Source organism: Lissotriton helveticus, chromosome 5_1 (genome assembly GCF_964261635.1).
Source record: "Lissotriton helveticus chromosome 5_1, aLisHel1.1, whole genome shotgun sequence".
NCBI classification, from domain to species: Eukaryota; Metazoa; Chordata; class Amphibia; order Caudata; family Salamandridae; genus Lissotriton; species Lissotriton helveticus.
Window position 1 is genome coordinate 249,621,881 of NC_136065.1, and position 72,089 is coordinate 249,693,969.

Here is a 72,089-nt window from a genome sequence, read left to right on the forward strand (position 1 = left end):
TCTGTGAACCAGCAAGCTCCCTCACCGCATTGAATAGAGTTTTTGATTTATTTATTGCTTCGTTAATAGTCTTATTGACGTGAAAAGCCCGTGTAGCACACACCTTATGATAACATTTCAGTTCTGCTTTATAGGCAGTGCCGGATGTGAGAAAATAATCTTTCCTCCATAAGCGTTCTAACTTCTTACATTAAGATTTGTGCATACGGAGTGTCTCATTGTACCATGGAGCGGGGGCTTTATGAACGATCCCTTTCTTGTGGGTAGTGGGAAGACAAGTATTTATGGCTTCAAGAAGCCAATCATTTGCGGCACTGGCCATCACATCCATATCATTGGACACAAATATATTTTCAGGCTTAAGATCAGTTAAGATTTTATTAAAAGCAGCAGCGTCAAACTTTTTCCAGTCCCTTTTCTGTGTGTTTGTATCCAGTTTGTGATTGGGTGTGTTCTCATTGTTAATGACAGTGAATTTAGTTAAGAAATGATCGGACCAGATAACTGGCACCGCCGTGGAACACTTGACATGGATATTATTTGAAAAAATAGGGTCTAAAAGATGTCCGTCCTTGTGAGTGGAGCCAGAGTTATGTAAAATAAGATTCATGGAGGCAAGGTCTGCAATGGGGTTGCAGGCCAAGCTGTCCTTCGGATCATCCAAATGAACATTCAGATCTCCGACGACGAAAAAATTACTAGATGTAGACAGAACCGGGGCTATGAGTTCAGAAAGTTGTAGCTGCCATGCGTTTGCGAGACCTGGAGGACGATATACTAATAGACCCGAAAGAGTGGTTTTAGGTTTGAGAGCTAGCTTAAAATACACTGCCTCACAACCGTTCAACGGAGCTGGATCGAGATGGCATTGATAAATATCTTTGAATATTATTGCCACACCGCCTCCTATTTTCCTTAGGCGATCGTGCCTTGCAATCGCATATTGGGCAGGGAGGGCTTCTGCAATGTCTGGTCCGGAACTGTCGCGAAGCCATGTTTCCGTGAGGAACAGTGCGTCAGGAGATTCATCCGTAAGGAGATCAAAAATCTCCCGTTTGTGTTTGGGCAAGGAACGACAATTAAGACTGAGAAAGGTGCGACTAGAAAGAGTGAGTTTTTACTCGGGAAGCTAAACTGCAACAACGTTGTGGAATGTCCAGATGAAAGGAGTAATGTGGGCAACATTGTGGGAACTGATCTAACATATTAAGCATAACCTTAGGATGATCCCTTATAGGTCTAAGAGCGAGGATCTGATCAGCGTCATAGCATACTCGAGGGCGCAGATTTTGTCCAGGGGGTATGGCTCCTGGGCCCGGAAGGGCACGGACGGGCTTGCCTTTGGCGCGCCCGCAGCGCCCGTCTGCTGCGCGTACGGGAAATGCACATTATTAATAAAGGGGAAAGCGAGAGGGCGTGGCCTGTTGGAGGGGGCGTGGCCAGTGGCCTCTGGGGAATGGTGGTGAAAGATGTTGTGGCCCGCTGCAGCTATGCAATCAGCTGCGCAGGACTGCCCAGATCGTAAGGAGAGAAAGTGCAAGTGCCCAGGAGGGGGAAGTAAGTAGTTAAAACACAATCAATACACAAGTTTTAAAAATATATAGCAAACTTCGCGCTCTCCCGGCTTCCGCCTCAGGAGTTCGAAATGCCTCTGACTCGCGCTCGCAAATCAGCGCCTTTAAATATCTTCGGTAGGGGGGCGTGGCCTGTTGGAGGGTGGCGTGACCAGTGGCCTCTGGGGAATGGCGGCGAAAGATGTTGTGGCCCGCTGCAGCTATGCAATCAGCTGCGCGGGACTGCCCAGATCGTAAGGATAGTCTAGGTAGGTCAGGAAAGGGCTGAATAGACCTGGGCTACGATGGGGGAATGGAGAGGAGATGTCCTTGCACCTCAAAGGGCCTGGTCTGCCTCTGACAAATGCTGTCCACCTCCTGCCAGGTATTTACACCAGGGAAACCCAACTGGTTCTAGCCGGGCACAGACACCCTCTGCCTGAAAGATCAAAGGATTTCTGGACATAAATACTGGGTTCTAGACCCCTGAACTTTAGAACTCATCTGGATCAAGAAGACTGCCAAGAAGAAGAGCCGGAGAAGCTGCTAAAAGGAAGGACTGCTTTGCTGGGCTGACCTGCTGTGGCTGCTTCGGTCTTGGGCAGTGAAAAGCCTGGTCTGGACTTTCTGCAACCTAACTTGTGAGTCTCTCCAAGGACTTGAGGTAGAGCTTGCCCCCTGTTCACGAAGTCTCAAGAACAGCAAAGACTTCAAGTTATTCGATCCGCAGCACCTGACTGTTTTGTGCTGCAACCCGAAGAACACCAACTAAACTAAGTCTACGATGACTCTGCCGGCTCCGTGCCCTGAAGGCCCCGCCACCGTGGTGTCGTATGCCTATTGATGCTGCCACCGAGCCGCTGCTAGTTCCGCGACCTATAGGCTCTGCACCACTTCACGCCGATGCTTTGGCACACCAGAGGGCACCCCCGCACCGCAACCCTGGTCTCAGACGCCGGTTGACACCACCACCAAGCTGGTGCTCGCACCGTGACCAAGGGCACTGCACTCCGCACCACCTTGCTTCACGAGGAGGCCCTGGCCAGCCTGACGCCACCTCTTCCCACCGAAATAGACACCCCTGCTTGCACCGTGGTTCAAGGGCCCCGCTCGTAAGTCACACAAAGCACCACCCTCATTCCACACCACAGCCTTGGCCTACTGACGCCGGTGCCATAGACTCCAGTTCGTCAGCCAACAACAGCGCTCCAGCAACTACTACACCACCTCTGCTTGCACAGTGACCTACCAGCACCACCATCTCGCACCGCGACCTTGGTCTCAACGACGACGCCATCTGACACCACCACTGAGCCACTGCTTGCGCCGCGACCGGAGGGCACCGCACGCAGCATACGACTCCTGCAGACGCCAGTGCTGATTACAATAGAAAGGAGCTCGAACTGCAAAGCAAGTGGCTTCAAGGGCCTCGACGCCCTGCATTTCTAACAGGTACTGTTTTGCGGGTCTTCCCGACACTGTAGCTGGCCCGCAACCAGCCAGAACTGTTGGATTTTGTTCACGACACAGTGGTAGCCCGGACAGAGCTATCAGCGTATTTTTGGGACTGAACTTTAAGTATAGTAGTGTGGATTTTTATCGTTTTTGGTCTGGTCTTAATTATATAAAAATACTGGATTTTTTTCTAAACTGGTGTGGTGTCCTTTTGTAATGCGTACACTTTATTAGTGTTGGTTATGTGCAAATGCTTTACACCCTGCCTCTAAGATAAGCCTGGCTGCTCGTGCCAAGCTACCAAGGGAGGGGAGCAGTGGTTATTTTAGAAGTGTAACTCCCTTATCCTAACTAGAATGGTGGTTTTTGCCTGGCTTGGGCCCACGCCCTAGCCTACCAAAAATCGCATTTCAAATCAAGGAGGAAAAAGAAATTGCTAGAGAGATAAGGAGCAGGGAGCGCAGGGTGGTAATGAAAAAATTACATGAAGTGGATGTAAGGACCAAAGAAATAATCTTGGTGTACCACAATTCCCAACATTCGGCAGCGCCATCACCAAGTTCCGGGGGGGGGGGGGTGGACACTTTGAGCCCTTGCACTTATTGCTTTACAAATTATAGGGAAAGTAGCCTCCCTGCACTGTGGGTCCCAAAACAATTACACCTGTCCAACAAGCTTATGCTTTATTTAACAAACAGTAAACTCACAGGTTGTCAGTTCATTATGGAAAAACAAGTCTTGTCAAAGAGGAATATGGGGCACAACTTCTGTATTTGGTGAAGGGCTTCTGACACCACACGGTATTCTTTAGGGTTCTCCGGTAGGGAGAACAGTCAAACTGTGGCAAGGTTAGGAGGGCCTCAAAATAAGAATTCAAGTAAGACTCCTACATAGAGGATTATAAATCTTGAGTAGTCGGTTCAGTGGATTCATCGGTGGTGTAAAGGAGTCCCCTAGGTGTTGTGAAATTAGACAATGGGAGAGTGGCCAAGAGAAAGAAGGGAAACAGAAACCGTGCAGGGTGGGGGCAGCAGAGGACACAATAGAATGGGAAACCAAAGCAAAGGCAGAAGGGGAAGACCCGTAGGGTTAACAGGGGTGGAGCGAGAGCATAGAGTGGGTAAACCATTAGAAATAGGGTAATTCATTGACTTGGCAGTGTGGAACCATGCATTGTGCTTTAGAGGGTACTGCCTGGCAGTGTTCAGCAAGTGAATGGTATCTACCCAGATTTTATTGGCAGAGGCAAGCAGTGACCATCATTTGTCACAATGCCTCTAGTCATACTTGGACGGTGGCATTTGCCCAAAAGTTGTGTAGTCCAGTAGACTCGGGGTGTCTCCCTCTCCCCATGTTCCTATCATAATGTAGACAAGACTGCGCACACGCCAACCAATACTGCAAGTCTGTATTGCCCGTTTATCGATTGGAGTTCAATATGCGCACATTAAGTCAGAGGAGGTGAGGTTGGCCGCAGTGTTGCCAAGTAGTATGGTTTGGGCTTGAAGGAGCTATGGGAACAGCCTTTTTGGTAGATTAGGCCTTCCAGGAGTGGGGAAGGACCACCGCTGCCAACATCCCATGGGTCTCCGCTGAATGTGCCACGAGAGAGTAGACTTAAGTCCCACAGACTTCTTGGTACAAGGAACCCAGCATCTGCTAAGCGGGGAGGACATGAAGGAACCAGTGTGCAGTCTTCGGCGGGCAATCAGCAAGTAATGTGGGCCTCATTAGTTTCAACAATCTCAGCTGCAAAAGATTAATGCTTCATTAAACCCCGATAATGAACACCTCTCCATTAACGCACAGAGAAACACACATGCGCAGGGAGGCATTTAGCATTGTAAATTTACTTACCAAAGAGATCCAATTAAAGCCCCATACTTCATTAAAAGAATGCAAGCTCCTGAGCAAGGCACACTGTAGTTTAGTTTTTTTTTTTTTTTTAAAGGAAATCAACGGGGAATTGAGAAACCACCATGGGAGGGATAGAAGGAAAATTTAAAAGAAAGTTCTGCACTTTAAGGGCCCTTTGTTTGTCCAACTCTTGCAGAAAGAGTGAAAACATTGGAGCAGTCCTGGGCTGCCCTGCAGCACAGCCAGAGCAGGGTTGGCAAGTGTGGCAGGACGGCCTCGTAAATGGAGCAGCGCATTAGGGGTTTTGTCCCTGTAGAAGAAAGAGGAATTAGTCCACTCCAGTGCCTTCTAAAGGGAGGCTGGACCCGGCATCCATGTCGGTGGTGTGAATGGAGACCGAGCTGGGGGATCTGGAGGACACAAAGAAGCAGACGGTGGGCAGAGACAAAGGGTGAAGAAGAGCATGGCGGAGAGGAGGGACGCGCCGCAGCGGAGAGATACGCAGCGAGCTCCTGGGAGATGGAGGCAGAGACAGCACAGGGCATGATACCGCCACAGCCCCCAAAGGACCTTCTTACCAATGGAGATAAGGCCATCTTTTGTATGTTCTGGGAGGCCTGGTGAGCTCATCGCGACAGCCTCCATTTACTCTTCAGAGTGTGGCGTGCCAGGAAGCAGAGCCAATTCGGCTACCATCACTGCAGCAGCAAAAAAATCCGCCAGGCCAATATAATTTTGATGAAAGTTTGTTGTGCATGATCACAGATTTGATGCAAGCACATCAAACAAGAGCATAGCTATGGTGATCGGCATCAGACTAATACAAATTCTTGAAGGAAACACGTAATGTACACCAGTGATGTGCGCCACAAAATCATCCTAGGACACTTTGTAATTAATATACTCTGCAGGATTATTTGCAGCCAGGTGATTCTTGCAAATTAACAGGTTTTATGAGTTCAGAGTATTGGAAAAATTCAATTCTGGAAAAGGTAAAAGGCAACCATGGCTATCTTCCCATGTCGTGAAGTATATCATACTGGTCAGACAATATCAGTTCCCTCCAGACCTTGCATGAAGACTAGAAACATGGGGGTGGGGGCTCATTGCCAAACTTATTGCAACATATGCCACTCACAATCAAGTGAAGTCCACACAAAGTTAAAGTAGCTGGGCACTCCACTAAGCTTTCAGGAGATTAGAGCCCCAGTGCCTGCAAGCCGGAAGTGGCTGCCTGTAGTGCTAAAAGACTGCATGCATAGGTCCTGGGGTGAGGAGTGCCTTATTTATTTATTTATGACATTTGATTAAGTGCGAACAAATGCCCGTGGGCGTCTCGGCGCTACAATATCTGCAAGTAATCCTCCTGCTGCGGAAGTGTGTTCCGGTATTACTGGTTAAACAGCCAGGTCTTAAGCTGTTTGCGAAAGGACCAGAAAGTGGGGCTAGTCTTGATTGACAGGGGTAAGGTGTTCTACAATTTGGGTGCAGATACCAGGAACCTTCAATCTCCCCATGAGACAGTTTTGGTGCGGGAGACCACTAGATCGTTGACAGTGGTAGATCGAAGCGATCTGGATGGATGATAGGGGATCAATTGTTCTCTGAGAAACAAAGGTCCTCGTTTGTGCAGCGACTTGTATACAATGCAGAGAGTTTTGAATTTTATCCTGCTTCCGATGGGAAGCCAGTTTAAGTTTCTGATGGTGTGCATCGCAGACATGTATTTAGGGATTCTGGCAAGTAGCCTTGCTGCTGAGTTTTGGACTGTCTGCATTTTTTTTTTTAATGACCCTGACCTGAGCGTTTGCAAAAAGACCGTTACAATAGTCCAAAGTGGACAGCACTAGGGAGGTCACCAAGGTTTTCCCGGCGGTTTCCTTCCCATGTTTAGAGAGACACAGGACAGAGGGCCAGGTCGTAGAGAAGTGAGGTCAAGAAAACTCCATGCCACAGGGCTTCGCAAAGTGACACCCAGGAGCATCAAACTGATTAGGAACCCTACACAACCCAGTGTAGCAATTTTAGCTGAATATTTGGTTGCCCTTCACTCCTTAAATCATATTTGAGATCCTATCCCTGGAACAAAGGCCCAGTCACTTCCCACAGATTTATAGTTTCACTGTTGCTGAAAGAGGCCATCCGGTGAATCAATACCCAATAGACTTCAAAAAATCCAGCTGACTTCAAACATGCCAACTCTTTGAATGCCCATTGATGGAGAAGGGGAGGGGGGCTTCACAATCAACTGCTTTTCTACACTGGATGTCTCCTTAAATAAGCTCCATCACTAATGGTACGTAAAGCTTCTCATTGAGCAATGACATTGGACTATGTCAAAATGTTAGATTTTAATTGAAAAGGCTTACAAACTCAACTCGAAGTGGTTTTCCTCCTGGAGGGTAACATGTGTTCTGGGAATGCAGAAGGTGCGAACAAACTGCTATCAAAGGAGATCGTCAACAAAACTGGAAACTATTTTCTACATAATTTTCAGCATTTTAAATGAACTACTGAGATCTACCTTACAGCTTTCGCCTCAGCTTTGGCCAAAATGCATGAAACTTTCTAAAGCGAGATGTGAAAATTCGAGACAAGTTTTGTTATAACTCGCATATCTGGAACATGTAGGAAAATAGGCCACACAGGCACACCCATATTTAGGCTCTCAATGTGAACATCAGGATTACAAGTTGCGTGTAACACTAAGCACTCCCTATTTTTTTTTTTTCGCGAGCAACTTTTCCAGGAAAAACCTTGTAGAATATGCATGTGGAAACTGTACATGATTCATGAAAAACATCAGTGAATCGTTCCCAAATAAAGATTCACACAGGTACTACCCATCTCGAAGGTGCAATCTTTTTATGGCAAATACTACAGCATAGGGAAATGGCTGCGCCCACAGTATACGAATTTCTGGAAAATTACTACACCATTAGGAGTCCTGAGACTTTAGCAATGAATTGTATAAACCCCAATGCTTTCCATTGATGTAAAAAAAATGTGTTGCAGGATGAGAGTAGTCAAAATGTCCTACAAGGCCTTGTGGGATTTGACCCAAATGAACGATGCGTCAGTTTGACTACCTTTGTGTTTGCTCTTATGGAAAATGTTTTTGTTGTGCATAATCGGCCAATTAACATGTTTTACGATGAATTTATAGGTACTGCATGTTGTATACGTGTATTTATCCCCTTGTAATATTAATTGTGTTTTAATAGCTAGTTTTGTGCTGTAATTCTAAGTCACTGAACGGTAAATGTGTTTATCCATACTGCGTTTTACATTGTTTGATGTGGTAATTTGCAATGTTTTCTTTATTTAACTAGAAGCAATAAACTGGATTTGAAAGTAATAAGAAGGGAATCAGTTTCACCAACCACCTAGTACATATCTACAAGTTATTCAATAAACCCCTTCCAGGATCCAATAAGAATTATTCACTTATAGAAGATCAAGAAGGTTCTGAAACAAATGAAAAGGCACATCGGTCATGGAAACTTTGATTTTTAATATTCAATGAAAGATTACAAGGAAGAAAAGTGCAGTCTAGTAAGCAACATTATCTTTTTCATTTTGTTTTTAAACAGCGGTTTGCTTTTATCGATTCACACGCATCGGCAAAAAGTAAACCAAGACAAAAGTCCTACAATAAAAGCACAACACTTTGTTGTTTTTTAAATATTTACATAATGCTCTTAAGTTTTTCTCTCTCGGCTGGTATTGCATATACAGTATGTCCTCCCATAACAAAACATAACAAAACTGTACAATTGAAAAGAAAACGGAACTGTCACAAATTACAGAAAAAATACTTTACATGGTAGATATACACAAATTTTGTATGGCAGCCATTTCAGAGTCAACCCATTATTGCCTGCCAAGACAATATATACACTGAAGGTGGCGGTCTGCAAGTGTTTAACGTGTAGGCAAACTTCCTCCGTCAACTTCGGGCACCATATATTAACCATCTATCTGGGAAACTGTCCATGAGAGTTTAGGATCGGAATGCATCCCTCATCACTCCTTCCAATAGTGCGCTGGTCAGGGAGACGGATAGAACTAGGTCTGAGCATAGCAAATAAGATTGTATTTATTGTGTCCAGGGAACAATATCCTCAATGCTCCTTCTATGAGGCAACTGAATAAATATTGAAATGTATTTGTTAGCTAATCCTAGCGGTTACTAAACCCAAAAGCTTTCTAATAAAAAAAATTGAATGAATAGGCATTCACAAATGAAAATAACAATGGAGATCTGTTTAGCAGAGATGCTGGAATCAGTTACACAAGAGAAGAGGCTGCTAACAAGTCACAATCTACTCCATTTTATTGACACGGATGAGACAAATTATATAATACAAGCTACCCAGAGGGTTTACAAAGGGTAAGATGCATTGGCAGAATCTTTGCTGTCCGTCACCTTAGACCTTCACATCAAGCTGAGCTCATCCAAGACCAGCTATGTAGCCTCCTATAAGGAAGTAGTCCAATCACCCTATCCTACGAAATTTATAGTGCAGTGTGGTCCTAGAAAGATAATGCTCAATAAAGAACCCAGCACACTCCTCCATGCAGGAGCTCATCTACGGAGTCCTCTGGAAATTCACCCTTGGTGTGTGGCTACACAACGCTGTGGTCGGTCAGACATTGAGAGGGATGTGCAAAGACAGGCACACACTTGGACCACAGAGTAGGTGGGACAGTATTCAGGTGCCTTGCTCAATTTTTTCATTTCTTTGATCCTGATCCCAGGGGGTTGTGTCAGTGTCCAAGGGTGTCCCCACTTTCAATGTAATTAAACCGTGTCAACCAATCTCAATGCTCTTAGGCACATTTTAGCTATGAGCACCCTTCTCCATATCAGACGATTTGGCACGTCCACATTGGCTAAATGGTTTGAAGTGGTTTATGGCTACTGGACTAATCTTCTAATGAACTTGGAAGGGTTTCCAGGACTCAAGGCAGGGGCCAAAGAACCAACTAACTTTTTTGGCTAACCACTGGCCAACCCATACCAACTCATGAACACACGTGACAGCCCTTGTATGAAGCGAAGAGGAGTAGCAGCCCTTAAAGTCGCAGTACTAAATATTTTAATTGAAACTAAGTTAAACACAACACAAACCCAGAATACTAAATTCCGTCCACATTTTCCTTTGTGTAAATATACAAGAATATATTCCTCAAGTATGAGAAGCAGAAGTGCCTTGTCAGGTTTCATTTCTACAAACAGGAAAACATATTATTCCAGATGTTTGGTCCTTGCTAGTAATTCAGGACTTGCTGGGTTTTAGTGCTCACATAGGATCCGAGTTCACAGTGGCATACTTCCACACATCACATAAAATGAAACCTTTCTAGACTTGGTCTAAGAAAAGGAGAAGCATGTTAGCCAGCAGGTTGGTCGAAGAAACCTCAGAATTGGGGGGCATGGCTTTTGTCAGAGGTTTAGCACTCTGGAAGTGGTAGGCACCAGGAAGAGTACAATGTTGAAAAAGGAGGGGGCAAGACCAAACCATGATCAAGAGTAGCTAAAAACAACCCACTGTGGAAGAGGTATCGCGGTGAAAAATGCTGCCTGTGGATAGGATTAGGGGGAAGATGGTGAGCCGAATGTTCAATTAACAGAGGAATGTACAACTGGCAAGAAAGTTTGAAGAACTAAAGCCAAGTACCACAATTTCGTTTGGGAAAATGATTGCATGGTACGTTGGAAAGCTTTTGCTGGAACATTTCACCAGAGATCATAGACCTAAAAACTCAAGAATTTGCCAAATCTCAAAATTTTTGATTCTCCCCCCCCCCTTCTCCTGGGCAGGCCTAAGTATGCCCATGTGCCTCGCTCTAGACTCGCGGGTACCAAATGACGTGGGTGTAGAAAAAGAATCCTGCAAGCATAGCAATTTATAAGGTAACAGATCTCAACGTAGATCTGAGTGGGCAATATGCTGGCCTGTCCAAGTCTACGGGTACTGCTGCACCAGCTGTACTGCTGCACCAGCTGAATACCTGGGTTTAAGTGAAGAGCAACTCCTGGAATTCTGGTGTCTGAACATCTGCTTGTACACAAGGAATTGGTCCGGATAAAGGCATGCCACAGACGCATGTTGAAGTTGGAAAATTACTATAATTAAAATAGGTAGTACTGTCACTTTAAGAAAGGCTAGATATATATATTTATTTTATGTAACAAGAAATAGTCTTGTAAAATAACGATAAAGTCCCTTTTTTGTCTTTATAAAACATCCTTTCCACAGAAGTAAGACTTTTCTCAAAGGATCTGCACAAACAAGCTTTGAAAAGTTCAGTCTGTGCTCTCCCCGCTTGGCTGGACCAAAATCCGGGTGCTTCAACCTTTTCTTCATTTCCTCTTTTCCCGCCTTGATATAAAAAACTATGCATCAAGTTTTTTTTCTTGATCCGTTACAAAATAAGTCATTGTGGTTCAGCGGCAAGACGGCAGATGTGCACCACAACACAAGCGTGACTTTTGTGCAACAAAAGAAAAATAGTAAACACAACCGGAGAGACTCCTTGTGAACAGAAGGCACCAGGGCTCGCACATCTTGTCATCTTCTTAACAAACCTGTAATTGACATTAAAAAAAAGTTAGTGAGATGAGACCACCGAGTCAGATAATTATTTTATTTATACTATATAACTGCCTTAAAGAGACATGCATAATGAACCACTTTAAAAGCTTCATTATAAAGATAGCACTTCAGAAAGAGAATTCCAAGGAATGCAAGCACAGAACCCAAGAAGCTATGTTAGTTTTAGATCCCTTCAGTAATGGTCTCATGCCAAGGGAAGAGCCTGTGGAAGCTTTGGGGAAATAAATGTTGCACAGCAATAGGGGTGACAAGGAAATAAGAATTTGTGGGGAGGGGGAGGTCAGCAGGCTCAGCTAATAGATACACAGCCTGAAAGGTGGCAAGAAAGGACTGCCCAAGTAGGCTCCAATTAGGGGATGTAGGCCCAAGGCTCAGCCTTTCATCGCTTTGTCATTTATCTGCTCCCATAGCCCTTCGTATGAAAGGCAAGCTGCAGGAGAATGCAGGGCACTCAACAGGAAGCAGCAGGAGGGCAAACCAGTAAGTGAGTCCGGCTCAGGAAGCAAGCGATGGGCAGACACGGGTAAATGAGTCAGGCTCCAAAAGCAACCTAAGGGCAAACACAGATGAGTCAGAATTAGGAAGCAAGAAAATGGCAGACAGGTAAATGAGTCTTGCACGGAAGATGGAGTCCAGCTGCTGGCAGGGACACTCGGGCTAACATGGCAAGGATATGTTGCCAGATACACTACAGTGAACTAGGGAAACAACTACGTTTCTAGGACAAACTCCTTGGTGTTGATCTGCGACCAGAAGAAAAGGCAACCTTGGGTGTGGAGACCGTCTTCCAAGGGAAAGAGAATGATATGGTTCCCTGAGAAAAACGAAAGGATTTTAAACGCTTCCGGTAAAACCCAAGATGTAGCTAACTGCAAAAGGCCAATGTAGCTTGGAAACATAGGCCGCTCTTTCAGAAGTCCCTCTAGGGGACCATGTAACAGACCACAGTAAAGTGCATGGTCACTGCCAGTGCAGACCTCAAAAGGATGAAAGAGGATAAATACATCTGCCCAGATTCAAACGTGGCAGTTTGAACCAAGGACACAAAAGGCCCTTCCAGTTACGCTGCATATTAACATCAAGTCCAGTCAGACATCTGACGGACAGCTGTATGGACGTGGACAACTACAAGAATGTGTAACTAAATTATATATATATATATATATATATATATATATATATATATATATATATATATATATATTTCACTGATGTACGTACAACCCCACACAATGTTCATGTGCACGAGGACATGTGTATGTGATATGAACTGCCCAAGGTTTGGTGGATGGGCAGGACGAAAAGTAGGAGACTAATGCATTTCTGAAGTGTTGTAGGAGAAAACTAAGTCAGCAAGTCATTTAATACGTTTTTCTATTTTTTTTCTAGCAGGAAAAAGGGCTTCTCTGACGGGCAATAAATCTGCCTTGTCAGAAACGGGATACAAATAAATAACCCTTTTACATTTCAGCCTGTTCACCCCACTTCACCAAATTGTCCAGGGGCAGTGACTAAAATTCCCCAATTAATCATAGAAGCTCCACGGGGGGGATAAGGGGCCCTTTATGTTCGAACCACCGCACTGATCCCCCCTACCAAAGACGGACTTAATGGAAAGTGCTCTGCGCAGGCCCCGGGCGCCTCCATAAAGGGGCAATATCCAGGCAATTACGAAGGACCATTCAGGGCCTAATTAAAGGAGCCTCGAGCGGGACCGGGCCGGCCGGACCCCCGCTCCTTGCGCACCACTAACAGGGAAACAATGTCATTTCAGAGGGTCCCCCTCCTCCTCCGACTGATTAAAGTGGAGAGCCCACTAATTGAGGCTGGGCCGCGAGGGCATGGGAAGGAACACAAAAATGGCCTCGTTATGGCGGCTCCGAGGCGGGAGTGTTGTCAACTCCAGCCAGCCCCAACAGGCCAAAAGAAAACAGAACGAGGAAGCGGGGAGAGAGGAAACTGCATTAGTAATTCAAATATGGGTGGCTGGAGAGTCAAATGCATGCCCAGGCCTGCCCTCAAAGTAACCAGAAACCACATTAGCGGAGAAAATAGAAACTCCACCAAAACAAACAGGAAGCGCTGTCCAAGGTCGGTGGAGAATGCAGCGAACGTGGGATGTTGAAGCAACTCTACCCAAACTTACTGAGAACCGCCTACTCTCCCATGGGCGTGTGTGGGGACCACAACATCACAATACTGTTCCTGGTCCACGTCGGGATGCCAGTGGCACAAACCCTCCAATAGAAGAGCTCCTGGGACACAGACGAAAGAACGCGCAGCCCTTGCCGCCTACCACATGCTGGACAGCAGATTTGAGGCGCGTGGCCTGATAGACCCAAGAGTTGGCGCGTGATGCCAGCAGATGCATCAGAACGTGGCTAGATTTAGTGCCCAAACTTCACAATACGACATTGCGCTTTTCAAAATGTATCCATGCTATTCGACTTGCACATGGACAGTCTTGATCCAATCCAGAATACCCGAATGACTCCAGGTGGAGTACAACTAAAGTGCAAAAATACGGTACAAAATGGCAGATTGGTAGCAAAACAGGACCCGAGTAGCTCTGGAGAGACTTGAGCTATGTTGCAAATGTGCAAAGGGGGTCTCCAACCAGTAGCTCGTGAGCTACTGTAGCTCTCCATCTACCTCGGAGTAGCTCACCTGTGTGCAGCCCAGCTTCTTAAATTAGAAAGCTATTGCTTGGTTGAATTATTATGCAACAAAATTGAAATTATACAACACCAATATTAGTAGCTCATTGAGTTTCATGGAGCATAATAATTAGCTCTCAATACATAGAAGTTTGGAGACTCCTGCACCAAGTAAAACCAACACCATTACAGGGACGACAGAGTCCCACACCATTTATGGCGGCAACACAGATTGAGTGTTTAAAAACAGCAGTAGGGGAGATGCATTCCAAATCCCATACCGAGCAGAGTATCACAGCTTTTTGGAGTGTTTGGAAAGTAATGGGGTAGGGAAGATGCAATCCATATGCATACAGAGGCAACATAACTTAAGGCGGAAAAGTGAAAACTGGGGCTGGTGAGATGATTCCACACAAACGCTACACATCTCTCCAGGGTGTTTGGTAAGCAGGAATGGGGAAGATTGTTTGCCATAGGTAGGCAACACTGATTTCAGGGGTGGTGGTTAAATATGGGCAGGGGAGGTGGATTGCCATAGCAATATGGAAGCAACACAGCTTTATATAGTATGGGGACATGGGGGAAGACTGATTACAGACGCAAAATGCAGGGTATGCACCATTAGAGATTCTTGCCTAAGAAGGAGGAAAGACTGAATTCCAACCTCACAGGCAACATTTGCAGAAAGCATTCATACTTCTCACCAGAGACTCGCTCTGGTACTCACCTTCTGGTCAGACAGCATAGGGTTGCTCTGGAGTGTGCCTAAGTGTCCGTTTAGATGTGCGTTGGGCTGGTCGCGTTCACAGAAGATGGTTCCGTTGATGTAGTGAAACCGGTCTCCTGGCACCAGTCTGTTTCTGCAGGTGGCGCATGTGAAGCACTGTGGGGGGGGATAAAGAAGAGGACTCAAAAGTGCATCCTCCATTGAAACACATGCAGTTCTAGAAGCATTCTGCAGACCCCTTCTGTACTCCCTAACTCAGGCATCTATGTCTAGAGCAACCACAAAATACTCTATATGTAGGAAATCGAGGGTCTGGTTTTCGGAGGCATACTTCACTCCCTCAATTTAGTGCCAAGGCACAGAACTACGACACACAAAGCCAGTAGAGACTAACAATCAACATCATGCTCACTCTCTACCCTAAACATGTATTCCCCCTTCCTTCATCGCTCCTATTATCGCCAACATAATTAGATCAGCACTTGCTACACTACAGACACGTCAAGTGATTGAATATGCTACTTACCAGTATGCATCTGTTCTTGGCATGTAGGGCTGCTAACATTCATATCTTAGCATTAGATCGCCGCCTAGTGTTGGGTCCGGATGATCGCACATTGTTGTCCTGGAAGAGTCTTCGAAGTATCCTGAGATAGGTGGCTCCTCCCCTGGACTACAGTGCGCATGGGCATCGGCTCCATCCCCAGATTGTTTTTCGCCATTGTGGCAGAAGATGGAGTGAAAAGTGTAAAGGATGTCCATGCTAATGAATAAATACAATAGTATATCTGCAGCTGCGACAGGCACCGGGGAGGAGGGCGGGCGATATGAATGTTAGCAGCCCTACATGCCAAGAACAGATGCATACTGGTAAGTAGCATATTCAGTTCGAGGCATGTGGGCTGCTAAATTCATATCTTAGCATAGAATACATAGCAGTCCCTCCATCAGCGGCGGTTGCCCGTGCCAGCTGCAGAAACCTGAAAAAGTGTTTTTAGAACAGCCTGTCCTACAGCAGCTTGCTGCTTGGAATGTACATCAACACAGTAGTGTTTTGTAAAGGTATGTGGTGTAACCCACGTGGCTGCTCTGCAAATATCCTCCAAAGGAATGTTCCCCAGGAAAGCCATGGATGCCCCCATTTTGCGTGTGGAGTGCGCCCTTGGGGGTATTGGTAAAGTGCGCTTGGCCTTTTGATAACATATCTGAATGCACTTAACAATCCATCTGGCTATCCCTGCTTTGGAAATAGGGTTGCCTTTGTGTTGTGGTGCGAAGGCAACAAAAAGTTGTTTTGTCTTTCTAAAGGGTTGTGTTCTGTCTATGTAGTACATCAACGCCCTCCGTACATCTAAGGTGTGGAGCATTCTTTCTGCCACCGTTTGCGGGTTTTGAAAGAATGCTGGTAAGTCAATAGTTTGGTTGAGATGAAACTGTGACACCACCTTCGGAAGGAATTTGGGGTTAGTGCGTAGCACTACCCTATTTGGATGAATCTGAATGAATGGCTCTTGGATTGTGAGCGCTTGCAGCTCACTGACACGCCTGAGAGACGTAATAGCTACTAGGAAAGCTACTTTCCACGTAAGGAACTGGAGTTCACACGAGTGCAGTGGCTCAAATGGTGGTCCCATCAGTCTGGTGAGAACGACATTGAGGTTCCACACCGGAGCTGGCGGTGTTCTTGGGGGAATGACTCGTTTCAGACCTTCAAGGAAGGCTTTAATGGCGGGCACTCTGAAGACAGAGAGATGCTGCCTGTTTTGAAGATAAGCCGCTATGGCGGATAGATGTATCCGAATGGAAGTGTACGCTAGATTGCACTTGTACAGCTGCAACAGATAGCAAATGATGTTAGGGATAGATGCATCTAGCGGGTTGATGTCATTGGCTGTACAGTAAATGACAAAACGCTTCCATTTTGCAGCATAGCATGCTCTGGTAGTTGGCTTCCTTGCCTCCTTGATGATGTTCATGCATTCCGGAGGTAGGTTAAGGTATCCAAACTCTAGGACTTCAGGAGCCAGATCGCTAGGTTGAGCTGTTGCGGATCTGGATGCTGAATTTCTCCATGGTTCTGCGTCAAAAGACTGGGCGTGAGGCGCAGTCTTTGATGCGGCACCACCGAGAGTTCGAGGAACGTGGTGTACCAAGCCTGGCGCGCCCACGTTGGAGCAACTAGGATGAGAGTCATCGCGTGCTGCCTTAGCTTTCTTGCGACCAGCGGTATTAGAGGGGCTGGCGGAAAAGCGTACGCAAATTTGCCTGACCAGTTCATCCATATCGCATTCCCCTGCGACTGTGGGTGAGGGAACCTGGCGGCAAAGTGTTGGCATTTTGCGTTTTCTTTTGTGGCAAACAGGTCTATCTCCGGATGACCCCACTGCTGGAAGTACGGGTGGAGAACAGATGGGTGTATCTCCCACTCGTGCATTTGATGGCTGTACCTGCTGATCCGCCATCTGGTTGTCCTTCCCTGGGAGGTGTTCTGCCATGAGGAAAATGTTCCTCTGAATGGCCCACTTCCACATGCTCTGAGCCAGATGAGACAGCTGTGGCGAGTGGGTGCCTCCCTGCTTTTGAATGTAGTACATCGCGGTCATGTTGTCCGTCCGGACTAACACTACTTTGTTGCACAGATGTACAATGAAGGACTTGATCGCCATGAAGATTGCCATCAGTTCCAGATAGTTGATGTGCATCTTCTGTTGCTGCGTCGTCCATAGTCCCTGCACTGTGTAAGTGAGCAGATGAGCTCCCCATCCCTGGAGAGATGCGTCCGTTGTCAGGATAATCTGCGGCACAGGCTCTTGGAACAGTCGGCCCTTGCAAAGGTTGTGTGGAGTCCACCAATGCAGAGAGTCGTATGCCCGACTGGTAACCAACACTAGGTCTGTCAATTGCCCCTGAGCCTGTGTCCACTGATTCGCTAAGCACTCCTGGAGCGGGCGCATATGTAACCGTGCGTGAGGGACTATGAAGATGCAGGAGGCCATCATGCCTATCAACTGCATGAACACTCTCGCTGGAAGCGAGTGTTGTGGTCTGAACTTTTGGATCAGAGACTGCATGCTGTCTATCCTGACCTGGTTTGGCTGAGCCATGGCAGTCAGGGTGTTGATCGTCGCACCTAGGAACTGCCGGACATGTGCTGGTTGTAGATGCGACTTTGGGTAGTTCAGCGAGAAACCCAGATTGTGAAGGAGGTGAATTGTAGTCGACATGTCCGCGGCGCACTGTTGTTCCGACTTGGCTTGCACGAGCCAGTCGTCTAGGTAGGGGTAGACATGGATGTTCTGCCTCCTGAGGTGCGCTGCTACTGTCGCCAGACACTTGGTAAACACCCTTGGGGCTGTGGTGACTCCGAAGGGTAGGACCTTGAACTGGTAATGCTTGCCTTGAATAGTGAACCTGAGGTATTTCCTGTGGGACGGGTGTAGTGGAATGTGGAAATAAGCATCCTTGAGATCTAAGGTTGCTAAGAAGTCCCCTTGGTTTAGCAAGGGAAGAATCTGTTGCAGTGTAAGCATGTGGAAATGTTCTGATAGTATGTACAGGTTGAGGGGACGTAGATCTAGAATGGGTCCGAGAGATCCGTCCTTCTTTGGAATAAGGAAGTACAGGGAATACACCCCTGTGCCTTCCTCTCCCACCGGCACGAGCTCGATTGCGCCTTTTTGCAGCATCACCACTACTTCCTGCTGCAATAAGAGCAAGTGCTCTGCGGACATAGGCCTTTGCCTTGGCGGGATGTTGGGTGGAGTGGATGTCAACTCTAGGCAATAACCATACTGGACTAGTTGTCGCACCCACCTGTCTGTGGTGATGTTTCTCCAGACGGGCAGGAACTGCTGCAGTCTCCCCCCGACAGGTGTTAAGTGGTCGGGGGGCAGTGACAGAGAGTCACTGTTTGCTTGGGGTAGAGGAGCGGGAGCTGTTGTTTCCTCTGCCGCGACCTCTGTTGCTGTTATTTCTGTAACCTCCCTTGTTCTGTTTCGTGAACGAGGATTGTGCTCCACCTCTTGAGAACTGAGATTGTTGACCCATTTGTCCTCTGGTGACCCCACGTGCACCTGAGCGACGAAAATTGCTGCCACGAAACTGTTGGGACTGTAGGGCCCCCATGGACTTAGCAGTTTCTGTGTCTTTTTATTTTTTCTAGGGTGGTGTCAACATCTGGACCAAACAGACTATCAGGATTGACTGGCTGATTAAGAATGGTGGTCTGAATATCCGGTTTAAACCCTGAGATGCGGAGCCACGCCTGTCGTCTCAGCATAACGCTAGTGTTGATGGCTCTAGCAGCTGTGTCTGCTGCGTCAAGTGCACACTTGATGGCTGCGTTTGAGATTAGCTTCCCTTCCTCCATAAGCAGTTTGGTGCCTTCTTGGAACTGTGTAGGCAGGTGTTGTACAATCTGTTCTAGGGTGTCGTAGTGCGCCCTATCGTAACGCGCTAAGAGTGCTTGTGTGTTGGCAATGCGCCAAAAGTTTGATGCCTGTGCAGCCACTCTTTTGCCCCCTGCCTCTAGCACTTTTGACTCCTTATCCGGGGGAGGAGCTTCACCCGTCGTCTGGGAGTTGGCACGTTTCCTGGCATTGGCGACCACAAGAGAGTCCAGTGGCAACTGTCCCCGAATCTACGCGGGGTCTGCAGGTGCAGGTCTGTACTTTTTTTCAATACGTGGATTGACCACTCTTGCTCTTGTAGGTTCCTTAAATATGTCCCCAGCATGCTTGAGGACTCCTTTAAGCATAGGCAGTGTCTTTACTGTCCTTTCAGAGACTGAAAATGTGTCGAAAAGGAAGTCTTCCTCAACCGGGTCAGCATGCATGTCCACATCATGATTGGCTGCCGCCCTTTCGAGTAGTGCATGAAAACCTGCTGAATCCTCAGTTGGGGATGCACGTGCATTAAAAAGCTGCGGGTCATGCCCCACACTCAGGGTGCCCTGGTCACCAGTGTCATCATATGAATCCGGTTGTGCATCTGGTTCATTGATAGGGAAATTGTACTGCTCGTCCTCATCATACCCTTCACCCGCAGAGTGTTCTGGTGAGGGAGTAGGGCTCCGTCTCGGAGGAGGCTGGATTGGTTCCATGAGGCCTGAAGCGTCAAGGGGCACCCTCTTCTTCTTCAGTGGGATGACATATGAGTCCACTGACTCCGAAGTGATTTTCCTCTTATAGAGGGTCAGTTTGCCGGTGTCAGCGTCTATGAAATGCTCTGAATCATCCTCTGATTCGAGTACCCGACGTGGAAGTGGGCCAGCCGTAGAAGAAACCACCTTCTTTGGTGCCGATTTGGTGGAAAAGGCTTTCGGCGCCTCCTTCGGCGGCAAAATAAAGAGAAGTTTTCCGGAAGGCTTTGCTGTATTGTCCTTTTGCGGCTGCGGCGACGATATCGGAGCCGACGGGGCAGAGGCCTTCTCCCTGATTCTCTGTAGTGATTCGGCGATGGGGGACGTCTCACTCACAGTGTGTTTTGGCGCCGACGAGGATGGCTTGACCTTTCCCTCGGATCCGACGTCTTTGTGGGCCTTGTGCGCTTTGGACGCGGATCCCGCTGTCACCGACCCCGATTCCTGGGACCGGGGGGCAGACGTGCCAGTCTTCGATCCGTGAGCCTGCGTAGCCTCCGTTGAGCCGGCTTTGGCGTGCTTGGACGGCTGCGCAGCTGTTGACCCGTGCCGACCATCTTTCTTAGAGGATCCCTCATCTGGCGTCGATTTCGGTTTTGCAGCAGCAGTGGAATCGACGGACTTCGACTTCTGCGGACCGGAGGTCGACGGAGTTGATGGAGTCGCGGGCACAGTCGTTTTCGCCGTTATGGCAGCCATCTTAGGGACACTCGAGTCCTTAAGTTTCGGTTTCGTTTTCGGGTCGGCCATCTTAGATGTCGATCCCGATGGTTTCGGTTTCGAAACAGTCTGCTCAGCAAGTAAGTCCGTGGCCGGGCCAGAAGGCGGGCTGTGGCTTGCGGCAACGGGTCTTGGGTAAGGCCGACAGGCGATCCCGTGACCCGGTCGAAATCCTCGTAACCTTCGGGGCAGAGCTCGTCCCCCGAGCTATCTGCCGCGGCCCCATAAATCTCATCGTCGTCTCCTACCTCGTCGACGTATTCAAGGCCTTGACCCACGACTCCGTCGTCGTCTCCCGGATCCGCCTCGACCTCCGTCTCGGGTGGGGAGATTTGAAGATGATGACCCTGGTCCTCTTCATCTTGGTCGCCGAAGATGTTTTCCGGATCCGGGGCCGCTTGTCTAGCTTCCATGCGCACCGCGCGCCGAAGCTTGAGAGTCTTTTTAGAGCGGAACTGTGCACAGGCCTTGCACTTGCCGTCGTCGTGGTCAGGCGAAAGGCACTTGTTACAGACGGGGTGTAGGTCGATGTGCGGGTACTTGGACCCACAAAGCGGGCAGTACTTAAACGGGCTCCGCTCCATGTCCGAAAAGTTTTGCAGTCGTGTCGCGATGAGAAGGCCTCAAAGTTCGAAAAGCGAAAGAAAAACTCCGCTTATTCCGGCTTCAAGAGACGGAAGACTCGAGACCGTGCGCAGACAGTACCGACGCAAAAGCGAGGCCTTTTGGCCGCTAAAAGTTAGTTTTTTCTTGGTTTCGACAGAAAGACGTCGAGACCACATCCGAACCCAATGGCGGAAAAAAACAATCTGGGGATGGAGCCGATGCCCATGCGCACTGTAGTCCAGGGGAGGAGCCACCTATCTCAGGATACTTCGAAGACTCTTCCAGGACAACAATGTGCGATCATCCGGACCCAACACTAGGCGGCGATCTAATGCTAAGATATGAATTTAGCAGCCCACATGCCTCGAACGCATGTCTTTCCCACGACTACAGTCGCAGGCTATGAGAAAACCAGGGAAAAAGGAATCAAGAGAAAATATTATATCTTAGTGGAGACACATTGCGGTGTTTCCCTGCAAAATTAAAACCATGCGATGCTTGAACGGATATTCTTTTCAGCTGCCATGCTGATAAATCCACTGTCTGCAACTCAAGCGAAGGAAGACTTCTTTCCGAAGACTTTTCAGTTGGAAGGAATGCTGTGGTAATCGCTTTCTATGACACAGGGCTGCAAGAGGTGTCCAGTGAAAGTGGCAAATGAAAGTTTAAGAATTGCCAAAAGGACTGTCAGTGTTTGGTGAAGAAGCACTCGGCAACATCCTTCACCCAAATGTGAACATAAAAACTGTCAAAGCTTCTTTGGCAGACCCACAAGAAGGAAAACGTGGAATGCCCAATCTGGAGATCCTGGTTCACCGGTCTTCCACTGCCGTTGTCCCACGGGTCAGATGCCCATCCTGGTAGGTAGTAGAAATACATAGGCATCACTCCGTAGAATGTAACCCTACATATCAAGGCCTTACTGAAAGGAAGGCAAAAGTGACACCAGACGAGAGTCTGAAGCATAATTTTCCCAAGAACCCAAAGACCTGGTTCACAAATGCTCATCTTTTAGGTCCCCATCCCTCTTGAGAGAAGTCTGCGGCAGGTGAAATACAGCAAGTGATGCACAGCATTTACAAGAGACAAGGAACCGTCCGTCAGTCCAACCTCTGAAGCCTCATCCTTTCGGTCTGCAACCTAGATAGCACACTCAACAGTGCGGCCTTCAACCCAGAATAGAATTTCACCCCTGCACCTAAACTACTCACATCCCCAATCCCCTCCCGTCCCCCAAGGCCACCTCGCCCTACCCATGCTAGACGCCGGGGATACACACCTTAAGATGGTAGACGTTTCCCTGGGCCTTCATCACCATCTCGCTTGCTGGAATGGACAGGCCGCATGCACTGCACGCGCCAGTGTTGCCAAACAACCTGAAGACAAAGGAGAGAGGTTAGAAAGCAGGGTTTAAATACGTGAAGCAGAAGAAAACAGAATGAGGAATGAAAAAGCTCTATTAAATAACCCTCGAATAGCCACCCTCAGACAAGGGTTTGAACAGTAACATGTTTGTGGGTTCCCAGAATACAAAAGAGGGCATGAGGTTCCACAACATGCACAAGAGTCTCTGAAACCAATTTAAAGCAATCAAGCACCACCATACAGTATAAGCCCAGGGCTATTGCTGCACTCATGAATGTATGGAATAAGGATAGTACTTGGCGGAAGGTTAATCCAATCACATGAAATGCGATAACAGTATGGGGAGTGCACTGCGTGCAAATAACTGCATATGCCAGCACGGTCAACAAAGCCTTTACAGCCTGAACAAGCTTTATACTGACCATGCCTTTTTGGTAAGAAACCGGTCCTCGGAAGCTTGTTTCCGGTCCAGGGAAGACATGGCTTGGCAGTTTCGGGCTGGACTGTTCCCATGAGGCACAGGGTCAGACTGATTTGCATATGGCCATGTCTGAACTGGGGTGGTGGAGTGAGCTAAAGAATGGTGATGGATTAAACCCAGATCAGTTGACTGGAGGTGAGTTTGATTTGCCCAAACGCTCCGTCCATCATCCCCTATTGTATTGCTTTGGTAAGAGATAGAAGTACTCACCAAAAACATGAGCTGATGGTACAGCTGAATGGTTTGTTATCACAAACCCACAGCAATCAGTTTCCCTGCTTGCTGGCAAGTGATGCGAGGTTACCTACCTGAAAGGATGAGCTGCAGGAGACCGCAGGACACCACCTGCGAGATGGTAAAGCTGGAGTGTACATACTAAGATACCAACTTAACCGAGACACATCCCAAGGTAAAGCGTGCTCTGTAGGGCTCCCAGTCACTGAAGCACCAAAACAGGAGTTTGTGACAACCCATGCAAGGGATACCAAAGGCTTTTGGAAAGCCTCTCCACCCAATGTTTAATGGATGGATTGCAGGTATAGCAGATGTCCGAGGCCCTTCGGTACTGGACAATGGTCTCCTCTGGGCCTCCAAGCACCATTGGGTGAGCCTCAATCCCAGGCAGAAATGCAGATGAAAGTAAGAATTTAGACTAACACGAGTCCAGGGAAGGATAGAAGAGTATGAAGCAAACTGAAGACCTGGTTGGAAGCAGAATCCAAAGGATCTTTAGCCACAGAGTCCATTAGGAGACGTCCTTGCAAGGGTGGTTTCATGATCCCCTCCTGCACAGCAGATCAACTTGCAGCCAATGATCTACACCACCTCCCCACTTAATATCCTCTACAAATTAGCCTTAAAGCTAAGCGACCCCAGGCTGTAATTTCACCTCCACACCAGAAACACAAACAGGAAAGTTTGCATTTACTTTTTTCAGAACCTCACTGGTAGTAAGGGCCCCTTCCTATAGTCCACTGCAGCATGGCCCACAACACACCAGCATCCTGTTTACCGTTTAGTTTTCAAGGACACAGAAATCAAAATGGCAACTGCGGTTAATGATGTGATGACAGCGGAGTGATTGGGTACAACGGTCTCATTACTCCGATCTTGGGGCAGCCAGTGTGAAACAGCCATGGAGCCAGAGTTGAAGCAAGACCAAGAAAAGATACACAGTTGTAAACCTGAGCAAAGACTAGACACTGCGAGGAACAAGAGCTTGTTGGAGGAAGCCATGGGCTAATGGAGATGTCCGACTGGCAATTCCTGCTGGTGGTTACCATGGAGCCAGGACAAAGACCAGCATTGATCAGGGTAGGCCTGGGATACAGGCATCAGAAGCTAGGGTATGGAGCCTACAGAGCGGCACGGGCTGTATGGTGTGTAGGTATGGGGCCCGGGAAAAAGGTATGAGTCGGTCTCTGTACGCCTGGCTGACAGGCAAGTGCCTTTAGGAGACCCCCACGGGGCACAGGTTGGTGGTAGCTCGGCAGAGTGCCAGTGTCATGAACAGGGCCCAGGGATGGACGAGAACTAGACATTGCTGCAAGTGGAGAAGACGCAGAGGACAGGAATGCAGCAGGAAGGGCCTCCTGCAGCCCCCACGCCTCCTTCACTGCCCTGCCACCAAGACTAGACATTGACAACCCAGCCACGAGCCCCGGCTCCTCTGACACCACCATTTCCGCACACAGAGCAACTGGAGACTCGAAAGGCAATTGCACCGTCTCTCCCCTGTCCCCATCCAATTACCCATCGGCCGGGCCCGGCACCAAGTCAACACTTTCTGCCGCCTATTGATTGACTTGCGATAAATTAGTTTTCATTCTCATCTGCCCCTCGAACCCCCCCTCCCCCCCCCCCCCCCCCCCCCCTCCCCAACCCCTTCCACAGTCCTCTGCGCCGGCTGGTAATAATTTCCTTTCAATAGGAATGAGCTTTAACAAACAGTCCCTAAAAGCTACCCAGGCTGCAGTTTACTTAACAGATGTGCTGGGGGTGCGAAGCCGAGGGCGGGGGTGGGGGGGGGGGTAACGAAATTACACATCCACTCGCCACCGCAGCATCCCTTTAAACTTTCTATTAAATTGTGAGAACGGCTGCTTTATTAAATGTTTTCTTCCAACAGATGAAAATCTCCCTGAAAATCCATTATTATTCTGGCTCGCAGAGTAATTGATGCCGCCTGAGTTTAATATCCTGCCGCTGGCTCCCTGACACCGCGCGCCGGAGCGCGCGCCCAGCCCGGCTCCGCTCTAATAAAGGGCTGCTAATGAATTTTCGATCTTAATTCAAATAGTAATTTAGTGAACAAGAAAGGCCTGTTATGTCTCCTAATTAATATTTGTCTTAGAGCTCCCTTAAAAAAAAAAACGGGAAAAGCTAAACAGTGGGAACAAAGGGGGGTTTGTGGAAGAGGGGGGCAGGGAGGGGCGGCGGGAGCGCGCGGCATCTCACGCCGGGGCCGGGTATATATGAACAGGTAAAATTATTTTTTCCCTGAAAGCAATAAAGAAGCGACAGCAGCTGAAGGTGAAACGTGGGAGGTGGCCCCTTATTGATTAAAAATACTTATTAGAAAAGAAAGAAGGGCGCTGCGCAAGGAGAAATCTGGGAAGAAAATGAAGTTTTATTTGATGACAGCTGAAAGGATTCCGGGGAGGGGGCGAGGGGCTCTGCAGGAGGCGAGGGCAGTGGAGGGATTGAGTGGAGGGTTCGAAGAGGAAGCAGATCTGGAGGAATAGGAGAGATTACTGGCGGTGGAACAGGAAATGGAGAGAATTCAGTGGTGGAAGAGAAGAGGGAGAGTGTATCGAGCAGAATAAGAAAGGAGATCTGTTGAGGGGAGAGGGGAATGAGGGCAGCTGACGGAAGAATAGAAGATTTGGTGAGGAACAGAAGAGGATTTGGTGAGGACCAGAACAGGAAGTCCAGTGGAGGAAGAGGAGATTGTTAGGATACAGGATGGGAAGATTGTATGAGGGAGTGGATTCCATCTAGGATTACAGTAGATTGGGGGGATCCGGGGAGGGTGAGGGAATCGGGGAAGGGAGCGGTATAAGACCGATAGGATCTACTAGAGCCATAATATGCAATTTGAAGTGAGATTAGAACATGAAGGAAATTCCACGGGTGGATGAGAACAGGGATCTGGTCTGATTGATAAAGAAACAGGGGATTGGGATTTTGCAGAGTGGCAGAAGGTGATCTGGAAGAGAATCGGGTGATCAGATTACAGCAGAGGAGCAGAAGAGGGGGGTCTGGACTTAGTAATGGAGCACAAGAGTGGATCTGTGGGAAAAGCATAGGAGGAATCACCTTCCTTTTCAATTGGAGTGTTTTAAAAGCCAGTCAATTTCCCTATTTGGGTCAAGAGTGGTCAAGCAAATGTCAAATGTTCAAGTCAATGTCTGGGGTTTGTAGGCCATGGTTTTGTTGGAAATGGACCCACTATTTGACATCTCGGACTGTAAAGTAATGTTGTCCATCTGCCAGGCCACTCCCTGGTCAGAATCTGAATCAGTGCCCGGTGCAAGGTGCTCCAGTGATCCATCTGTTCACAGTCTATAGAAGGGAAGGATGAACAAGTCCTGGGACAGCCCGATTTAGACACTGAAACACTCCAGTTTGCTTGAAAAGTAAACAAACTAGAAATGAAACACCAAGTAGTAGCCATCCCTAGTTAGAAGTCTTCACTTCAAATCCCCAATAACTGCGTATCTCTCACTACACTCCCTTCTTTGTCACTTCACTTATTCCCAACTCATACATCACTGAGCAGCTTAGACCACGGCCTATCCACCCGCAGCTTAAAATGGGCACTTTGAACAAGTGACCCTGATCCATCACATCACTCTTCAGTCAAGTTTAACGCCAACCCCTATAGTGACCACAAAAACCCACCACTCGTTCCTGCTACATAATTTACAACTGCAGGTCCCTCAAAGTCAAACATTCCTACCAATCGTGCAACATTTTCTTGGTATTAGTTTTCTTGACAGGTGTGAAAGAGTTGGAGAATACATTAGCTATCATCTGCTCTCCCAAACCAATCACAACAGCGGTCCTTGATCTGAGAAATCTGACAAGTGGACCACTGGTCCGGAATGTATTCCATTGGCTCTTTCTTCAACCCATTTTAAAAACGGTGCACCTATTCCAACATTAAAATAATGTGCAAATCAAAATCATTGGGTTTCAAAGTGGCAAAAATACATTAAATTGGTCTGGCCTTTGAGACTGAAAAAGAAAGCGACTGTGCTCAAACGTGAGCACACTGAGCAAGAGCCTGTTCCTCAAAGTGTCTTCAAACCCAAAAAATTCACTGCTCCAGGGCAGAAAACTACCCATGAGACTGTATTCCAACTTGCTACACTTGTGATTCACAACTTACAAAATTTGATGTCTGAAAGTCGTGCTTTATGGAAAACCCAGCCACCTTCAAAAAAGAAAATGACATAGCATTACAGCACATGTCCACAATTAAAGAAACGAGAAAAAAAGCCAAATCATTAACTCTGGTCAGCTTCCAGGCAATTACTTTTGCTAGTGTCTTGTTTTGCATTACACGGTTTAGAAATTAGGAAATCGATTAAAAGTCACCTCTACAGCACCATTTTCACCGTATGGCCAACTCCCTCATGTCTAACCCGTACCCATTACCGACTCTCAGCTCTCTTTAGTCTCAATGAACACCAGCGGCAGAGCTCCTGCTCAAACTTTTCACATGGGGCTTGCTGTCAGCCATCTACCAATGAGAAGGGTATTTATCCCTTGTCCACATCAGGCCTTTCACCACCCTTTAAAGAACAAGAGACACCCAAGTTTGGATCTGCGACCTTTGGTTGTATGCCATCTCAGTATCCTGGACAATAACCCTGTGATTCTCAACTGGTTTGTGCTGATCTTACGTAATATACAAAAAAAGTAAATAAAAAGTGGACATAAGGTAGTGAAGCACCAGGCTCATTGGGCTGTGATTGACAACGGTGACTGAGGAGAGCGCATGGGGTGACTAAGCAATTTCACCTGCCAGTAATGGTGACCAGACACTGTCTGTACGGAGCACCAGTGGAAAAAGCACCGAGACTAGACTGCTCTGCCTCATGTATCCACCTGGTCAGTCAAGGTAAGGCGGCCAGGTATAGTGGGGCAAAACCTGCCCCCACCAGTCAGTGCCCCATCAGGCACGAGCCGGGCAGAATATGCGTTGCTGGTCACTCAAGATGGTTTGTGTATGCACATTATACCCTGTGCCAGAGATGCCACCCAGTCTTACAGGGTTGCTGTTTGCAAAAGGCTATTAATATACATCAATGAATGCATGTTTAGGACGGTCGTCTATCCATAGCCGCTCCTTCATCTGACATCACAAGAAGGAAACCACATCAAGGCCTCCGAGGCATTCTATAACCATGCATGGAGCCCTCCTTGAAGCTGGTCTATGTGCACCTGACAAGCAAGCAGCACTTTATAGAGAGGTCTGAGCGGTGGAGGCAGCACTTAATGAAGGTGCAAGGACAGAAGCTAAATAGATACGAAAGGGGTGCAGAGAAGGAAGAAAAGAGGTGGGGAAAAGCAGAACTTTACAAATGGGGAGAGAAGCACTTTATTAAAAAGACCCTGCACTTTGTATAGGTGGGAAAGCAGCATTTAAAAAGCAAATGACAGGGGGTAGAGCCGCACTACGAAATGGGCAGGGGTCACGAAGCAACAACAAAAAAAAGTGTATGTATTTTTATAAAGTCATCGGGATGGGTCAAAATCGATGAAGAGCATAAGCCTCTTTTATGACAATGAAAGAAATGTGTGGATGACAGAGGGAACCTTGCCACAAAGTGACACTAAAATCGGGATTGTATGAAGAGCCAATCTACACACCATGGTGAGCCCCCCCCCCCCCTTGATGACTGTCAAGGGCACTGAAAGAGCTGCTGGATGTAAACATCCTGCCCTAGCACCAAAAGATGGATGTGTAGAGGTCTTCGATTGATTACCAAACTATACTCGATTGGGTTGAATACTCCAAATGTAGAAGAATTATCAGAACACTTGACTAGAACATGCAACTGGTCTCCTTTTAGCAACATCGGAACTGTGGAAAAGAGACGTTCTGGGCAGCCATTGCACAACCTAAAATCAGGCACAGCTGCTAAGCCTCTAGCCTCCCCCACCGGACCCCTCCCCAGCTCTGCCCTGGCCCCGTGCCCTTATGACACGTTATTGATGTGCCCAAAATAAAGAACCTGCAGTCATAATGTTTCACAAACAGGGGTCGTACAACGGGTTAAACGCTTTCAGGTGCTTCCAAACAGGCTTTGAAGACCAGGGACCCGCGAAAGTGGGCCCTGAAACTCAACACTTTGGTTTAAGAGAGAGTTTGGGGGGTGGGTGGGGGGGCAGGTGAAGATTAATAATAATGCATGCCACATGCTCGAGTCCAGTCGTCCGCTAGGGCCTCCGAGGGGCAGGATGGGGTTAAAGGCAGCCTCGCAGCATCAATGCAAGTGGAGATGTCCAGAAGGCCCAATTAACCAATATCTTTATAATGAAAATAAAAAAAGAGGGGGGGGGATACTTTGTTCAATGTTCTTATCAACCACGAAATAAATACAATAAAAAAATTAAAAAACAAATGATGCTCGTATGGAATGCACAGGGAGGTGTGGGGCAGCTCCGATCCCGTTCCAATGTCTAAATGGTGTTGCAAGTAGTGGAGCTGCTTCACTGTTGTAGGAATTACTGAAAAGCAGGTCTAGTGGAATTATGCGGCCGGGGATGAACAAATCCGCAAGGTTGACTAAATTATGCAGCAAGGAAAGCCAAATTATGAGGCATAATGCAGCACATTGTGATATAGCTTCCTTATTTTGTCATTTTAACACAGGTTCACAATGTCTGTGAAAAGGTTTCACCATCGCAGTACCAGTTTAACATACAAATTCATCAATAAGCACCAGAAAGGCGACCAGCCACCTTTTGCAAAGGGCCTTGCAATACGAAGTAACAAGTGTTGCTGCGTTTTTAGTAACTTAATCCGTCTGAGCAAGTAGCTTTTTTTTTTTAATGAAAATCTGTGGAATATGCAGGAGATTATGGATGTGGCATGTCCATAATTATGAAGAAATGATTGCAGCCTCTTAAAATCACATTGTAGTCACCTGCTCTAAAGGTAGAACTTGACAGGAGGGTTTTATTAGGAGATGAGTAGTTAGGGAATGTGTTTGAAAGTCGTGCATCAGTGGTATGCTAGCATTGCTGCGGAGGACACTTAGCGTTTTATTTTTGTTGTTGTTAGTAAATTAAAGATGAGGAAGCCTGGTCTAGTTTCATCATCAACAGGAGCATTTCAGCAGGTTGTTCTGGAGGACAGGTAGGTGTGGGACTGTTAAATGAAACAGGAAGGGACAGCCTTTCGCATTCGGTGACTGTAGTGGAGTGCACCATCGCACCCAACAGTAAGGGGTGAACTGGAGGACACTCTAGCCCAGTGACCGACTTGGAGCACGTGCAGTCACTTTGAGGAGCCTGGCTCTGGACAAGAGTTGGGAGACGAGTACAGAACAAACCACCTGAAGGTATAGAATAGGAGACATGACAGGGCAGCTACAGCTGCAGACTTTGGAACCTGGGGCTCCAGGTTGGAATCCAGGACTCCGTGCTTGGCTCCCCCTGTGATTCGGAGGAAATCTCTTAATTTCCTGGTGCCTAAAAATGTGAAATGTAATTTTTGTAAAATGTATGCGTGTTCCTCGCTCGCACGATCAGAAGATACACACCCAAACGTGCCTCCCCCGCATTCCCCTGCAATCCACAGCAGCTCTGTTGCTTCCTAGCTAGGTTTTCGCTATATAAATAGCGATGGATATAGAATACCAACGAACTTATGAACCTGGGTGGCGTTGGGCAACAAGGTGCGTCACATTCAGCTGGCACTCAGGAAATAGTGACCAGGGGATGCAGAGCAGACTGAGCCAGCGCACATGGGAGATTGGCAGTAATATTGAACGTGGAAGCCCTTGACCAACACATGGGATTTCAAGGGTACAGTGTGCATGGGCCACACGGCACATCTGACCAAAAGTACCCACACTGCAGCAGCTCAGAAGGCATTGAAGGGCACTGGCCACAATCCTGCAGACAGATCCAAGTTTTACAGGACTGAAGACAATTGGTCCCTTTGGACTAGTGACCAACAATCCACAGAGTAACTAGACTTTAACAAACCTAGCTTTCATGACATAGTAACTTGGATATCTGTGTAAACACCGTGTCCGACCTACAGTGGTAATGGAGGGGACCATTCACTGGTGCTCTACCTATTGGCTCACGCTGCACATATTGCTCTACAGAACAAAGGCACAGGTGTGTGTGTTACCATGAGGTTTATTTGTTTACGTCTGTACATCTTCACTAGGCATGAGAGATCTCCATGGACTTGGTTAGCTTTGTTGTTTTTAATAGGTGGTCCCTGCTCGAATAAGCCACTTTCAGATAAACCGGCTCTTCGAAGAGTAGTTTACAATCTGGATCACAAGCTGAAATCCCAGCAGTATGGACACTCCGTTTTGAAGTCATTGCACAGCAGTGGCTCTCCCTGGAGGGTGTCCCACACTACCCTGCCATGGCTGTTCAAGGTGCACACAGAACTGACCAGCCCTGTACCCAGAGTGTGCCACAGTGCTCCCATAAAACCCAGCCCTGGCTCTCCAGGGCTGCTGCACATCCCAGTTCTGTCTCCACAGGGGTGCGCCCCATGGACCACCTACGGCTCTAAGGTGAGCTCCCAGCCCTGGGTTCAAGGTTGCGTAACACAAGACACAGGCCTGGGTCTCCGGTAGTGTTCCTCAAGAGGTAACCCATGGTCCCGGGTGTGCATACATCTATCTCCTAGAAGTAATGCCATAAACCAACTCTGTCTCCCAGGTGTGCGCTCATGCCCTAGTTCTGACTGCCCAGTGTACCTGTGCTGCAAGTTCGTGTTCTGAAGTTGCTGCTTGGACATTACCCTAGGCTTGCGCATGCGCACTGCAGCAGGTCTGAACTTCCAGAACACGACAACATCTTTAAGGGCTCTTAGGCAGACGCGCTCTTCGCTCCAATGACTATAGAAAGCCGCTCCTCAAAATAAACACTAATAAACCTACTTATGAAAAGGCTGGCTCTGCCCTAACACCCAGAGCATCGCTCGTGCTCTTTTTTACGCAATGTAGACTAATCTGTGTTTGTATTACCTTCACCTCTGTGCTGTCTAAAAAGCCAATTAAGAGCGATTGATGGGAGACTAGTTCAATAATAATATCACACAATTTCAAAAAGACTTTTCTTCCGCTTCCAGAACCAACGTGATCAAACAGCCCTGCCTTCCCCGCCCCCAGCCGCCTCCCGCTCTCCAAACACCACGACTTGCCAAGACACAGCCAAAGCAAACAGCCGAGAAAGCGCCCGAGGAGGGCGGCACTGCTGCCCTGACAAATTAAAATAAACACAAGCAGGGTGTGTGTTCGCTTTTAATTAATTTCTGCTGCGTGCAGGCTTGGGCGCATTGCCCTGCATGGGCCGTTCCACCCGGCGGCGCAGCAAGGGAGCAGGCCGGGAGGCTCGCGGCCGGGCCCACGCAAGACGACGGACCCTCGAGGGCCCGACCTTTGCAGGCATAGACCGAGTTTAGTTCTTCGAACCTCCCAAGCACACTTTATTTCAATAAAGAGTTCAAGTTGGACCACCGTGTCCATTCCAGCTACTCTTAAATTAGGACATTAGAACAGACTGCAAAGGCAGGGTAGGCATTAAGCGTGAACTGGAGTATAAACGTGTGCGCTGGGCCAGAGCAGTTATGCGACTGTTTAAGGCCTTGCCCAGTAACTAGCATACATACTATACTCACTAAATCTCCTATATAATGCATGAGGTAGAGAATGCATTGCTCAAACAGGCGAGCCATGGTTGCCTCCATCTAGTTCACAGCTGCACTGTCTGCAGCTCGTGCAGTGATTGAGGCCAAGGTTTAAGTAGTTTGGGGGTTGCTGGTGTTCCTTTCAGAGAGGATGTGGCCTTAAGCTTAGAGTTGGACTGTCTTGGGCAGAACCAAACCTAATTTGCATTCGGTTAGTCCCCATCTGAAGTGGCACACTGGGCAAGGAATATAGAAAGGAATGTAAGTGGCCGAGGATTTACATGTGGCGGAGGAGAAATCAGATTTCACCCATCACTTTCTCAGCATGAAAACATCCCATCACCTTGGGACAGACGCTTTGGAATCTGAACTAAAAAAATCTGGACGTGGAGGGACACAAAGAAAACTGCATGCCACTGGTGATGCCAACAGAGACCAGTGTGAGCCACTGACATGCAACAAATGGTCAGTGTGTGAAGTGTATTACCAGAGTTCCCTGGCCTCCCAGTTCACTTTTCAGCCACCCACCGATTGGAGCTGGCTTATCCAGATTACTAGAAATGAAGTTACAGGTGCATGTACACTTGTCCGGAAGACCCATTAAGTAGTGTTCACAAATAAGGAGCTCTCTAAAGTAAATCATGAAAGGGGTCGAGGAGGTGGCTGTGTAATAAAGGGCACCAAAAGTCTGTAGAAAGGGAGATCCCAGGCCAGCCCCAGGTATGGGGCTTTGATGAAAGACAATATAAAGAAGAGTTAGAGAGGGGCAAAAGGGAAACCACTGGAAGAGGGAGTGGGAGCAGATGGCCCAGTCAGATATCCAGAGGTAGATGAAAAATGTGAACGATTCCTGTCTATAGAACAGAGCTTTTAGAGGCCAATAGACAACCAAAACCATTCATCCTGGTGGGCTCAAATGAACTACAGAATCATTCAACACAAAATACATGACAAAGATTGAGCAAGTTTGGATCCTTTGTTTGCTTTGACCAATGTGAACCTTTAATAAACAATGCATTTAAAAAGCTAATCTGTACTACAAAACAGCACCAATCAACCAGACTTAAACTCAAAAACTTTAGAATCTGAATACTTTCAATAAAGTGCTACAGTGCCACATCAATGACAAATGCGCTAGAGATGCTGAGGGGTAACGTGCCACCCAAGATAGAGGATTCTGTTAAGGGCTTGGAGCAATGATCCCACTCCAGCAGAAGATGTGGTGCACTAATAGACCTCTGCAGACTGCCTACTGCACTCGACTAAACTAAAGGAAACTGATCACTTGCACCATTGCCTGTACCAGTAGTGCTGGTTTTTGAGGCGCTCATCTTCTGAATGCATCATGGAGGTGGTCCGGTTCCTGCAGTATTACTGTAGATGCAGTACAGAGGAACACACTTGGGTTGGATAGGTTTCGTTTAGGAACCTGGTTACAATAGCACCCTGAGCAATACAGAGCTCCTAAGAAATGTGGACAAAGGGGACATGGCATCTACTTTTGCTGAAAACGGAAGTACCCAGATTTCTAGAAGAACAAGAGTCTAAATTTGTATACAAATTAAAAAGGTTTCATTCCAATTACCCAACAGCAACAAGACAATCTTCAAGCAAAACCAGAGAGGGCACTGGGAAGACCGTGGATGTGATCGGGAACAAAAATGGACACGAGTGGCAAGCCTGAAAAGCAAGACACTAAAAGCACTGGCTTGCACCATATACCAGAACAGATGCATTGCCATCCTGAAGGGAGCAAAGGCACTAGAGGGTGTTGGGCATCACTCATTTAGGCCAAAATACCAATTTCAAAGACCACTAGACTTTAAAATGAACCCTACCACACTTCAATCTGCTCTCCAAGCAGTGATTAACAGGTTTTGGAACATCTGGAAATAAATGATATCCGTTGCCCCGGTAGCATAATACAAGACGATACATCCCCAACCCCCCGAATAGGGTGATAAGGGACCCCAAGTCTCCATTATCTCAAATATGACCACAGTTTGGGCTGAATGCCCCCCCCCCCCCAATAGCTGGGGATCTCCTGAAGGTTTAGGGCCGCGCCTGCACTGTAGGGGCATGTGGTACCCCCTCCCCCCTGCCTTGACCTCTCCAACAAATCCTCAGACAGAGAGCCCAACTAACCAATAAATACCATTGTCTTCAATGACAACCGGAGGACAGACAATGAAAAGACGCACTGACAGGACAACTTGTGACGAATCATCTAGAGTAGTTCCAGTTCTGGAGACCATAGGGAGCAGTACTTGCACCCAGTTCCGGGGGCCACAGGTGAGTCCTTGCAGGACACTTCTTAAGGCCAGGTTTCCTACATGACGGAAAGGCAGTAAAGAAAGGTGGCTGGCTTGTATGTAGCAAATTAAGGGATTGTATGAGGACTCATAGGACACCTACAGAACTCATCGAAAGGCAAAGCACGCGGAACACTTTCCACCTAGGTGATACTGAGCTAGCGCATCCTAAGGGCAACTGGGGACATAAAATCTAGTGATGTCCGGGGAGAAAAGGGAGGAACTATCCACGCTGCATAGACTGCTGCACAGTTAATGAAGAAAACTGCTTGCCTCGGAAGCCAGCCACAGACACTCCATGATCTGCTTGACAGGGCAAAGATGAGACCGCACTCGTGGTTGCCACACAAAGTACCACTGTTACCTTTTCAATCAGGCACTGAGCTAGCCCATCTGTTAAACAGTAATGGAATTATTTGGCTTCTGCTACAAGGTTCAGCCTCGAAGCGCTATGAATAATGCATTAGCTTTTTCGCAGAAGGAGCCTAAAAAGGCCTGTGAGGGTCTGTAGTAATTGTTTAACTTTGAGATATTGTATCAGCTATGCACTGACCCACTGGACTGTAGGCATTTGTTAAAATGTGTAACATGGTTTGCAGCAACGCATGTCCCTTCTCTCAGCAATGACAATGCAGCACCCGTCCTGCAGGTAAAATTCTGCTGAGCTCTCGAATAGGACAAATCTGGACCTGCTGACAAGGTGCAACCTGTAGCTGCTTTTCTGGCAGTGTCAGCCAAGACTCAGCATAGGACAGCAATGCCTCAGTGAGGCAGCACCGGTCTCAGGCACTAAGACAGGGCTGATATCTACATGTATAGCACCTCTGAAAAAAATGCACGGCTCGGTAAAGGATTCAAGCAAGCTGGGCTGAAGACGGCTGGAATGCCAGAAACCGGTCCTCGGAAGCTTGTTTCCGGTCCAGGGAAGGCATGGCTTGGCAGTTCGGGCTGGACTGTTCCATGAGGCACAGGGTCAGACTGATTTGCATATAGCCAGGTCTGAACTGGGGTGGCAGAGTGGGCTAAAGAACGGTGATGGATTAAACCCAGATCTTTTGACTGGGTGTGAGTGTTTGATTGATTCAGATGCTCCGTCCATTACCACCCCCTTTTGTACCGCTTTTGGCCGCCATAAGTGTGGCAGGGTATGCTCAGACGTGAATCCCTTGCTCACTTTGCCACTGGATTCAAGCAAGCCGGGCTGAAGACGGCTGGAATGCCAGAAACCGGTCCTCGGAAGCTTGTTTCCGGTCCAGGGAAGGCATGGCTTGGCAGTTCGGGCTGGACTGTTCCATGAGGCACAGGGTCAGACTGATTTGCATATAGCCAGGTCTGAACTGGGGTGGCAGAGTGGGCTAAAGAACGGTGATGGATTAAACCCAGATCTTTTGACTGGGTGTGAGTGTTTGATTCATTCAGATGCTCCGTCCATCACCACCCCCTTTTGTACTGGTAAAGGCTGCAGCACACTTAGTGGCAGGAGATGGTGGCATCATTGGAGCAGCCTTTTTCGTTCACAAGCATCTAAAAGTGGGGGTACCAGAGCCGGTGCATTGTGGGATGGGGAGCAGATGAGGGTCTACGGATTATAAACCTGCAGAGATCAGGTATGCCCTTAGTACAGACAAAATGAGTTCTATAGGGATGGGTAAAATGTTAATTATTTGGTAGTATATCTTATACAAATTAATTAATCGAATAAATCAACAGGAAGATGAAAAAACATGAAGCATCTTTTTTCACTCATCACCTATGGAGAATCTTAATGTTTGATTCTTGGAATGGATATCCATTATTTCCCCATTAAACGAATTTCATTTTTAGTAATTGAACTGTTCAGACCTACATATTTTGCCATCTTCCTAGTGCAAGTGATTTGTTCATGTAGGTTACTTGGTATAAGATGTATTATAACCAAATAACTAATGCTTTACCCATCCGACAGAACCAATTTTGTCTGTATAGCACAGGACACCCTGGTTCCGAGGAACACAGGGTCACCAATTGTTATTTAATGCTCTTTCTTCAAACTTCCATCCGACTGCAGCCCTCAGCCACCCAGCAGTGCTGGTACTCTTGCCATAATTAGCTGTAGTTTGTAGCGTATTTTGCGCCATTTTAGGACAGTTTCTCGTTTCAGTCACTTTCCCCCTGTGCTCCTCATCAGTCCATTGTGCAGTGCCCACTCCTGTGCAGTCAGCTGAGGCGAGTAAACCAAGGACTCATTGGAGTAGCTGCCAATATCCTGAAGGGATGGGAACTAAACTGTTGACAATCTGTTTAGCCTGTAAAGCCCTTACAGCAATTTTAGAAGCAGCCCCGCCTGGATGCACCAAGAGAGGCTGCAGCGCAAGGTGTTTGAAAACAAGTAAATTCCTGCACTGTGGTGATTGGGCAGCAAAAATGCGGGATTATTTAGGTCACTAGGATTCCAGAATCCCCATCACCACTCATTGCCACCCGCACCCCACCATATGTCTGAACAGGACTTCAACTACTACAACAAACCTTAATAACCAGCACGAACAATGGTTGGGTTCACACAACGATCATACAAGTTCCACATCTGAGTGGGTCAGTGCCGACAGTGGCTGGTACAGACGTGCACATGCGCACCAACAGCTCCACCGGACCAATGGAGTCCTCGCCTGCACTCGCTCACCCTGCATCTGCACAGTTTTTAATACTTTGCAAAAGCCCACAGAGGGGAATTTCCTTGGGGTCTTTAATGCCGCACAGATGCAGCAGCATCCCGATTCCCCTTTTGTACCCTTGGCCCTGGTATCCTTAAGCAAAAGGACGGCTAGAGTTGGGCGAGCCAGGAGATCCCTGGCAGGAGCAGAGCCAGGGGCCTGGCGTGGCTCTGCGAGACCAAGCAAGAGCCGAGCCAACAAGATTCAGCATGTAAATAAGACACCAAAGATGTAAAGCTAGGATTGACAAAAGGTGTCATTTCTGGAGCACTTGTGTTTCATTTTAGTATATTACAGTATTACTGCATTAGTACTTAAAGGTAATATTTTATTAAACATCAATTCCCCCCCCCCCTTTCAATGGATTAACACTGCCATGTGTGAACCAAGAAAGGCCAATCAGCATGTGCATTGGATATATGGCCCATACCGTCCATATGTGGCGCAAAAGGGTCTACTAAATCAAACAGGCGCATTTATGCAGGTCAAATGTTGAAATCAATTTCTACAGGGCGGGGTCCGATATTCCTAGCAGTAAATATGAGGCTCAAAGTAGTACAGTGATTCCATACGAACACAATTTTGATTAAATGGGGAACCTGTGCTTGAAACAGTTTCCTAGTTACAGGATGTCCAATTTTCGACTTAATGAATATTCCCTTCCGACTCCATTAACCTCCAAAAGACAATGCTTTGTTTTGAATTATTTCATGAACTAAATTAGTACTCCCGTGTTCAAAATAAAAGTAGAACATGTTAATTTGACATGATATATACATAAGTAAAGTGTCGTTCTTGAAAAGAAATGGAAGCATAAGGGAAGGCAGGAGATTTAGTGTTACTTTCACTACCTGGGCCTGACTTAAAGAACAAAGGCAGAGTGCATCAGCTCCTCAATAACACCGAGTGTATACTGACTCAAAACAAAGGAGGCTGCCCTTGTGAAAGGTCTGCGGTGAGACATGTGAACTTCATTTCAGCTCAGCTGCAGATTTAAAAAAACTTTATATTGTGTGGTCAACTGTAATAAGTCTAGTGGCTTCTCTTTTAAAAAGAATATGGAGTGAAAAGGTTAGTGACCGGGTGGCATGGCTCTTATCTCGCCACTCCCAAGGTTCCAGCTGGAGCCAGGCATTAAACAGAAGTCTGACTCGAGCAATGAATTGTTTGCCCACGTCTAGGAAAGCTTTAACAGCCCCCATTGCTTCGTCCGCTTTACCCTACGCAGCAAACAGTCTTTTGAGGAGTTAAAACAGGAATAAAAGGTCTGCCCCATACAGAAACATTTTTAGTTTGCAGTTAATTTGGACAAATGGAGCTTAGCAGCACTCGGACAAGTGGAGCATCTGACCCAAGTCAGAAAGGCCAAGCAAAGCAGGGGCAATATTCTGGAATCCGTCATTCGCCAGGACAGATCCAGAAGAATACTTGCTCTACAGCACAATCCAAAAAAGACCCGATTACACGAAGTACATGTTTACTGATTCCACAAGCCAGGTGTCATTTGGCTCATGAGTGTACACTTACTGAAATAATCCGAGGTGGGCTGACAGGAGCCACCCTTGAACCTCTGCAACCCGCTACACACCTCAAACTGTAAAGCAAACATGTTCATACAGTGGCATAACGAAATTTGAGGGGGGGGGGGCGCAGAATACATTCAGCCCCCCCCTCCCGACTTACTAGGGAGCGCTCGGGCCAGGCCACTGTTTGTCTCCCATCCACCCCTGACGTCAGAGACACATCCCGCCCTCTTCCCCCGGAAGCAGTCCGCATTCTTACCGGATGTAGTCGTTCCGACACAGGATCATGCCGCTCTTGGTGTAGCAGGAGGTGCCGATCTCGCCCAGCTGGGCCTGGCAGCAGGAGCACTTGAGGCAGCGGGTGTGCCAGTACCGCTCCATGGAGTAGAGCAGGAAGCGGTCGGCGATCTTGCCCCCGCAGCCCGCGCAGCTCTTGGGCGGGGAGCCGTCTCCTCTCACGGCTGTCGTGGTGGACTCCGAGTTCCGATTATTCACCATGATTCGTCCCTAGTGAAAGGCAAGGAGAGCACATGTCAGAGCGGTCGCAGTGTACAGCACAGCAAGCACGGACTCTCGAGAGGGCGAGCGCGCAGTTAGCAATCCTTGTACAACATTCATCAAGGGCGTTGGTCAACAGGCTTCTTAAACACAGGATGCAAAAGTGAACACTAATAAAGTCAATATGGATCATGTTAAGAGAAAATGCGAGCTAAAGGTTAGAAGGACGTTTAAAAATAAATAGTACTGATATGTAGGAGATAGGACATTAAAATGTATCCAATAAACAGCACATACTTTTGATTAATTTAAACAGCCAGGGCTCGTATAGAAGTACCCTGTCAATGCACTCTGGAATCGTGCTCGACAAATGTTTAAAAATAAAAATAAACGTCAAGTGTTCTACAACTGGAATTTGAAGCACTCGGGTATGCAAACACTGCAGGACTTTAGTTACCAAACTAATCACAGGATGGGGTGGTAAAGTGTCTCTGTGGGTACCCGAAGACAATCCTGCACATTAATGCTGGGTAGGGCGGGGTGGGCAGCTCGGGTTGGCTGGGATGCACGCGGGTTAGGAGATAAAGACAGACTCCAGGCTCTCCTGGCTGTAGGGGCTTTGTTCAGCAGACAGACGAATCTCCTGGAGAAGGGCATTTGTTTCCAAGACCATAATACAGTGTAACCCAGGGGGCTACCTGGAGGGCACATGCCGATCTACAGAAGGGCTACCAGATGGGCACAGGGCAAGCTACAGAAGAAGTGCCACCTGGAGGGCAAAGGCCAATCTACAGAGATGGAACTACTTGGTGGGCACAGACCAACCTACTCGAGAGGGGCTACTGGAGGGCACATGCCTGTCTACAGAGGCGATACCTGATGGGCACAGCCCAAGCTACAGAAGTGCTACCCGGAGGGCACAGGGCAATCCAAAGGTTGTGTGCTACCTAGAGTGTCCAGGGTAGCCTACAGACGAGGGCCTACTGGGGAGACCCAGACCAATCTACTGAGGGGCTGCCTGGAGGACAGGGACTAATCTGCTCAGGAGGCAGAGGCTAATCTGCGAACAGCGTTACCTAGAAAACAAAGGCCAGCTTAGAGGAGAGAGGGTAACGAGTACAAATTGACGCACTACTGGAGAAAGACCCCCTAAAGGGCAGTGGCCAACCTATGCAAGAAAGGGGCTACACGCAGGTGAAGCAGGAGATCTACTGGACAGCCTATACAGAAGCTGCACAGAAGTTAACGACTACTTTACAGGCCTCAGATTCCCAAATAACTGTAGTCTCAATTCAGTGGCTGTTAATGTAAAAATTATTTCAATCAAATGTTCCTCTCACTTCTCAGCTCCAAGACATCTTACAGCCTCCAGCACTGCCTGCCTAACCATCCCCCGGCTGGCACTGTGGTACGTGGTCTCCTTTCCAAAGGATGCAGAAGTACCCCGGATGGGTAATGTTTGAGTGGGTCCCATTTAAGAACAGCTGGCACTCTCCAAGTACAGCAGGGAGGGTGCACGTGTCTCCCACTGTTCTGCGCTTGTAACTTAAAGAACCAGGTGAGCTGGCAGAGGCAGACTGGCATCCATGGTTGACAAGACTTTATGAAAACTCAATCTTTTTGTAGGCCAGAAGGGCTAGGGACGAGTCAGTCACACTATGGACATGCGCCCTAGCTGTTGGTGTGATGCACCATGCTGTTAGACACCAGCGAAGCCCGTTGAGTGGGCTGGTGTGGTGTCAAAATTAGAAAACATGCATAGGTCGAGTAATGGTAGCAACACGTAGGTACAACGTGCTTTAGTACCTACCTGTGGCTCATGACTGGACTGCCAGCATGCAACATGAAAAATACGATAATACGCCAGGCACGTACTAAACGAGGAAAAGATTACTGCAACAAGGAGTGTGCTACTTTCAAGTCTCGCACGCGTGTTTGCAATTTAAGGTAGGCCTTGAGCAGTGGCTGACAGATTGGTCAGACATGGGGCTTCCAGTTATGCTCCAATGGCGCCATGTTGCTGGCTTGTCGGGAAGACGAGAGTCCAGGAAACACCGCGAAAGGTGCCCGAGTCTAACCGTGAAAATGGAACTCCGGATAGGAGCGGTTTGAGGCTCTGGTTGCACTGGAAAACCTGTTTCTACTTAAAATAACGGATACTCGTGGGGGAGGCGTTGATTAAACAAGAAAAGGAAAGACAGGTCTGCAGAGCAGCTGAGCAGATTATGTCACTTTCGACCAATCATGGCTTTGTAGCCAACACTGCATGATGGAACTTTGTTTAGTTTCGCATCATCCAATAAAGTACAAGGATAGACTGTCTGAAAGTAACCCCAAAATGGCCACCATGTACAGTATGTGTGCCTGTGGGGATTCTCGAGTGGCCGGAAGGCTGAATATTAGCACAATTAAAACAAAAACAAAAAACGAAACCTAACTAGTACAGAATCCTTATGACTAAAGAAAACGAAAATACAGTGAACACCAGATATCCTTATTTCACATTCACGTGCTCAAGAAGATTTGCATGAGGACAAGTGATCTCATCAACATAATGGGATATTTCCAGTCGCCCTGCTCCATCCCCTCTGCATGAATCCCTGGAGATTAAGATCAGAGTGGAACAGTGCCCTCTTGTGACCATATGGTAAACCAAGTTTAGCCACCACAAGTGATAGTTTACAGCGAAACTGCAGAAGGTGACAGCATGTAGAACAGGGCGAATTCCAGCGCCATGCACAAATATTAAGAAGGGCAGAAACTGACATTTAGATAAGATGGGTACAGAACAAGCGGAACATTTATTCAACTTTAATTCACACTGAATGCAGACAATGCACACACTGCTGTGTGACGAATGTTTGAGCAAAGACATTTGTTTACTTAATGCAGTTATTTATGTACGTTTCTGGTAATCGAGTGCTCTAGCACTCGCAACAGATGTAAACAAATCCAATGGTGTTCCTTTATTCGTGCAGAAAGACGAAAGGCCAGCCGTGGGGATTCGATTGGACTCCAGGCTCCTCGTAGGTTGCTGCGGCCAGTCTTCCCGACGAAGCCATTTACGGGCCTTTTCAATTTGCAAAGTCAGAGCCGAAATTTCAGTCCGGCTTTTGAATCCGGGAGAGAAACTGGTTTCTAAAGCTGGGCGCACAGATCCAGCCTTTGATGAGTGGCACAGGTAATGTTGCTTTACAAGCTCAAGGAACAAGAGGGGCTTTAAGATCTGGGCTAGCTATACAGGACGTGCTTACTACATCTGTTGGCCTGAAATAGCACCAGAGGTTAGATAGAGGTCACTACAGGATATAACCAATTTGTTTATGAATAAAGCACAAAAACTGTGCGGCATTAACTCAGCCCAGTGCCAGATACACAGGGGTCAGCTGACGTTCACACTGCACTTTCGTGCAGGCCAATCGCGGGGTGCCTTCAAGTGATAGAACACTTCATCTTCTACCTACGTGTAAAGGGGCACCAGTGTTAACCCGTGGCTGCGGTTATTCTGCACCATGTATGAACATACTTTAGAATATATTATGTGGCGATCCACATATAATGATGTATGATTAGTATACTGAGTGCTGTTAAGGAAGCCCCTGCCTTGGTTCAGAGAAGTAATGAGGGGACTCTTAATCTCCCCCAACTCCCTGTCAGGAAAAAATGTAAACCCAGGTGGATTTGGAATTGTTTGTTCAGAGATGAAATTCTCGCAGTCACTACACAGTGATGTGGTGGGAAAAGGTGTAAAATCGGACCCCAAAATTGGCACAGACTCTGCTGTGACCATGGGTACCCAAGCGATACAAAAGGAGGTGATGGACGGAGCGCTTGAGCAAATCAAACACTCACCCCCAGTCAACTGATCTGGGTTTAATCCATCACCATTCTTTAGCTCACTCCGCCACCCCAGTTCAGACATGGCCATATGCAAATCAGTCTGACCCTGTGCCTCATGGGAACCGTCCAGCTCGAACTGCCAAGCCATGTCTTCCCTGGACCGGAAACAAGCATTCTGGGACCGGTTTCTGGCATTTCAGCCGTCATCAGCCAGGCTAGCTTGAATCCAGTGGCAAAGTGAGGAAGGGATTCACGTCTGAGCAAACCCTGCCAACTTAGAGCGAACTAAGCATATGACCATGGGTAGCAGCAGTGCCTGGCATAATTTAAATGACTTTGGAAGGGGGTTCATTACAAAATGAGTCAGCACCAATAAAGTTATTTGGAGTAGCAGAACCTTATTAACGAAGCCTAGATAAGTCTTGATAAGGAACAAGGGAGATACCGGCTGATTAACAAGAAAACCGAATAAGGTGTTCTCCGTCCAAAGGACACAGGGAGTATACGCAACAAATCATGGGGCCTAGGTGAAAGGCCATTAAACCAAGATTGTGTCATATGCCCTTATATTGAGCTCACAGAAGGCAAAGGGTAAATACAGCTCCAGTAGTCGAAAGTTGAAAGGAACACGTGTAAAACGGCAACTCACTCCACCTCATGTGATGCTCAAACAATAGGTGGAAATGGACATTCAGTGGAGACCAATATCTGAAATGACACCAAAGCAAAATGACATGCAATGAAGTCAATGTCCTTTGCATTGGATGATGCTCAACAAATGGCAAATCAGTCTCCAGCAAGGTCTGTGTCAGCCAGTGGATGTAGACGGCGTGCTATGGTTTGCCAACAACCCATTGGTCATCAGGTCAAGTTGGCAACATCCTACACTCTTCTAACCTACCTACTAAGCCATGTATTTCTCCAGAAACTGATCAAGCTGTATAGCACCATGTCACAAACTCAGGGCCTCTTAAATTTTCCGTAAATATATATATGTTTTAACTAATCTCATGCAAGTGAAAGGGGACTAAGAAAAAGGTGCTCTCGCCTTGTTTTTTTAACTGTACAGAACAGGTACACCATCCTCTACTTTGTCACGACTCACTACAGATCTGCTCATCAGCCCTCTGAGGCACCCCCAATTGCAGGAGTGGTTCTGGCATTGTGTCACCAAAGCCATGCTGCTTGTACAGACACTACCAGTTTGGGGTCTCCAAGGAGACGGCCAGGTCAACAATCCTGGCCTGCTATGGTCAGTGTTGTGGAGGTGTGCAGTAAATTCCCTCAAAACATCAAGTTTCAGCTCAGTCTTGCCCTCACCAGGGCATTGGAGAGGATACTTCAAACGTTGCTGATATTTAGAAATGGCAACGTGTATGCACTGCTTATGCACAATTGCACAAGCCGCGCCGAACAGAAGTCACAAAGCAGATCTGTCAACCCATAGCTCCCTTCTCTCACTGGCAGAGGTCTCAAGGCACAATCTGCTACACTCAGGGCCCAAGTATCCTCCTTGCCAGGCTACACTTACTAACTGCATCAAATGACCCTGGCCTCTAGCAAAGGGCAGCGGTACCCGCTTCACAAGCACCTCGGGCTGTCAACTTTAGAGTGCATCACACTCCAGTAAGATCGCTTCAAACAGATGGCTGGCAGATCTGATTAACATAGGGGATGGGATGCCCCATCTCATATACGAGTTAACTATATATGCGAGGTGTAGGAGAGAATTTGCAATGGACACCGTTGTTTCAGATGCTTTTTTTATTGATAGACTGCACAGAAACAAAATAAAAGTTAGTACACTGGGGAAGACTTCAAGATCATTTTAAGCTCACGTTTCTTTCTGTGGGAATGAACAGCGTCGATGGAGTTCTTAATTAGAAGTAAAAGAAAGCTGCAAGGTTTCCGTGTAGAACAGATTGCTGTCGCTTTTAGCGACAGGTCCTTGTAGGTGTCCAATAACAAATATATTATGACTGGGCTACATCACGCTGGGCTTTACCATTGAAATCACAATGTACCTTTAAGGCATTTCCCAAATCAATCTGTACACAATTTCCTAAATCGAAAAGACGACGTGCTGCGAAGACTACACGGCTCTTAGTAGCGGGTGCATTAACTCGTGGACCCATACTCTTTTCAAAAAACCTGTCAAAAACAGGTTTATTAAGTATTGATATCAAAAAATGTAACTCCCAATTACAAATGCGCGACCAGCGATACAGTGCACTACACAAAATGAGGTTAACTAACCTAACACTATATTTACATATATATTCACTCCGGAGTGAGATGGCAGAGCTCAGGGTGCATAATCTTAACCATTCGAACGTTCTCTAAACATGTGTTTTGGCGTTTTGTGATAGAAGGTAAACCGCATCCGTTTGCCTGGGAGCCTATAGGGCCAATGCTACCTCGGAGACAGCATGGCAGGTGTTTATGTGCCTGTAAGTAGCACAAAGCAGCCTCCTGAGGGAGTCAGGGCGCTACAAAGAAATAGGCTAACACTTGAAGGATACAGGAAACGTGAAACTGAATATGGCACGCATCAGAAGCAGACAAGATAGCCTACACAACATAAGACATATTTAGAGGGCCCGAAGTTCAAGTATAGTTCACAAACGTTTCAGCTAGGTATGCAATAGTGTTAGCTATTCATATAGCGGCCAGAAGCCCAACTGTTTGGGATGTATGCTGATCTTGCAGAAACGTTCTACCATCTGTGATGCTTTGGCATGTGAGCCCCAGACAAGAACGTCTGTGGGAACTTCGGCTGATCCGTTTCCGCGCTGTGTACGACCCCTACTCAGAGGGACCCAAAGAGAGCAGTATTAATGTTTACAAATTGTTCAACAGAGTCTAGTGTTTAAATGTCTTGTGGAGCATTGGCTATCTATCTATCTGAGTCGGTACGTGTTGGGATACTTCCAAGATAGTTGGTAGGCAGTAAGCAGGGTCAGCCCTAGGGGCAGGTAGACATGGCCAGGCAGCTGCGCAGGTCACTGCAGGAGCGTCATTCACACGGCAGGCTACAACCTCTCGATCAGGAGGGCCACGGATGCACGTCTGGAAGTAGAGCGCGAGCGTCCGTCTACCAGGATACCCGGAAATGGCGGTGCAGCGCCCCCTCGCGGCGCAGCACAGAAACTCGGAAACATCCTCATCGCTTTTCACACTGCCGCCCAGATTCCCACTTCCTCTTAGCCTCGCCACAAAAGAGAAGCACTCAAAAGTTCCTCAATCGGAAAAGCTAAAAATATCGCACGCTGTCTGCGACCAAAGCACATGTCCCGATGAATGCAGGACAAGTGATAGTAGGCACCTGCCGGTGTGGGGTGGGCAGGAGGAGGGCTGCACACGAGCGGTTATAGTATATGAGGGTCCTGATTAACAGTTATCCTCTGCCACATACACGTTCTGGCGCGGTCCCGGAAAAACATCCGTCCATAAAGGCTCCCACGTGTTTCACATTAGGGCCACCTGGGGCCCTGGCCGCAGACATTAAGGCACCTGTTACGGTTACATGATTATATTTTCAGGATGGCACACTGTGCTAGGACTAGGCTAATCATTACATTTTTGCTGCAAGAAATATAGAATTAAAGATGGGCGACAGTGAATTACTGAAAGGTTCTGAGTGATGTGAAAGACTAGAGAAGCTTTGAGCTGTCCATGTCACTCAGATCCCAGAGGTGAAAAACATTCCCGTAATGCACTTTTTACCCTTCTATAATGTTCTGTGCAGCCCCCAAAATGGCCTGCCCCTGCCTTCAACTACTGCGCAAGGGCAGAGGATAATGGGTGAGCTATGTGTGACGCAAATGTGTGAAAATCTTAGATGCGATCCTTCACCAAAACTCACTACCTTCCTTGTCTCCCCCCCTCCAGGCAGCTGTGCTTTCTGCTGTCAGTCATAGCAGACAAGCAGAGCTGCCTGACAGGCTCTCAGAGCCCCATCACCGCCCTGGAAGGCCTTTATGACATCACTCAATAGTTCATAACCAGCTTTATCATCAACTGTTGTGATGTCATAGCAAGGAGTTATGACTTTCAGAAACTAAAAAACAATAGAGGCTCTCTATGAGAGCCATAACAGTACTAGTGTGCGCAGACCAGCCACATTACAAGTGAAGAGGATGTGTATAATTCTTTCCCCGCTCAGCAAGCACTGTAAAGGCAGTGACCTTTCAAATATCAACCCACAAACTCATTAAAGATAAACAGGCCAACAAAATCTGAACATGGTCAAGAAAGGCTGACTGGCCTGGGGCACAGTATTACTTGTGCCCTTTGTAAGAAGCCCAGGCATAGTAGCATCTAGGATTGCCTTTTAAAGAAGTCATCCGGTGAATGACGTCACATTAGGTCTCAAAACCTCAGCTGACATCAAAAATGAACATTCTAGAATGTCTGCTGATGATTGCTACAGATGTAAGATACGACTGAGAACTTTCTCTACACTGGTTGCCCCCTTAAAAGAAAGCCAACACTGGACGTAATGGGCCATGAGGAACATTGTTCAGGATAGAGACCCCCGGTGCTTCTTCAACATAAGGATGTTGACACAGAAAGCCTCAAATTGGTGCAATAACTGCTAGTGTCTACAGAGGCCTCCCCCAGCACCATGGCATGGAGATCGCTCTCGTATTGATCTTTAAGTGCAGAGAACTTTCTGGAATGAATTTCAACCAGAAGTTAAGGATGGAGCAACAATGTGAAGTATGCAAAGTAATGCAGTGCACGACAACAGAGCACCGAGTTTTGGGGTGTTTAGTGGCCCCAATCTGTGCACTACATGGTTTTTCCAATTACAGGGCAATGAAGGGACCACGGTGGGTGGTGGGGGCGGGGTGGGGTTGAGTGCGTTGACGTTCTCTGGAAACCAAGTGTAATGAGGTTTTTTTTTCTGGTCCTTGAGCAGAGGACTCCGTAATTGCTTACATTATGTTTGATAATGGGCTGGACAGAGGGGGCAGGGAATCTCATTAAAGAGGAAACAGAGAACCAGAAGGAAGGTGGTTGCAACAAAGCAGCACGCACTAGTGGGTTCCATTGCACGAAGTTGGCGCCGCTCATTGTAAAAACTAACCGACGCTTCACTGGAACGCTCGCCTGATGGCAGCATCCACTGGAATCCCGGCAAAATCATGGCACCTCACGGTACACCTGGAACAGACATTGCACCCGACGGCGATCGTGATGTTCACGGTAACCAAGGGAAAAATATTGCACTTGCACAATGATAGTACGATTCGCTGAAACCCTTGCAGGACGAACGCTTCACTGTAGCCCTTGCACCGCTCACTGTGAGCCAGACATGACGACTGGACCATGCACTGGTGCGTGACGCAGCTACTGGAAGTCTCACTAACACTGGCGATTGTGGCCTTCATCACAGCCCCGGGACATAGATTGCACCATTCACTAAACCTGGAGCAAATCATGCACCTGGCACAGCGGCTTCGGTATTTTCTATAAATAAACCTATCACGGCGATCACATTCCCTGCGATCCCGACGCAGCCACTGCACCACTCGCTGCAAGCCGGACACAATGACTGCACCGTTCACCAACTCGAACACATCATGGCACTCCGCTGTACCCCAGCACGGCGATCGCATCGTTCACTCATCTTGGAACAAATAGTGCACCACTCACTAAAACCCTGCACCACACTGCAACGTCCAACCCTGGCACAACGGTGGCAACGTTCATTCTAACCATTTAATCCTGACACCCCAAATGCATTGCTGAATATTACCCAGGCGATTATTGTAGCCATGGCATAGGGGCACCTTTTTGTAACCCTGGCACAACAAACCAAGCACTGTGTGACTGGCGCCAAAACGGCACGTTGGTAACAATGCACGAGTACACCTCATTATTCCCACCACAACGTGTGTACCTTAGTGTAACGAGGTCACACAAGTAAATCACGTAGTGAAAACCTGCCCACTATTGCACATGAGAACCATCTTGTGACTCACGTACAATGGCATGCTGGTGGCCAGCTCGCATGCCTCACCTTGCGACCACTGCTATCCCTCGCACTAGAATAGTCCCTTATTGCAGCTCGTGCACGAATGTGAGTGTATAAGAGTTTTCGGCCCACATGCAAAGCAAGGTCAACTTATAAACACTTCAAATGCAAAGTCGTGCACGAAAACAAGACATCGGCGCCACGATTATAATTCCACCTCTCACTATAATACAACAGGCCAGCAACATCTCACTAAACTCCACGGTCCTCCGTGGATTTCAGAAAGTTCAAAGACCGAAAGGAACAAAGGCCACTTAAACCGCGTCCCACTACTAATTATTTTTACTGCAAAACAGTTCCGCTACCTTCATTACCCATTGTAAGAATGTCGCCGCCTATCGTTTGAAATGCTACTGTATTCCCTTTGAAGCCAGTGAATTCACTTGTACTCCTGTGGAGTTAGGGGCCCAGCTGTAATCTGCTCTGACCAAAGAACAAAAACAAAACACAATGGAAGAGACCACTCTACAGTCTTTAAACCCCCTGCTGGTGAACCCACTTTCCTGGCTGTACGACCCCTGATGGTCTAGCCCCGCCCCTCCTCGAACATCCTTCCTGCATCGCTCTACTTACCTTCCTCGGTCAGTTTCTTAAATTTTATTAGCCCCTAACTCGGGTCACTCCTCAGTGCTGGAAAAATAATCTTGTTTGCGTATTTTCGAAAAGGCTGTAAATGTTCACTGTAAAGCAGCGCCACGAGGACCCGTTCACCAGGACTGGGAGGAGTCCACACAGCCCTGCAGATGCCAGAGCACGGGTTACGTGCAGGAGCTCTCAAAGCAAGGATTGTTTACATACGGGGCAAGTTGACGGCCACGTGCCTTCGGAAGCGGGGCTGCGCACGGGGGGGCGTGTCAGGCGCGCGGCTCAGGGAAGAGTTCCGACCGGAAGTCACGCCTCTTGCGTCCTTTACATATTTTGATTGACACGGTGTCCATCATTCATGCTTTGAAGGGGCACTTTCTAACTGCGCGAGTGTCACAACTAGCTGATGACCTGAGCACACCATCCCAAACTTCACAAAATCAACATCGTACCGAATTGCATCACCTCACTTTTCCACACAGCAATGTGCCAGGCTCGATAAAGAGCGCGCGCCCAACGTTGGTCCACGAGGGATCAAATACATTACAGATTATAAAGGCATACATTACAGATTATAAAGGCAGCCACATGAGGAATGTGCTTACAATGCACCTCACTTAGTGGTTTACATAGTGTTTAGCCTAAAAAAAGTGGCGTGGACCTGAGCAAACTATTTGGAGTTTCTGTAAACATGTGGCCTACAGGGCGCCGGAGGGTAAGTGAATAGTCTATTGAAAGCCATGGGCTACACGGAGCAGTAACATCGCTTCCGGGCTCAAGCAGGGGCTGAGGACCTGTGCCCAAATGGCCTTCAGTCACAAATATACCATATTTTGCACAGGACTCGAGCTGTATAAGACGTCTGTGCGCGGATACTGCGCGCGCAGCTCTCATCAGAAAACAGATCCTGGGGACCAGTGACAAACTTGGCTTCAGGGATGAGCAAGAACTCTGCTAACACTACACTCTGGAGTATACGTGTACGTTTCTGTGTAGACTTAACATCTAAACTTAAATGATATATTTTAAAAAGGACAATTGCACGGTATTGCTGGTCGGCTATGGGCAACGCCATTCGGGCGGCCCATGGGCATCACCAATCAACTGGCCCGGTAGACTGGACAGGAGGACAAAATGAATAAAATAGCTTAACATGTCCGCAAACAAAACACGTCAGATCTATTTACAAACACAGAGCAACTAAGTTCAGGACTTAGACAACACCTCGCGAAGGAGCGCCACGATATATGGTAGAAGTAATACAAAACATTGAGGAAAAAAATGTGAGGCCATATAGGCAGAGACAACAAGTAAACTTATGATCGATAGAGAGTCTACAGTTAAGATAAAACTGAAAAATACAACAAACTATAAAGGAAGTGAACTGATTGAGACTAGCTTACACGGGCATGACAGCATCCACGAAGCAACGGGGAGGTATAACTACGGCAGGCAGCGGGGGACAAGTGGCGATCAAGTACACTAAGCGGAGGGTGGAGGGGTCCTGCGGCAGGACCCGAGGTCAAGAGCAGTGACCATGACTTATCAGAGTGTAACATGCAACGGCGTAAGAGTGAGACAGAAGTGAATAACATCGCTTGAGACAATTCAGTTTAGCGCACCCTAGCGAGACAAGCTCACAAGAGAACGGACACGACTAGAAACATTACATGAGGGTACCGAGAAGACCAATGCGCCGTAGAACACCAACATATGATATTACGGACGTTTTTAAGAATACAAGTTTACAGAAACACCCCATGCTTTTATTCCAATCCTTGCCACAGCCGAGGATGCAGGTGCGACCACTGAACCCTTTACTACCTCATGTATTTTTGGTTGCTCACAATTGTCACTATTACCTTATGTAAGTAACCTATGTTTTTGCAATCTGTTCTTTTGTAATGTTTCTCATTATGTTTAATTTCTGTTCCTAATTGTGAAGCGCTCTGACGCCTTCGGGTAAAGTCCGCGCTATATAAAAATGCATAAATAAATAAATAAATAAACCCAAGACGGCGGCAAGTAGAAGCGAAGCATCGATGTGTGGCATCACATTAAGCGGACAAGACGATGGCACACTCCAATAAATCGTCTTCGCGCCAAGACTCCTGTTGGTTCACTGGACAGGGCACTTCAGGCGACCCCGAGGATCGCAGCGGAGACAGGGAGCCTTGAAACCCGCCATGGTGTCCTGTCGTAACACTGAGGAGTGACACTACGCACAGTGCGTCATCTAAGCGGATCTAAATTGGGTGTGTGCTGGAGTGTACACATACAGCGCAGACAAGACTTCGGACCAACTGCCCTAGCAGGGTGCTGCGTGGGGCACCAGAGTGCACGTCTAGAGAGAGTGTTGGGGAGAGTACAGTGGTAAAGGGTCCTCACCAAACGGGGGATCTAGGCTGTAAGTCCCCAAACACTGCCCAGCCCCAGAACATTCGCGCTGCACACCCGGAAAAAGCTCCAACGGTGCCCGACAGCCCCGTACGTTAGGGCGCTGTCATTGGCCAAGCGTGCAGGTCACAGTAAAGTGCACCAGATCCTAAGTTTCAATAGGATGGCTCCACGTCAGACACAGGCAGGGGGTAACGCTGGCCCACGCGAAGGAGGGGATAACTCCATCGCCCCAACCCTTCCAGAGGGTCCCCATTAAGCTCATGATGAATTAATATTTGTCAGAAATGTGAGACTCCAGGGGCCCCATGTCATGTAGGGGGGAGGAGGTCATTGAGGTACGCCACTGCAGTAAAGGCAGCTGGGGTGGAGTTAATCTCCCAGGAAGAGAGAGGGCGTGATAATGTTTTTATGTATAAATAGGACCAACCTACGTGGAGGACACGAGATAAGAGCTAGGGCAGCGAAAGCTTTTACACGTACAAGGAGGGTATGAACTTCCAGGGGCAATTGACAAGGCCATCAACTTCCAGGGGCAATTGACAAGGGCATCGTTTATTTTTTTCTAAAAAGGTACCCCAGTGTGCGGTTTACCCCCCAGTTCCCGCCCAGCTTCCCAGGCATGCTGCTAATCGGACCGTACCTGGTTGTGCGACGCACCCTCGGTCTGTCAGGCGCCCTCACGCTCTGCTGGAAGCTCCGACGTCAACAAGTCCAGATGCCGCGCGACTGCTTCAGCCCCGGATCTCCGAGGCAGTGCTAAATGCCTCTAAACTCGAGTTAAAAAGGACACGATCCCGTCCCTACCCTATACCCTACACTCGGGCCGGATGCAGTCCGTACAGTGACCCGGCAGCTGTCAGAGCCTCGTACCCCTGCGCTACGCCCAGAGCTGCTCCTCCTGCCGCCGATTGCCCCAGTCCGACGCTCCAAAGGCGCTTTTAAGAACTTCTCCTTCCCGACGTTCGAATTCGAAAGTGTTGGTGCTGCTACCCATATTTATAGCCATCGCTCTGACGTCACACTGGAAGCCGCCGCCCCTCGTCCAATGAGCTGCAGACGAGGGGCGGATCTAGTGTCAAGAAGATAGATGACTATTTAAAGAGATAATGTCTCTTTTCTGCCCTCATCAGGTCTGTCAGAAGAAAGGCCCCCTCTCTCTCTCTTGCTTTCTCTCTCGCTCTCTTTTTTTTTTCAACAAAGCTCTTCCTCGGGCACAAGAGCGTGCTTTGTAATGTATATCCTATTAATTTCCCCGTGCCTCTACATGCAAATGGCAGCCACTCTCACTGAATCAGTAATTGAACGAATTAATTGAGGCAGTTTCGGTCTAAGCCTGGTTGCCTAGAATAAATAACCCACACATAAGCACACACACACAGACAGGGAGCTCACCAAAGAGGCTTTTAATTGAATGGAAATTTAGGGATTAAAAACTGAGATTTGCATTTGGTTTCACATTGCTGTACAAGTGTCTGGAAGGGGCCCAGAGAACTGGAAAACTGCCAATGAAGTCTGGGATACACAGTTCCTCTTAGATGGAGTTGACCCTACGATATACATGTACCCTGCTTTAAGAGACAGCGGTCCGACCGTCTGAGGTACAGAGGGACTCACAAAGAGATACAAAGCAAGTGTGACTGGGCTTCGTTAGAATACGGGTATCCAACGAAGCGAAAATAGAGAATATTAATTTTTGTGTACTTCACAGAGCTTTGAAAAATTAAAGGCACAAATTGTTTTTAACTTTGATATCAACCGTTGCTTCGATTTTTAATGCAAATTGTATTGCGGACATCCGCTAATTGTACTTTTTCTAATTGTAAGGATTTTTATTAATTCAACAATAAATATTCTATATATCTATATATAAAGGCACAAATCCTACCACTTGTTGTTTCTTGTAAGCTTAATGATCTACATTAGGGACAACTGACTAGTCCACATGTAAGATGTCTGCTATGGCTGATGAGTCACTCCTGAAAGATCCAACAGAGATTAAACAAATAGAGTCTTTAAAGGCACGCATCTTGCCTTGAAAACGGGAATATATTATGTTTACACCACTCAATCTTTATTTTCTGGCGTTCAGGAGCTATTTAGAGCTGTTCTAAATAGATTGGTGTGCTTAACGTTGTCAGAAATGATAGAGCATCAGTTTGAGTTACTTTCAAATGTGTCTTTCGAATTGTGTTGCAAGAGCATTAGCCAGTGCATCCTCTGTAGCCGCTAGAAGGAACTTGCAGTGGAAAGAATAGCACACAGCCTCACCACAGAAGGCTACAGCATTTAGAATGCAATTCTTGGGTTCTAGTTGTTTGGACTAAAACTAGAAAAATGCACCTCTTTGAAGAAAACAAACATTCTTTCTATTTTTATAAACAAACTTTATTGCCATTTTCACCGCATTAGAGTCACAGATGAGGACCGGCAACAGGAGATAAAACAATCATGGTCATAACCCCGTGAAACAGAATTAAGCAAGTACACATCCTCATCCGAATCCCAGAACGCCCATAGGCGACCCCGTGTTGTGGGGACCACTGGGTACAGTTCAACTACCTTCATCTGCCATCTGAGCGGCCAACCTACCAGTTATATCCCCCCTCCATCACTCCCCTACACAACCCATGTGGTATTGTGTTCCTCGGTGGTGTAAAGTATGGCTGAGCAAGTGAAATACTGGCAGTGAAGTGCTGTAGTACTCGCTATTGCATGTGCAGCGCTAGTGGAGGTGACAGGGGAGCTCAAGTATGTGTTTGATCGGCCATGCACAACCAACAGGCCACGTTGAGGTTCTGTAAAATTCTGCCTTGTCCTGTGAGGTTATGGTTCCGTCACGATTTTGGTGATGTACCATATTTAGCAAGTGCGGCTAATATGGAGTGAATTCGTTACGTTAACTAGCGAGTTCATTACGTATTCAGAGACTTTGTCTCGAATATGGGTTCCATTTTGTCCGTGCCTCCATTTTGTGTTGCCATCACGTAGGCCCGTGGAGGTAACCAAACGAATAAAGTTGCATGGGCTTCGTTGTTCATGCACTTATTAACTAAGCCTTTTCTTGACTCTAAGGTGCATTGTAAGGAACCGACCCCTTTATCTGAAACTGACCTCGCTAAGCCAATTTCCTTGGTTGATCGTTATCTGAGATTACCAGTCAATGTTCAGTACATCGTTAACTTTTAGCTTCTCTACACATGCTTTATCTTGCTCGTTATCTGTCATTGTTTCCTTTCTATGTTTCTTCATTACATGCATTGTGCTTTCAATTATGGGTTTGTTCGGCTTGTGGAGATTGGATTTGGGACATTCTTAATGATTTACTTTGGGTTGGGTTATTGCAAACTGAGGTTTCTGTCATGTGATACTTTGTTTGAAAATGTACCTTATTGGCTAGAATTTTGTGCAGTGGGTGTCCATTTGTAATGTGAATATTGGGTATAAAAAGGGATGTTTCGCCTTACAAAATGGAACAGTTTCTCGAGTTGTACACCGTGTTGTATTGCTGGGATTACTGTTACTAGCTGCAGCTAATAAATTTGGTCTTTGACGCCACCCAGAAGTATTCCGTGTCTCTGTATACCAAGACAGGTGAATCCGAAGACTATGGGCGTGCCCCTGGCGCCGCTGGGTTTAAAACCCGGTTCTTCAATTGGCGTGGCCAACGTGGGGCGACTTCAGCGGTACCGGTCCAAGCCCGAAGATTGTGAGGAGCTTCGTGAGGAAATTCTGGAGGAGGGCCCCCACTTCATCGACCCCTGCATGTCGACTGTGGACCGAAGGTCTTTTCTGCGAGGCTTCCCCTTTCTGACGGCTACGAAGGACTGCTGCCCTGACTGTCGCCCTGTCTTGGACCCTCTTGTGATGATTTGTAAGGCGAGACGATAGACGGTCTTCTGGTGGCGTGACAGACATTTTGGTTAAGTATAAGTGGGTCACTCCCACGACTTTGTTTGGTTTCTTGGTTTCTTTGATTTGGTTATTGCAATTGCCAAAGCCGAGGGGCTCGTATATTTGCGAGTATATCATTTTGACAACCCCTTGAAGTTTGAAGCTAGATTAGTGAGCTATAAGATGCCTGGTCTTATCAAATTTAGGAAATGGTTTTGTTGTAGTTGTAACAGGGATTCCCGATTGGAGGACTCGTGTCCGATACCTCCAGTTGGAACTCCGACTTATGAGCTCTATTCAAACACGGAGTGGGTCCTATCTCCTATAATGAAGTATGGATCCGCTATACGAAGAAAGATGGTGTCTTACGATGGCCCCACCATGGTAGTTTCGAATCAGAGATTTTAGATAATCTAGAAGTTGCGCCATTTAGGAAGAAAGCCCGGCCGGCGATGTTTGACTCTTTCCGCCTCTGGCGTAAGGAATCCAAACAGCGAGAAATTAAGCAAGCTAAGAGAGATAGGAAAGAAAAGAATATATCGATACTACAAGCTGCTAGGCAGTTTAAGGACGATGAAGAAGATCGTGCGATTGAGGTGTCAGATAGACAACATTGCATGGCCATTGATAAATGTTATCCGGCTTTGCCACCTCTTCTTCCGAAGGCGACAAATGACCCTGAAAAGGATCCTTTGATGTCGCATTTGTTGAGATTACCACCCCCTTATGTGCAGAGTGCTACGGCACCTCCGCAACCCCCAGTTGTTCAACCCCCTGGTGTTGTTCAGCCACCCTTTCTTCCCCAAGTGGTTCTTCCTCCATTGGCGCAGCCTCTTTTAGGGCCGCCAGCTTTGCTAACAGTTGTGCCTCAAACTCCTTTGCCTTCCTCCCCTTTACCTTCGACTTCCTTTATTACTGACTCTACGTCTCTGTCCCCTCAAAACACTTTGTCTCCTGTCCTTATGGCAACTTCTTCTCCTTCTTCTCGAAAACGAATGACTGAGACTGTTGCTAGTCTTTTATCTCCACTCTTTGGGTCACTGAATATGACCCCGGTTTCGGAACGTAAGCAGAGTCGTAGTCAGCTTCCTGGTCCCGATGAGCGGGCAGTGTTGGATCTTTTGGCTCGTAGATGGGTTTTAAATGTTTCTAGGTATAATTTACAAGCGGTTATGGATGTTTTCTTACAGTGGGATCCGCCTAAGCAAAGGTATGTTTTTGATGTAATGTGTACTTTCCTTCGTGAAGAGTGGGAAAATAATGAGTTGGGTTTGATTCCGCAGGAATTGCTTAATGTTCAGTCTGAATTTGCTAAAAGGGCGATAGTGGGTCCCAATGTTGAGGAAGCGGTAGAGACACTTCTTGCGTTTCGGTGTAGACTTCCTTCTCAGTCATTGCTTGAACCTGATCCTTCTGTTACGAGGAAAGTGAAGCAGTATCCTATGAGAGAAGTTTCTCCTGTATGGAGAGAGGAAGTTGTTGCTAATGCTAATCAAGGTATTCAGGGAGTACCGGCTCATTTTCAGCGAGTATGGGTACATGTTCCTTGGAAGAGAGCTGAGGTCCTGGCTCTTAAGCAGACTTTGCCTGACCCCCGTAAAAATCCTGCTGGTTATTACAAGGAGTTGTCTCAGACAGTTGATGCGTGTGTTATGAATTTAGCTGACATAGATATGTTATTGGGTAATGTAGTTCCTCAACCTTTGTGGGCGAAGATCCGTCACGAGGATCATGCGGCAGAATTAGACGATACGTGGGTTAACATTGTTGCTGCAGATGGTCGACAAGTAGGAGGTGCAAAACCTGAACCTTTAGTTGCAGATCTACCCGGTAGGATTATTAATTTAATGAAAACCTTGATGCCTCCTATGCGAGTGAATTGGGACAAGTTAGTGCCATGCAAACAAAAGAAAGACGAGAGTGTGTCTGATTTCTTCACTAGGTTTGAGGAAACATTTATTGATCACAGTGGTCAGGACATGAGTACAGAAGGTGGTCAGAGGTTGTTTGTAGATAAGTTTGTTTTTAATTTGCTCCCCGAACTTTGTAATAAGTTAAAGGACTCTGAGAGTTCATGGGCTGTTTCTTCCTCGGCCCAGATATTGGCTACTGCACAATACTACGAGAATAGAGATAAAGATGAGAAGGATAAGGCAGAGAAGAAGACTAAAGAATTGAAGACGAAGGTTCTTTTACAGCAGGCGTATCCGCCTTGCCCTAATCAGCGTCAGTTTCAGCAGCCCTCACAGTTTCAGAGATTGTTGCAGAAGCCTGAGTCTTTTCCTCCGCGACTTCCGCTAGGCCCTAATCAGTGTGCTTATTGTAGGGAAGAAGGTCATTTCAAGAATAATTGTCTGATTTTGCTACAACGTACGAATGGTATGTCTGGTCTGAGAGGCCGTGGAAGTTCTCAACAAGCATCTAGGGGTAGAGGACGTGGTACGTTTCCTCAGAATGAACGTTCCTTTCCCCCTCAGAATTCTATGAACTATTTTGATCAACAGAATGTTCTGATTGTTCAGTCTACTCAATACTACACGGATGATTATTATGTTGAAAGCGAGAGTGCTGGTTATAATGATAGCTAGGGCAGCCATGGACAAAGAGAGGGAGTAGTGTTGGTTCCAGTACACCAGAGTGGACCGTATGTTGAAGTAATTACATCAGGTGTGGCAGAACCTTTTCTTTTGGATACTGGTGCGGCTAAGAGTTCTATCATGCACTCTAAACTCCCTGGCGCACCTTTGTCTGGCTTGACGAATGTCTCGGTGGGATTTTCTGGCGCCCCAGTTCGTAATCCGGTCTCTTGTCCTTTGCCTCTTTCTATTGGTCCTTGTGAATTGGAAGCACCCCTTATTCTAACAACAGGTTGTGGTGAGAATTTGTTGGGTTTGGATTTGTTGAAAAGATTCCATGCGACATTACATTGTTCTCCTTCAGGAGTACATCTTACGTTGGGTAAGAGAGTGATCTCTCCGATGTACTTGTCTAAAGATCGGCTTGCACCGGACTTGCGTTCGCTCCCTGATACTCTTTGGGCTACAGGTCCCAATGATGTTGGCCTTTTGCAGATTCCACCCAATGTTGTTACCCTCAAAGCGAATGCTAGGCTACCTTGCATTCCTCAGTACAAGATCTCTAGTGATGGTGAAAGAGCTCTTTTAGCGATTATCTATGATTTGGTTGAGAAAGATGTGATTGAAGAAACAAGAGGTAATGTGTGTAACAGTCCTGTTCTGCCTGTTCTTAAGCGTACTGACTCTTCCCAGCCACCTGTATATCGGTTTGTGATCGATTTTCGGGAAGTCAATAAGATTGTCGTGCCACAGTTTCCTGTTGTCCCGGATATCACTGCCTTGTTGACTATGATCCCTGCCTCAGCTGCTTGGTTTTCTGTTATTGATCTGAAGAACGCTTTCTTTAGTATTCCAATCGCTGAGGAAAGTAGAGATATTTTTGGCTTCTCTTTAGGAGGCCGAAGCTTCCGGTTTAAGCGGGCTCCTCAAGGTTATTGTGAGAGTCCCTCCATCTATAGTCAGGCTTTGAAAACTCAGCTTGATACTTTTGTCTTGCCTTCTGGTGCGACTCTTGTCCAATACGTGGATGATTTGTTGGTCGCTGCTGATGATGAAGAGATTTGTAAAGAAGCTACGCTTTCTTTGTTGCGACATTTGTCTGACCTTCACCATAAAGTGTCACCTTCGAAGTTGCAGTATTGCCGACAAGAAGTGACCTACTTAGGTCATCTCTTGTCGAAGGAGGGAAGACGATTGACCCCAGGGCGTATTCAAGCGATTGCTCAAATGACTGTGCCATCCACACAGAGAGAGGTGCATGCCTTTTTGGGTATCACCTCGTATTGTAGGCAGTGGATTCCCAACTTTTCGTTGCTAGCGAAACCTCTGTTGACACTTACCCTTAAGGACACACCAAACCCTCTTCCGTGGTCTGACGAATGTCAGAAGAGTTTTTCTGAGTTGCGCGATGCATTGTGTTCTGCTCCGGTGTTGGGTACCCCCGACTACAGTAAACCTTTTACACTTTATGTGCACGAGAGAGAAGGTTGTGCGTTGTCAGTATTGATGCAACAATTTGGAGACAAGCAGCGCCCATGTGCGTATTTTTCAGCTACTTTAGATCCGGTAGCTAGGGCGTTGCCTAGTTGTCTGAGAGCTACAGCGGCAGCGGCTGTTTCTATCCGACAGTCTGCTGGTTTGGTATTGGATCATACATTGATTGTGATGGTCCCACATGCAGTGGATACCTTATTGAATAAAACAAGGACTCAGCACCTTACTAGTGCGCGTTTGTGAGGTTATGAGTTGACGCTTTTGGCTAGTCATGTGCACATTAAGCGGTGCAACACATTGAATCCAGCTACATTGTTGCCGATTTCTGTAGAGACAGATGCTCAGGAACAGCATGATTGTTTTCTCCGGACAGAGGAGGAAACGAGGGGGAGAGTTGATCTGAAAGATACTCCTCTTTTGAATCCAGATGGTACCTTATGGGTAGATGGTTCATGCTATAAGCTTCCCAATGGCGATATGACTGTAGCCAATACGGTTACAAGTTTGCACACGATTGTTGAAACTGCACGTATTGCACAGAATTCAGCTCAAGCAGCAGAGTTGATTGCACTGACGAGAGCGTGTGTGTTGTCGAAAGGAAAGAGAGTGAATGTGTATACCGATAGCCAATATGCATTTGGTGTGGCTCATAGCTTTGGACGATTGTGGAGAGAGAGAGGATTTTTTACTTCCCATGGTACGAAAATTCAGCATGGACAATTGGTGAATGAACTTCTTGAGTCACTTACTTTGCCGACACAAGTTGCGATTGTGAAATGCAGCGTGCATAGGAAAGGTACGGATGATGTTGGTCGTGGCAATGCGTTTGCAGATGAAGTAGCGAGAGAAACGGCGGAAGATGTGATGAGTCGGATGTATGCTGCAGGTCCTGCTAGATGGGTTACGACAGGAGGAATGTGTGAAGACACAATAGAAAGTGTGAAATCGATTCAGGCAGAAGCTACAGAGAAAGAATTGAATGTGTGGAGAGAGACTACGGGAATGTTGGATTCGACTGGCTGTTGGGTTGAGTTGTCGGAGCACCAGCGATGGTTGGTGCCTGATGCGTATGTGCTCCCAGTGGTTACGATGGCGCATGGATTGGCTCATATCCGTTCAAAAGGGATATGTAAGTTGTTGGCTCCAGTATGGCAGAATGCTGGAATTCCTAAATGTGCTGAGAATCTGGTTAAAAACTGCATGATTTGCTTGATGCATAATCCTGGCAAGGGAACTCCAACTCCAGCGGGTCATTTTGCTCCTCCAACGTATCCGTTCGAGGTGCTACAGTTAGATTTTATTCACATGGAAAGATGCAATAACCTAAAGTATGTCCTTGTGGTTGTTTGTGCCTTCTCCAGATGGATAGAGGCCTACCCCCTCAAGGATAATACTGCTTTATCTACAGCCAAGGTTTTGCTTAAAGAATATTTCCCTAGGTATGGTTTGCCAAGAATGGTATGGAGTGATAATGGAAGTGAATTTGTAGGTCAGATTATGAAGAAAGTGTGTGCGGGTTTGGGCATCAAACAGAAATTTCATGCTGCGAATCACCCCCAGTCAGCTGGTTTGGTCGAGTGCTACAATGGCACTCTTAAACTTAAATTGGCCAAGATACAAGCAAGCTCTGGTCTTACATGGCCAGATGCTCTACCACTGGCACTTTTGTCCACAAGAACCACAGTACATTCTCGTGTGGGACTTAGCCCATACGAAATTGTTTTTGGATGCCCGGCAAATGTTTGGGGTATGCCGAGGCCGAATGAATATAGCGACATCGAGTATCCTATGTTGGTTGATTACTTACATGACTTGATTGCTAAATTGCGTGTTCTTCACCAACAGGTGTATGATACTTTACCTTCAGCTTCTGTGGATGCCGGTCACTCGATTCAACCTGGTGATTGGACCTTGGTGAGAAATTTCCAAAGGACAAAGAATCTGGAACCAAGGTGGACAGGCCCGTATCAGGTGTTATTGGCAACTCGGACTGCTGTCAAAGTTTGCGGCAAGAAAAACTGGGTGCATGCCACCCATTGTAAAAGGATACCCTTACCCTTACCATATGACCAATGGGTCAAAAATAGTATTGCCGATTCTGAGACTGAAAGGGTTCCGAGATTCGTGCCTTTTAGTGACGCACATTTGAAATGGACTCAGTCGGAACGTGCGGATGACGAAGTTTTGCAAGAAGCTGTGCCGTCACATTTGAAGCTTGACACTACCCAACCAGAGACACTTTTCCAGGATCAGACGGTGCCTGGTAAAGAACGCTATAATTTAAGGTCTAAAATGGACAAATACATTTGAATCTTTTTTGAGAATTATACTCTTTCAGACAAGAAACTTTTTTTGTTGTTCTATTTTTCTTTTTCGAGCTACCATCCGAGCTCAGCTGCAGGGTCACGGTATAAGTTCTTAAGGGGTGACCCGCGTATTGACGAAAGGTCTGCGGTTCTAGGGACATCTAGGACGCCTGGACGCACACTTAAGTGAAGAAGGAAAATTGCCGTGAGCAGCACGTTAGAGGATGGAGTTTTTTGTAACTGAGAGAGTTGTTGAAAAAATGGACTTTAAGACAAAATTCTATACATTAATACGTAGCAAATGTTTTATTATATTGTGTTCTTTAATATTTTTAAGTATCACATTAGATTGTGTGGGTTGGATTGTTTATGCTACACCACTGAAATCTGCACCCACTTCCCAACCTATGCTTTCCTTTACTACTGTTTCTTTGCACCAATTTTACACGTTGCCTGAACATGAACAGACAAGGAGGTCAGAATTTGTCAACAATTCGTTTATACAACTGTTGCATCAGCATCAGTTGGTAGTAAATACTACTAATTGCTGGGTCTGTGGTCTTATGCCTCATACGACAGATAGAGGTATGCCCTATCTGGTTTTGCCTTTATCTTTCAATGGGTCTGTATGGGCTTTTCAGACTATGTTCATCTAAACAAATGAGGTATATCCCTTACATTCCGTGAAAGACAATCCGAGTAATAGAGACTTGATAAAGGGAATAGTGGATATGATCCGAGATATTGATGCATATAATACTATCCCTAAGGATGAGGTGCAGGCTTACGTTGGTTGGAACGTGACTGGATATAGTACTAGCTTGACAGAGAAAGAGAGACGAAAAAGGTCTCCCCCGATTTGGATTGTACCCCATCGAGGCCACTTTTGTTTGCAAGGTAGTGGTCGGAATCCGAGAGCTGAGCTAGGTAAGAGTGTGTGTGCTCAAACCTATGTCTATACATCTCAGACTTCTCCTCCGTTCGTGCCAGCTAAAGGCACATATTTTGTTTGTCACGATAGAGCCTACACATGGTTGCCACCTGATTTTTCAGGAACTTGTTATGTGGCGTTTCTGCTTCCCCCTACATACACTACTACTTCGGACTATCATAGGACAAGATATGGTAGAGGTGTCTTCAATCAGGAAGATACTGCAGCAAGAAAAAGTAGGAGACTTTTTCAAAGGTTTCCTACCGTTTTGGGGTCCTATGGCTAATAGCAGGAATATACGACAACTTACGAGAGTGGTTGAGGCCACTATAAATGAAACTGCAGGTGCCCTTAGTAATGTTACAGCTGAGCTTCAAGCGGATCGTCTTATGACGTTACAAAACTGTATGGTTTTAGATATCATACTTGCAGATTGAGGAGGGGTATGCAAATTGATCCAATCTAGTTGCTGTGTTTTCATACTAGATAATGCCCCTACAGTGTACCAAGCCATCTCTAGACTGCATAAGATCTCTGAGTCTATTCATGTGGATGAAGGAGACTGGTCATTGACTGGATGGTTTTGGGGACTACTGTCCAAATGGGGATGGAAGATTCTGATGTTCTTTGGTATGATTTTAGCTATCCTCTTCTCCTGTTGTCTTTGCATACAGTGTGGTCCCGCCATTTGTAGCCTTTGTGCTACCATGTGTGTGCGGAGACCTGTCTCGAGAGAAGTGGAGAGTAGTAGGATGATGCTCCAGCAACACCTTGATGATATGATGAGAATAGATATAGACCTAGATTCAGACTAACATGAGTTTGGGTTATTGCCTACGTAATGGCAAAAGGAGGGACTGAGGTTCTGTAAAATTCTGCCTTGTCCTGTGAGGTTATGGTTCTGTCACGATTTTGGTGATGTTGTACCGTATTTAGCAAGTGCGGCTAATATGGAGTGAATTCGTCACGTTAACTAGCGAGTTCATTACGTATTCAGAGACTTTGTCTCGAATATGGGTTCCATTTTGTCCGTGCCTCCATTTTGTGTTGCCATCATGTAGGCCCGTGGAGGTAACCAAACAAATAAAGTTGCATGGGCTTCGATGTTCATGCACTTATTAACTAAGTCTTTTCTTGACTCTAAGGTGCATTGTAAGGAACCGACCCCTTTATCTGAAACTGACCTCGCTAAGCCAATTTCCTTGGTTGATCGTTATCTGAGATTACCAGTCAATGTTCAGGACATCGTTAACTTTTAGCTTCTCTACACATGCTTTATCTTGCTCGTTATCTGTCATTGTTTCCTTTCTATGTTTCTTCATTACATGCATTGTGCTTTCAATTATGGGTTTGTTCGGCTTGTGGAGATTGGATTTGGGACATTCTTAATGATTTACTTTGGGTTGGGTTATTGCAAACTGAGGTTTCTGTCATGTGATACTTTGTTTGAAAATGTACCTTATTGGCTAGAATTTTGTGCAGTGGGTGTCCATTTGTACTGTGAATATTGGGTATAAAAAGGGATGTTTCGCCTTACAAAATGGAACAGTTTCTCGAGTTGTACAACGTGTTGTATTGCTGGGATTACTGTTACTAGCTGCAGCTAATAAATTTGGTCTTTGACGCCACCCAGAAGTATTCCGTGTCTCTGTATACCAAGACAGGTGAATCCGAAGACTTTGGGCGTGCCCCTGGCGCCGCTGGGTTTAAAACCCGGTTCTTCAATGTTCTCATACAGGTACTCCCCAGTGGCCATATCCCATTGCTCCAGCTCCCTGGCTTCTCAGGGGGAATCAATGTCTGAGGCCCTGTTGGACTAGAAAACTGCCTTTTCTGAATTTGCCATGCACTGTATGATTTAAGTTAGCATTCGCTGCACCATTTTGTATTTAGCTGCCATTTTGAGCCATGATCAAAACTAACTTCTGTTTCACTTTGTATCTGCCTCATCGAAAAGCAGCTGGCAATGTCTCCTCTGTACATGTATTTCTTCAAGGCAGAGAATGTTTTATTAGTGCATTCCTTTCTGACTAGATAGGCCTGCTCCCACTGCTCACAGCGGTGAGGGCAGGCAGAGTAACCTTGAATACAAGATAAAGTGTGCCCGGTCCCAGGATTGTAACTCATTTTTCTGTATCTCCTTTGTTCATTAGCTCCCAACAGGGAAAAATCCAATCTGGGTGTGTCATTAGGGGTACTGGAAATGTACTTTATGCCTTGCCATGTTGTCTGAGGACAGTCCCTCTGCAGCAGTCTAAGGAGGGTGGCCAGACCGGACTCCAGTCAAGTCTACGTCTAATAAAATCTTTGGTTTGTATTCTCTACTGCCTGACCAACTCTTCATTTGTATGGAAGGCTGAGAGGTGGTTGCGAGTGACCCAGTTGGCCCTAATCGGGTCACTTCCTTCATTTGGCACCCCAACAGGGACCCCATCAAGTGAGTGACCCATCCTCGACCAAGGACGGGTGAGGTCTTCGAGGCTATGTCAGGTCGGACAGGCGGACCTTGGATCCCTGCATGAGAGAGTCTTGAGCTCGCAGCTGCCCCGTCTGTCTGACCTGGCGGTGCCTCGTCCAGTGATTATCCCGACTGGGGCCCTGAACGGCGAAAGCCTTGGATCTGACCGTTTGGTCCAAAGAGTAGGCAGTGGAGAATAACTTAGTTTGACCTGTTGCACCAGGTGAGTTTACTTTGGTTCTTTGTGGATATGGCGCCATTTTGGTTTGTATTCGGCACGGTCTAAGGACCGTTTTTGAACAAGCGCTTGAATTTGTTTGGGTTCTTTATGAACATGGTACCACTTTGATTTGTATTTGATGAGGTCTGAGGAATGACTTGGGTAAAGATATTTACAAATATCTGCTAGGCATCAGGGGCGGTGGGTTACATTTGAAAGCGGTAGGGCGCAAAGTGATTTGCATACAGCACCGTAGCGAGCGAGCGCAGCGAGCGAGCCAGAACCCCAAAAGGGGGGTTTGGGGTGGTTATCCCCCCCTTGAAAATTTTGAAAAAAAAGAAGAAAAATCGTGCATTTTCAAGCAAATTTGAGAAAGCAGGAAGGTTAATAAAGCAATTGTGAAAGTGCAGTTATTACATTAATAGATGGCATAACATAGGTAGCTGCTTATTCAGTATAACCACAGAGCTTCATACATTCCATCCTATTATGCTCAGGTGCTGAATTCAGACTATAAGACTTTCATGAGCACCAGTTTCGTAACATCAAAGTGAACCCCTAAGTCCAAGCATTTATTTAACATTGCTCAGCAGTCTGTCACCAGAGTCAAAGGATGCACATATTTTATGTACGCTGCTGGAAAAAACCTCCAAATCCTGCCAACTTCCTCTTAAGTGATGTCTGACTCCTGAATGGCAAAGACACCCACTTGCATTAAATATGTGTATCTCTGTGGCAAGAACCGACTACATGGTGCACACAAAGATCACGCTAAAAGTTATGGGTACACCGAGTCCACCTAGAAAATAAATACCAGCTTGAAATACCATGTTTTAACAGTGTGGCTCACGCTCGCACCATGCACAGCTTGAGGCAATTAAACAAAGGCATGTCAGTCGCAATGATTTAGATTATCAGCTTTCACAAAGTGCTAAAAGAAATGCCGTCCTGAACAATTTGTTGTCATTCATTCCAAATTTATTCCAACAATCAATGTCATACATGGCGTAACAGCGCCATGAGACCCAACAGGGTGATATGTCTGCGCTCAATAAAAACCATTAATATTAATAATAATACAGGGCTCTCTCAGTCTTCCTAGTTTCACGCTGGTAACTAAATGATCGCAGGGAGTAACCTGGGCCTTGTATTGGAGTCAACTTATGACTGAGTCAAAACTGCAAGAGCGTCTGGCACATGGGGCTTAGAGCTGCCAAAGGGCCACCCTGGGGAACCTATGTGGCCAAATGGAAGGCCCATGGGACAAAAACAAGCCAAACACTAAAAGCACCTCCTAGGGGAACAAAAGACAGCCTTTTCAACCGTAAACACAGTACATTATGCACAATACTTACCTTGCATGGTATAAGACACATTTTTGGATTCAGCATTCAATCAAAAGCGCGTGTCAGACCAACCAATTAATTGGATATATTGTCTCCCAAGAATCCATCTCCTGGATGACTTTGCACTGTGCTATAGCCAGGGCCTTCTCTTGCTGGGGTCTAGCTTCTTCTAGCGTCACCCGGTGGGAGATACCATGGAGGAGATAAGGGGTGTAGCACCACCATTGAGACGTGCCCAGGATCACTATCTGAATACTGGATTGAATTGTGTACTTTAGATTAGAAAGTGCTTTATTTTTCTAAAAAGACAAGCACTGGCTGAACATCGAAGTTCTTTGGTCTCTTGGTTGACTGTTGAGGTCTGAGCATGAGACACCCGCCTGACACCTCCCCTCCTGAACCCGGGACTGCTTGCTCTCTATACTGTGGAAATCGGTTGTGGGAAGGGTTGCATTTGGCGCCTTGTATTATGAGTGGACTGGACTCGCTATAATCGAGTCGAAGCACTGCAGGTTATTGTGTTAACAATCGCTGGCCTTGTGCGGCATCATCGCCTAGACATGTTTATTCATATAGAGCTTCACAATATCGGAGATGCAGATGGCGCTGTGAGAAACTTTGAGGTTTTCGAACAGCCTGAAAAGTTAGGGCAATGTTGAACACATTCCAGGCTTCCAGACTGTTTGCTAATTTGCCATGAATGAGAGATGATGTGCGCCCTTCGCTCGAGCATGGAAGCGATATGATTGAGGGCAATGTTGAACACATTCCAGGCTTCCAGACTGTTTGCGCCAGAACCAGCACTTCACAGCTCTCTTAGGGAATCACACCCAGGGTGTAGGTTCTGCAGCTCCCCTGTCTTCAAAAGCATTTTTAATCGAATCATCAAAGCTGGGGCCTGTGACTGGGCGAGGGGAGGGTTGAGCTATCAGGTGTGCTCAGAGAACCTGGCCTGAGAGTGCTGCAATCTCCGTTTTACGGCTCTGCTGCACCAAGTGATTCATCCAAGCTGGGTGTCTGGGGAGTGAGATTATCGGAAAGGTCCCACTCCCTGCGCAAATCATTCCACGAACCCACCGTAGACGCAATCGGGCCAGGGATTCCCCTGTACTGCCAGTTGGAGCTGCACCGCAAAATGTTGCACTTCACAGGCTCTCTCATTCCAGAGCCACCTATGCCACCAGTCCAATAATCACTCAGCCCGTCCAGCGCTACATTCCTGCTGTCTGTTGAAGCTGCACTGCAACATACATACAGCACTTCACAGGCTCTCTCAGTCCAGAACCACCAGAATCAACCTGCCCATCTGTAGGTTTCTGCTGTCAGTTGTTGCCGCGCTGCAAAACCCGCTCTTTCTTGATGCTGTCTGTCGGTACAGCGATAGCAACTGCATTTTCCTGTAGTTCTGCTGTTCTGTACTTATAAACTGGGGGCGCCGATGACGTGTCTCTGGCATCAGAACACTTCATTTCATAGCTCCTCGGGGCCAGGCTGGCAGCCTTGTTGGGTTCTGTTTCTGTTGCACAGCATTACACTTCCCTTCACTAATAAAGGAATAACCTTTGGCATATCTTGAGGTAATCTTATGCAACCCTGCCAGTTACATCTAGGACCTCTTAGCAGGAGCACATTTTGGTTGGAAGCGCACTCTAAATTACGAAAACATAAGGGCTGATTACAATGCCTCTAATGAGACCCAATTGAGGCCAAGTGGGATGAGGGCGCTGCTGTTTGCATTGCATGACGTCAGGCAGCCCCCGGCTGCTCCCCTCGGAATATTTGGCGCCGGGCCTCGGCCCAGCTAGCCCTGACCCATGCCCCCTGGCGTCAGGGGCGGGAGTCCCCGTGCAGCCAGGAGTTGGCGCGTCTGCGGGCGCCCACGGGGTCTCTTTTGCAGACGGCTCCCCGGAAAGAGCCCCTGGCCAGTGGAACGGACCATCGCTGACAAAGGCATGCCAGGGGTCACCGTCTGATCCCATTCCCCGGCTACACCCAGGGGGTGGCAGGCCGGGTATATGGCTCGAACGAACCCAGATTGTGTCTGGAGGTGCCAAGCGCGCATGAGGTGTCGCCCTGAGTTGTACCTAAAGAGAGGTGACAGGACACCAGGATGTGCACAGAACCCACTGTGCCAGTGTTGATTGTTGCATCCAAGGTTGTTTGCCAGGGAAAGCAGGCCAGTGCCAGGGGGTGCCCAGAAGGTAGCAGGCTGGAGGCCACTGGTCTAGGTATTGGTTGTGCCAAGGTGGTACGAGGCTGTTATCAACCCGCGGGTGCCAGGGTCGTACTCCCAATGTGCAGAGGAGGAGGTAACAGGTCAGTGCCAGAGGTATGACAGCGGATTGTACCCCTAGGATGGCAAGCTGTTACCCATGGCCAGGACCCATCCTTGTGCCCAGGTGGCACCACCTGGGTGGCCCCAGAGCCTTCGACTGTCTGCAGCGGGGGCCAGGTCAGTGAAAGGATCGCAAGCCTGATTCTGGAGAACAAGTACCAGGGTGAGTTGGAGGGTTGGGCACCTCGGCGATGCCCAGCTGGTGGCATGGAGAGGGGCTGAGGCCAGTTGGCAGACAGTGCTGCTCCAATCAGACTCTGTTCATACGTCACGCCCGCACTGACAGGGCCATCAGCTGCAATTCCAATCGGGCCACTGGAATTATGCAGCAGCGAAGGACCAAGTTATCTAGCATGGATGACTAAAGTATGTGGCAAGAAAAGGCAAATTAAGCACAGTAAGGCGGCACATTTCAAGGTAGTATTTCTTCCTTATTTTGTCATTTTTACACAGGTTAACACGACAAAGGGTTCTTCTCATCGGTGCCAGTTTTAACACTCAAATACAGCAATAAGCAAGAGCAAGGGGCCCAGTTAACCAATGTAAAGGCCCGCTCACTGCTCAGCAACACGTGTCACCGTGTTGTAGTAACTTTTGATCCTTTTGAGACAGAAACAAACTGTATGTTAAACTCCGCAGATGATGGATTATGTTATAAACCCAGCAAACCCGTAATTATGCGGAACAATCTGCAACCGCAAAATCGCATAATCCCCGTGGCCCTGCAGGTGGTGAGGCGTCACTAGGGGGGTGCGGGGGGTGCGGACCGCACCGGATGACACCAGCACACGGGGTGACACCAATCTGGGTACTTCCAGCAGTCAAACACCTCGACTAGTCTCACCCGTCCTCCACCACACGTGCAAACACACGAGCAGGGAGTGTCATAATCGCAATCCTGGCTGCTGCTGCAGACGCTTGCATTATCCCGTCCCCGCTGTTCTCTAAGCGCTGTAAAGCAGCAGGGGATGTCTCCCTGTTAAGGGCTGTGGTGCGCTGTCCGGTGTACGGCAGCTCCCGGGAACGCTATAAGACGGCGCCTTACACGCATGCAGCAGGGACTGAAGTCCCCTCTCTCTTCTGTGTTTACAGGACTTTCTGTGTAGGAAAGAAACTGCAGCTACAGGAAACGCGAACTGGGCAAGAGTTCATCCAAATTACCTGCTTTTAATTTTATCACGACCGACCCAAAGATTTAGTAGAGAGACCTTCAGCTATTTACATAGTTGTTTAAAAAAAAAAATCTTGGTCGGGTGGTTTATGCATTTGTTTCTGGAAGCTCTAACAGATATAGTTTGATGGATGTTTTTATCTGCACCTAAAGAATGTTGGAAAAGTCACCAGCCCTAAATTTCTGAGTGATTAGACCTGGAGAGGCTTTTTAAACAGGCACCGCCAGTCGCACCCCCATAAGGAAGAACATCAAGTTGGCACACTGCTAGGATGTGTTTGCAGCTCTGCCATCTAGGTGGCAGATAATATGAGGCGAGACGCTTCTTTACTTTTTCATCACACACTGGCAGGGACAGGGGAGACTGACTCAGTTATTTCGCTAAAGA

General features: G+C 47.2%; 1 protein-coding gene across 2 annotated transcripts; it reads right to left on the reverse strand.

Moving 5' to 3' along the window:
* Window positions 1-8,359: 8,359 nt before the first annotated feature.
* On the reverse strand, window positions 8,360-53,943 carry LOC144754403 (LIM domain transcription factor LMO4-B). 2 transcript variants are annotated; one of them, XM_078642130.1, is made up of 5 exons: window positions 53,614-53,943; window positions 39,867-40,114; window positions 22,618-22,714; window positions 14,873-15,028; window positions 8,360-11,460 (listed from the first exon to the last, which is right to left on the reverse strand). In XM_078642130.1, the coding sequence occupies exons 2-5, from the start codon at window positions 40,103-40,105 to the stop codon at window positions 11,452-11,454; spliced, it is 501 nt and encodes a 166-aa protein (XP_078498256.1). In that variant the 5' UTR covers window positions 40,106-40,114; window positions 53,614-53,943; the 3' UTR covers window positions 8,360-11,451. The 2 variants fall into 2 exon arrangements, with proteins under 2 accessions (XP_078498256.1, XP_078498257.1); XM_078642131.1 differs by lacking the exon at window positions 53,614-53,943 and adding an exon at window positions 50,562-50,679.
* Between the last annotated feature and the right edge of the window lie 18,146 nt (window positions 53,944-72,089).

Excerpts from the sequence above, each read along its gene's own strand:
- LOC144754403 (XM_078642130.1), bottom strand. The coding sequence starts at position 40,105 with ATGGTGAATAATCGGAACTCGGAGTCCACCACGACAGCCGTGAGAGGA. Across the intron at positions 22,715-39,866 it reads TGTCGGAACGACTACATCCG|GTTGTTTGGCAACACTGGCG; the intron begins GTAAGAATGCGG and ends CTTTGTCTTCAG. Across the intron at positions 15,029-22,617 it reads GAAACGTCTACCATCTTAAG|TGCTTCACATGCGCCACCTG; the intron begins GTGTGTATCCCC and ends CCCCCCCCACAG.